Source organism: Mixophyes fleayi, chromosome 4, assembly GCF_038048845.1.
Source record: "Mixophyes fleayi isolate aMixFle1 chromosome 4, aMixFle1.hap1, whole genome shotgun sequence".
Classification (NCBI taxonomy): domain Eukaryota; kingdom Metazoa; phylum Chordata; class Amphibia; order Anura; family Limnodynastidae; genus Mixophyes; species Mixophyes fleayi.
Genome location: NC_134405.1, coordinates 21,511,072 through 21,583,160, shown reverse-complemented (window position 1 = coordinate 21,583,160; position 72,089 = coordinate 21,511,072). Strand labels below are relative to the sequence as shown.

The following is a 72,089-nucleotide window of genomic DNA, read 5'->3' as shown; positions in this document are numbered from 1 at the left end:
AATTCCCTGGCAACTAGTGACTGATTATTATTCAATATTTAGTGTTATTGTAATTAGAAATGATCAAACAAATTATACTGCAATTTGTGAATAGAGACCTGGATGGATTCAAGTATATGTCTATTAAACCTCAATCTCTGGGCTATATTGTATAACCAAGACATTGGTATGGACGATGGAACCTGAACATTAATTAAATACCACTGATGCACACACATGGAGTACTCAGCTGAAAAACTAGTTTTTTTTTCTGGTATTCTACAGTCCTAACCATGACAATCTCTAGTTTTTGTTATTAAAACTAAAATAAAAACAAAAACATCTCAACATCATTTAGAATCTTCTTACCTGAGGGTATCTGAAGACCCCCAAAATATTTGCCAAGATAATTGAGTTTGTAGAAATGGTAGATCCTATAACAGCACTGAAGGTTGGTTGTCCACGACACCTGTAGTTGGGGATGGCCGTGCTGGATTCAGTTAACAAATGAAAAGCTCCTTGTACTTCATAGTGAGGCACATTACATGTTTTATACACTTGTGACCCTAATGTAATGTTGCCGAGAACATTGGGATTCATGTTAATCTCTTTTACAGCAAACATTAGGGCTAGAACTTGTTGGTAGTCATCCAACTTGAATCTTCAGGGCAGAAATAAATACAAGACAGTGTAAGTTAAACAATTATTTCCACAGAACAAAGATATAAAACTGTTCAGAAATATGACATATCTATATTTATGATACGGTTGTCCAAGCAATTTTATGGTTTGTAACATTGGCAAACAAACAATATCATTATTTAATTGCTTTATATATCAGCTGTTTTAACCTAAACAAGAAATAAAAGTTGGTGTGAAACGTTTAAGAACCAAGTTAACAGGTCATATAATGATTAGAGATTTATTACTGAATCATCGTCATCCAAGTGTAGATGAGATAAGTGCGAATCAGACAGGACACATATGATTTCTGCAGTCAGCTGCAACTGACCACAAGGAAAGCTCACTTGTGTAGATGAGCCCTAAGAAGAGAGATTTCATGAAAGCTCTCAAGCCCCCACCTCACTTTACAAGCCCTGTTTTTCTTACCTCCCTTTAAAATGTGTAATTTAACCATATGCTTTATTAACGTGGCTCTTCCTCTTCACATTAATACAAGCTTTAGATCACCTATATAATCTTTCCAATGTCAACTTTCTTTCCTATATAAATTATTCACTAATCAACTGTATCTATGTAGTCACCTCATTATCTCACTAAACACCATCTTCTCTAAAATCCTGGCAAATTATCATCTGAAATCCAACAGTGTATTATTATTCTACTTTCTGTATAAATATAACAATGTGACGTCCTAGTAGCCCTTGGTATCCCTCTTACACATGCTCCCCTGGCCAGCTGATGATCTATCTGAGTTTTAATAATTGACATTTCATTCTGTTGGTAATGATAACATTGATGGGCCTCCAACCCTGCTACTTATATCCCATTTTGTCTCACTGAGGGCCTGATGTAGAGTTTGACACAATACCTGTCTTAAACACATACATACATTGCATCCAAAAAACAAACATATTATATGAAGCATGCTGAGTTGGACGTGTTGCAAAACGCAACCAGGTCTGGATCACTTGTATATAGACTTGGTACATTCCTGGAGAAGGCAGAAGCATATTTGTTTGGTTTGTAATTGGTGTTACAAGCCTACAAATAAGTCATAGAGACATAGCTTGACAGTATTATTATCAAATGCATTAGCATATTTGTACCCAGTATCTAAATTGTATACAACATAATACTTGTACACAGTGTTACTCAAGGGTCGAAGTGGAAATTAATGAGTGGTGGTATGAAAAATGTAATGGGAATGTAAGTCAATGTAATTTTATACACTCACGCTTCCACCACTGGTGTTACTCATAAAAGCGAAAGTCACATTTAGCATTTAAAATGCTATTAAATGCAAACATACACTTTCTTTTAAGGTCAAATGCGAATCTTTGTTCCTACAGTGGTTAGAATAGAAATAACATGGGAGTAATGTGAATAAACCACAGAGATTTCTCATAGTATGGCAGCGACAATAATGTTTTTGAAGTTAGTGGGAGGGGTAAAGACACACTCAGCCAATCATATGCGGCAGGTGATCATTGTCATTATCAGCTTATATCTTACACCTGGGGTAGTGCACCCACAACAAATACACATCCTGACTGGTATATATGCATTTGCATCTAAGTCTACATCTGTCACATTTCTATGATGTGAAATGAAAATGTGCGTAGGAATATCAGAGAATGTTTCAATGGTTTTAGACACATTGCTATAAATTAATTCCTAAATGTGGCCCACAGTGTTCCTACAGTACAGGCATTTTAGGAATTATACAACTTCAATTCATACTTACAGTGCACATTTAGTTCTGGGAGGTCTCTCTGTGAAGAAAATATTTTGGTAAACTTTATCCATAAAAATAGGTGTCAAAAATCCTATCATGATATCTCCAGGTTGTGTTAACCCCTCAAGAGCAGGGACATCCAGTTTGCATCTCTGATCCACAGAATAATTCAGTTGAAGGAGGATTAATATTGTCATGGTCCAAATTAATGGAGAGAAACTGACCATTTTAGACAAATTTAAAGATAATTACCTGAAGACAAGGATGACATGTCACTGTTACTATTTAACGTCAATACCATCAGCAAAATTAAGATCCATACACACAGTATAAGTAGTCATGTTTTATATAACATAAGCAATGGACCTGTAGTGATCTATCTTTTGTTTTGTTGTCTGCATTTATTTTGTCTACCTTGTATGTCTCTGGTTTTATGTAGTTCTAGTTTCCACACTATCCAGCATTGCGGAACACTATGGCACCTTACAAATCAATAACAATAGTAATAATAATACTAATAATAACAATAATAATAATAATAATAATAATAATAATAATAATCTATACACATCACTGTGACTACAACTCCGTCCTACACCCTCATCCATACACACATCACTGTCACTACACCTCTATAATACATCCTCATCCATACACACATCACTGTCACTACACCTCTATAATACATCCTCATCCATACACACATCACTGTCACTACACCTCTATAATACATCCTCATCTATACACACATCACTGTCACTACACCTCTATAATACATCCTCATCCATACACACATCACTGTCACTACACCTCTATAATACATCCTCATCCATACACACATCACTGTCACTACACCTCTATAATACATCCTCATCCATACACACATCACTGTCACTACACCTCTATAATACATCCTCATCCATACACACATCACTGTCACTACACCTCCATCATACACCCTCATCCATACACACATCACTGTCACTACACCTCTATAATACATCCTCATCCATACACACATCACTGTCACTACACCTCTATAATACATCCTCATCCATACTCACATCACTGTCACTACACCTCTATAATACATCCTCATCCATACACACATCACTGCCACTACACCTCTATAATACATCCTCATCCATACACACATCACTGTCACTACACCTCCATCATACACCCTCATCCATACACACATCACTGTCACTACACCTCCATCATACAGCCTGATCCATGCACACATCACTATCACTTTGCACCCATTATACAGCCTCATCCATGCACACCTCACTGTCACTACATCTCCCCTCCACTCTCTCAATCTGATGGAGTCCCTCAGGACCCTGCTCTTTGTCCTCTGCATTCTTACTGTATTCTCTTGGGGAACTAGTCCACTCATGGGACCTCCAGTACTACCTCAATGCTGAGAAAATCCAATTCTATTTCTCGCCCCCTGACCTCTACCCTTCTGTGATACCTTTTTTAACCAACTGTCTCTCTGCTATCTCCACATTTCATGGAGTGAATATGAGGCTATTTTTAGGAATAGAAAACATTTTCACTTTATAAATGTTTAGGTTATATGTGATGCATCTCTCCAGTTTAGATACCTTGTTGCTAAATGGCCAGAAACCATCCATGATTCTTTGCCTTTAGGCAATAAGGCAAGTGGCACAGATTAGACCAGAGGAAAGGAGAAGCCTATCATCTTTCCTCCTTCCAGAGACACCACCTCCCCTCAAATATTCTGACATATAATAACACCATAGCTTCCTCACTCTCCCAAGCCTGCATCCCTTATGTTACACTTGACTCCACCTTCTGCTTTATTCCTAACATCCAGTCTCTTTTCCAGTCCTGTCACCTCCACCTTTAAAATAATGTCAGAATACATGCTTCTCTTAACTAAGATGCTACCAAAATTTTATCCACTCTCCCATCATCTTTCTGCCATGACCTGTGTCGGCTGTGATGACTTCTGAGGCTCAGAGACCAGGAGAGACTTATATGATAAATAAAGCATGCTTTTAAAAAGAAACCTAGTATAAGAATAGGCAGCTCAAAGGATGAAGGTGCATGATGGAGGTAATGTGGCTGTTTATATAGATGAGGGTGTATGATGGGTAGTAGATTCAATAATGTCTGTATAAATAAGGATTTTTGATGGAGGTATATTCACAATGATTGATGTATGGATGAAGTTATATTATGGAGTTGTAGCAATAGTGATGTGTGTATGGATAAGAGTGAATGATGTAAGTGTAGTGACAGTTATATGAATATAGATGAGGATGATGGAAGTGGATGAGGATAAGGATGAGGATGTGGGCAGCACAGTGGCCTAGTGGTTAGCACTTCTGCCTCACAGCACTGGGGTCAAGAGTTTGATTCCCGACCATGGCCTTATCTGTGTGGAGTTTGTTTGTTCTCCCGGTGTTTGCGTGGGTTTCCTCCGGTTGCTCCAGTTTACTCCCACATTTCAAAAACATACTGGTAGGTTAATTGGCTGCTATCAAAATTGACCCTAGTCTCTCTGTGTGTGTGTATGTTATGGAATTTAGACTGTAAGCTCCAATGGGGCAGGGACTGATGTGAATGAGTTCTCTGTAGAGCGCTGTAGAATTATTTATATATAAATAACTGATGATGATGATGTAGTACAATAGAGATATAGTGACACTGATATGTGTGTAAATGATGATCTACGATGGGGGTGTAGTGTATGTGATGTGTGCATTGATTAGGATTTATGATGGAGCCTAGTGGCAATTATATGTGCATAGATCAGGTATCTGATGGAAGTGTAGTGACAGTGATGTGTGTATGGATGAGGATGCATTGTTGACATTTAATTACAGTGATGAGTATATGGATCATAGAGGTGTAGTGACAGTGATGTGTTTCTAAGTGGGAGTTTATAATGGAGGTGTAGTGACTGGGTTGTGTATATGGATAAGTGTGTATGATGGTGGTATACTGTAAGTGATGTGTGTACAAATGAGGGTTTATGATGAAGATGTAGGGATAGTGACATATGTACATGGGAGTGTGTATGATGGAGGTCTAGTGACAGTGATGTGTGTATAGATGGGGGTGCATGATTGAGATATAGTGTCTGCGATGTCTAGGGATAATTTTGTATGATGGAGGTGAACTGAAAGTGATGTGTGCATAAATGAGGCTGTATGGTGGATGCATATTGAAAGGTATTTGTATATAGATGAGTATACAATGGAGGCGTAGAATGAGGATGTATGATGGGGTTGTAGTGATAGTTTGTATTTATAGCTGAGGGTATATGATGGGAATCTAAATACAGTAAAGTATGGGTGGATGAATGAGGATATATGACGGAGGTGTAGTGATATTGATATGTGCAAGGATGAGGATATATAGGAGAATTGGCAGTGATGGGTATATGGATGAGGATGAAGGATATAAGTTTTGTGATAGTGTCCGAATGGAAACAAACCAAATCCAATTTAATGTTGTGGTGGATCGGTGTATGTTAACTTAAACGTACCTGCAAACATTGGCATAGTGTTTTTTTCCTAATTGTAAAATATATTTTAAAACTTACATTAACCGCTTTATTATACTGAATTGTAAATATTTGGGTGTTTTTTAAACACAGAACAACCTTATTTTATATTATTTTAAATGGAAGAAGCTGTGGAAGCTGTAAGTATTTTTGTTAATAATGTGTAATTTCAAAGAGAGACCCAAGAATCTACAATGAATCTTTCTCACATATAGCCGAAGCAATGTATCTGAAGGGCAACAAATGTCGTCCACTCTGAAACCAGCAATAGGTACAGCGTCGACAGCCAGGGAGCGTGTCTTCAGGCCACATGTTAGTCTTTTTGGGATGTCAGATGCTGAGGTGGTGCATCGCTATTAGCTCCCACCTCAAGTCATCACGTACACTATGTGCATTGTGCAGAGTGACCTAGAACCTCTGCGCAACATCCCTACAGCTATACCACCGCTGACCAAACACTTGGCAGTATTATACTTCTGTGTGTCTGGTTCATTTCAGACCACAGTGGGTGTTGTGGCAGGATTGTTCTAACCCACCTCTTGTCATGTGCTGAAGATGGTGCTGCATGTCTTGTCAATCATGCATCAGTTATCTATGTGCCATTCAACAAGGAGTCCCTTGTACCCATTAAGCCCATCCCTTCGAATGGAAATTAGGAAACGTTCAGACTATATGTGATTTACCTCTCTTGAATCAATGCCTCGTTGATAAAAGGCTGGGAAGCACCATTTGCTATTTTGCTTGCAGGCAATCAGACATATGGTGCAGATAAGTCCAAAGGCAAGTAGGTGCAAGGCCACATGGAGACGCGTGGCTATTAGGTACATTTTTCATCACATAATTTTTTATTGTTAGACCTTTGTTTTTTCTAACTAAATTTGTAGACATTGGACTATTAAAAGGTTAGTTTCAAGGCATATATGATTTTATTTAAGTACATTTTGTATTTACTTAAAATTGAATGATCACGTCAAATGTACAAAGACACAAGGAAGCTAATTTTTCCAAAACATTACATTTAGTGGTAAAAACAGGCAAGTTAATGACACACACAAACACAAGTGAAGCACACAAATAACTTTTTTACTTGCACAGTCACTTTCACCGTGTTCCAATATTCCTAGTGCTGCTGGACTGTAGATGCCTCCGAGTCACCCGATCAGGGGATGGAACAGGTATAGAGCTGCATGACTTTTAGTATCCTCAGGTGCCTCTTCTTCTTCGGCACCATCACAGGTGTCCTCGGCAGGGGGTACAGCTCACATAATGTAGAAAGAAAAAACAAACATTCCAATCATGTATGTTTTAGTCCATAGCATCCAACTTTTAACATCATATAAATAGATTTGTTTACTAGTAAACTTCATTACACACAATAACAATTTCACATGTGGGGACATTTTGTAAAAGCAGAAGCATCAAATGGGTGACAATATAATTATTTTTTTCGCCATTATGGCAACTTTACATATACATCCATGTAACTTAGTTATTCTCCAAGGGATCATCACAGAAAATACATAGTAAACATGACCACAGATCCAGATTATCCATAGGCTGACTAGGCTGTTGTCTAGGCTTTGGGGGCTGATGTTGTAAAATTGTCATTTATTGTTAAATTGTTATTAAAAGACAAGTGGAGATGATTTTTGAATAGTTAATGCATGTATTATGATAAGAAAATTACCTGGAGGGGATTGCTGTGTGGTTGGGGGAGGGCATTCACCAGTGTCTATTCATCCCAAACCCTCCACCAATTGTTCATTGATGCAGAGCAATCCTGTGCTTTTCAGACGGCTGAGGTCCAAGGACTCTATGGGACCACCATCTGCCACCCTGGAATGTCTCCAGAAGTCTCTCAGTTTATCCTTGAGCCTTGTTATCACGGATTAGTGCAGATTGATGAGGTTTCTCAGTGAAAGAGTTATTATCATGACATTGTCAGAAATCATTAGTGTTTAGGAGTAATAAGGTAAATGAGGGTAACAAAAGGAAATGCATGCATGTGTATTCAGATGTGAAGTAAAAGTAAGTACATATGTAGTTGAAAAAGTGCAATTGCTCCAAAATAACTTAGAAGAGAAAAAAAACAAAAGCAATTATGTGCAATTTCCATCATATAAGTGAATTGCTACCATCATCATCATCACCATTATTTATTTATACCATATGCACATAAGAGCGTATTTCTTACATCTGCTTGGATTTGCATGTGGGTATACGTATGCACAAGTTACATGTCCCTTTTAAGAGTGCATTTTGCCTTCAAATTGTGTCTAAATGTGAATCAGGCCCATTATGAACAAACACATATTTTATTAAAAAATATGTAGGCAGTAGGCTCTATATCCCTAAGAGCGACTCACCTCTTCAGTTCTGTAAAGAAACATGGAAGGAGCTGCTGTGGCTTGTCATGTGCAGCTTCTCCAATTCGTCTATCATGAATGGATTGTGTCCAGTTACTACTGCAGCCTTTAAATGGACAGTCTGACCTTCCACCTTAATCTGACAGTGTGTAGGGTGTGTTTGGACAAATGTGGCACACCAGTGCGGACGCCTACGCAGGTATATACAGTATGTAAACACGTGAGTATATAATGGAGGTTTATTGAAAGCTACTTGTGTATAGATAGAGTTTACAAGGTAGTTATAGTGATAGTGCTGTGAATATGGATGAGGACGTATGACAGATGTGTAGTGATAAAGATATATGTATGGATGAGGGTGTATTATAGAGGTGTAATGACAGTGATGTGTATGGATGAGGGTGTATGATGGAGGTGTAGTGACAGTGATGTGTTTGGATGACAATTTGTGATGTAGGATTTGTGACAGTGGTGTGTAAGTAGATGAGTGTGTGATGTCGGTTTTGTGACAGTGATGTGTATAGATGAGGGTGTATGATGGAGGTGTAGTGACAGTGATGTGTATAGATGAGGGTGTATGATGAAGGTGTAGTGACAGTGATGTGTATAGATGGGGGTGTATGATGGAGGTGTAGTGACAGCGATGTGTATAGATGGGGGTGTATGATGGAGGTGTAGTGACAGTGATGTGTATAGATGAGGGTGTGTGATGGAGGTGTAGTGACAGTGATGTGTATGTATGAGGGTGTATGATGGAGGTGTAGTGACAGTGATGTGTATAGATGAGGGTGTATGATGAAGGTGTAGTGACAGTGATGTGTATAGATGGGGGTGTATGATGGAGGTGTAGTGACAGTGATGTGTATAGATGAGGGTGGATGATGGAGGTGTAGTGACAGTGATGTGTATAGATGAGGGTGTATGATGGAGGTGTAGTGACAGTGATGTGTATAGATGAGGGTGGATGATGGAGGTGTAGTGACAGTGATGTGTATAGATGAAGGTGTATGATGGAGGTGTAGTGACAGTGATGTGCATAGATGAGGGTGGATGATGGAGGTGTAGTGACAGTGATGTGTATAGATGAAGGTGTATGATGGAGGTGTAGTGACAGTGATGTGTATAGATGAGGGTGTATGATGGAGGTGTAGTGACAGTGATGTGTATGTATGAGGGTGTATGATGGAGGTGTAGTGACAGTTATGTGCTTGGATGAAAATGTGTGATGTAGGGTTTGTGACAGTGATGTGTGTGTAGATTAGTGTGTACGATGGAGATGTAGTGACAGTGAACTTTTTTTTTATGCTTTATCCTTCCAATTTACCACACTGTGGAATATGGTGGTGCGCTATAAAATGAATGATAAAAATAATATTGAAGAGAGGAGACCATAAATTCTTTGAAATATTGCGCACTGATCATGCCAAGCTTCATGGATAACCTGTCTTCCAGGATTTTTTTATTTTTTTTTAATGAAAAAATCTCCCTTGTATTTCAAACTGTTATTTTCAAACTTGCCTAAATTAATTTCACTGAAAATAAGAAAAAGAGACTTTCAATATCAAGATGAACAAAGTAATTTTGCACAAACCTAGTTCCGTTGTAGCTACATTTCACTGAGATGTATTATTTTCATGACGCAATTTTCAAATTCAGATTTTGTTTCATCATTCTGAAAGACACCATTCCATACTGTGTTTTCAAATTCTCATTTCTTAGAATTAATTTTGCCATTTGCAAAACATGCAAAATTACACCTATGTGGGGATACCACCCTTTGCTGGGATGGCAGTTACCCTCTAGTATATTCAAAATAAGGCTTTACTACGACAGCACAACACCACAAGACGTTCAGAAGATACAGGATAAATGGTACCCTCCAGCAGCCTCTTGCAGTCAGGACTCCAAAGAAATAATCTCAGTCTCTTTCAGAGTCTTATCCTCCCGCAATATTACCACTACCATTTAGCTAGACAGTTACCATGTCGCCCAGGATGGGTTACTGGCTCACACAGACCATGTCCTGGTAGGGTTTCCTCCAGCAGCACTACAATGCCTGCCCAGAGTCCTTTGTGCTGATGTCTTGTACACCAGGATCCTGCAAGGTATTTTGCTCTCTCTATATTCTTGGCTGCATACACAGGGAGTAGGTTTAACTGTCTCGATCCTCCCCTTTCAGCAGGGGTCTATCAGTGGAAACTTTAACTGTTAGACATACTGTCTATGCTACCTTGATTATACAATGGAATGGCTTGACAGAATTAGCTGTTTGACTGCATACAATAAACAAAGAGTTACAATATTACATAAGGCAATGACACTTCATGCCTGCGTGAAAAAAATAAGATATTTGACACATTGTATCTGCAGCATTACACAATCTGAGGCTGTGATACATTATGATACATATTAATACATTCCCACTGCTTTTTTTACCAGTATATTACTGTGGAACCACATTGCATATCATCTGGAAGTTCTAACCTAATTATCTCTCAGATTACAGTTTGAACTAGCTAATTAACTTGGGATGTCAACTAGTTAACTCAGACATTGTTCTGATTAAAAACCAAATCTAAGCTGCACCTCATAACAATGGACATTTGAGACAAATGGTATTTACATTAGCTAACACAAGAAAAATGGCTTCTGCTATCCTGTTATTTTCACACTATATGGCAATATCCTTTATCTTTCTAATACATACAATATTGCAGTTAATAGAAGGGTTAAATGTACCTAGTAACATGAAATAATAATACACATAATACACCGATGCTCTGGTGTATATACTTAGACTTGGCCAAGGATTAAAAAGTACATTAAACTTTGAGTAATGGGTGAGGAATAAAAAGTCCTCAGTCTAGTAGCACCCCGTTTCGTCACAACTTTAAAATACGGAACAATGTAAATATTTTATTTTAGTTATAAAACTTTCACTCAACTTTTTTTGACAATATATCTCCATTCAATCTCTACTGTATAGTATTAGCCCCTGAAATAAATAGTTTTGATGGAACCCTCAATTCAATTTTAAAAAGAATGATGGCAAAAACTATAAATAATATAGCAATAAATCTATGCAAATAAAATATTTGAGACTACAAAGAAGAAGAAGAAAAAGGTTTGTAGCCTGTGTAAAACATTCTCTGTACAAGGGAAAAGAACAAGCCAGCAAGAATTATAACTGAGAAACTTTTCGTTTTTAAAGGTTTAATAAACATTTCGTTATCACAGCTCCCTTACAATTTGGGAAACTTCCCATTTGAAAAAGTGAAACTCTTATAACATAAACAGATGCACAAAACCAGGAATTTAAATGTGCTGAAGGAGAAACTGGGAAACAGCTATTGCACAGTACAGGAGAGTTCTCAGAGACAACAACAGAATGTGAGAATATTTATTTTAACTGTAAACAGTTATAAACAAGAAACAATGTAATTGTTTAATTAACTCAGTGAAATTATATTTTTAATAAACTTTTAAAATATGAAGTGAGATATAAACTTAACTACTTTGTATGGTTTTCTAAAAGAAAAACACCTGGAAGAAATAAAATAAATTAAGTATTATGTTATTATTAAGTATTGAACCAATGACTTGAGACAGTTGACTGAACAGCAAACTACAGTAATTTCTCACATTAAAAGACAGCTGGATCAGTGGAAATCATCTAGGTACTCTTCCATGGTTGCCTAGAGTCCCTAAGATAAACCACCCTACAATCGGGCCCACTCTGAAGGTGTGGAATAAACTTCGCACCTGGAGTAGTGTGGGGTCAGTCCCCTCCCCTTTGACCCCTATCATGTGCAATCCAGATTTTCCTCCTGGCTTGTCCAGAAGTGCATTTGAGAAGTGGTCTAGAGCTGGGATTGTCAGCCTCAGCCAGCTGGTGGTCAAAGGGAAATTCTGTTCTTTTCAGGAACTCCGTTCTACTTACTCGCTTCCCTCAAATGAGTACTGGAGATATTTACAGGTGATGCATTATGTTAAATCAGTGAGAGGCTGCAATTCCCTGGCTAGGGAACATACTCCCTTTGAGGCTCTGTGTCTATCTAAAAACACTCCCTCCCATACAATTTCAGGTATCTACAAAATCCTAATGAATGATATATTTCAAGCAGCTCCACCTTATACTGGTCCATGGGAGAGAGATTTAGCACCTTATATATCACAGACCTCATGGCCCAAGATCTATCAAAACACACACAGTTGCTCTGTGAGTGCCTCGGTCGTAGAAACCCATTATAAACTTCTGACAAGATGGTATAGATGCCCCTCCACACTACATAAATATCACCCTCAGATGTCCTCATTATGCTGGAGATGTAACGGAGCCTTTGGCTCTTTAGTGCATATATGGTGGGAATGTCCTCATTTTACTCCCTTTTGGGAAGAAGTTTTTAGGCTCTCTAAGACCATTGTTGGTCATGAGGTTCCGGTAGACCCGGGTTTTTGGCTTTTATCTCTCTCCAATATTCCCTCATCTAAATACAAGAAATCACTTTTACAACACTTAAACAACGCAGCCAGAGCAGTTATTCCAATGCATTGGCGATCTCGATCCCCCCCTTCACTCAAGGATTGGTTCACCAGAGTCGAATTTTATATGTCAATGGATGATATTATTCTTTCTGTAAAAGATAAATACTCAGACTTCACGGCAACCTGGTTTAGCTGGTTGGAGTTCAAGGAAACAGTAGAATTTAAGACCCTTCTTTGCTCCCCAACCTCGATCGATTGAGGGCTGCACATTCAAAAATATATCCTTTGAATTCTTATATAAGGTAACTTAAATTGGTTTATCCTCCACCTACTCAGGTATATGATTTGACAGTCTCCTCCATTCATCACGTGAACATTTGAAAATAGTATGAAGAGTTTCACATACTCCCCCCCCTCCTCCTACCCCTTCCTTCTTTCCCCTTGTTTTTTCCCCTATTCCTACCGTGTGTTAGCCCCCTTCTTTTTCTCTTGTTTTCCTGTGTCAAATTCTGTTCATTTGGATTCATTAGAAAAAAAAAAGAGAAAGAGGAAACAGTTGTTTGCTTGCTTTATTGTAATTGTCGACAGATAGACTTCTATCATATATACTTTGCATATTTCTCTCTGTTAACATATAATATTAATGTACTAAATGTAACAATATGCATATCTACCACGCTTCATTGATAATTTGCATTGTTGTACTTTCTCTTTCTAATAAATAAAGAATTTATAAAAAAAAGACAGCTGGAAACGTGTCTTACTTACAGTATATTGTAACATGGAGACATAAACCTCCCAGTGTAAGCCTTACATCTAACACCGGGGCAGATATGTGCACAGGTGAGCAATATTTTTGCAGCTCAGTTTGTGATGTTGCAAACCAAACATGTTATGTTAAAGGACAAGTAATGGTATATAGAGTAATTTCTTTGACATGTTTTTTTGTAGAGTTTCTTGTGCAACATTTCAGATAAAACAATGTTTAAAGAGTTTTGAAACTGGTTTTCATCCTAGCCTTCACATATTAATTCCCCACCCAAGAAACACTGATAGTTGCAGGGGAAGTGTTTTGAACATCTACAGATTTCAGTATGGATAAAAGTGTGTGATGGAAGTGTAGTGACAGTGATATTTCTATATGAAGTATATGATGGAGGTTTAGTGACAGTGTTGTCTGTGTGGATGAGTTGGATGATTGAAGTGGAGTGGTAGTAAATTTTATTGATGAGGTAGATGAGGGTATGTGAAAGAGATGTAGTGACAGTGATGTGTGTATAGATGAGGGTGTATGTTGGAGCTAAAGTGACTGTGATATTGGTATATATAAGTGTGTATGATGGGGGTGTAGTGACAGTGATGTGTGTATAGATGAGGGCTATGATAGACGTATAGTATGGGCAGCATGGTGGCGTAGTGGTTAGCACTTCTGCCTTACAGAACTGGGGTCATGAGTTCAATTCCCATCCATGGCCTTATCTGCGAGGAGTTTGTATGTTCTCCCCGTGTTTGCGTGGGTTTCCTCCGGGTGCTCCGGTTTCCTCCCACACTCCAAAAAACATACTTGTAAGTTAATTGGTTGTTAACAAATTGACCCTAGTCTCTCTGTCTCTGTCTGTGTGTGTGGGAATTTAGACTGTAAGCCCCAATGGGGCAGGGACTGATGTGAGTGAGTTCTCTGTACAGCACTGCAGAATTAGTGGCGCTATATAAATAAATGGTGATGATGATGATCATGATAGTGACAGGGATGTGTGTATATTTGAGGATGTGGGATGGAGATTTTGTAGAAGCAATGTCCCTAGTTGAGAGTGTATGTTGGAGCTAGTGTGACTGTGATATGGGTATATATGAGGCTATATGATGGAGGTGTAATGACAGTGATGTGTATAGATGAGGGTTTATAATGGAAATCTATTGACAGTGATGTACATCTTACCTACAGTGCAGAAGTCGACTCTGTGATTTACTTCTAATTATGTATCTGCTTTTATAGGGAAATTATTAATTACAGAATGGTTTTCATGTTAGAAAGGAAGGATACCCAATGGACTTTATCAAGATTGTATCAATTGTATCTATTTACAAATGGATAATTATACTCATAATTGTGCAGATGTGATTTCCCAGATGTATAGTTTGTGACATAAGGATTATATAGTAAAATTGCCCTGTAAGTCAGCACTGACAGAATTGCCATGCCATGGAATAGATTTCTTAGTGTCTGTACAATGATTAGGGGGAAAGAGATTATCTAATGTCAAGTTTTACTTTATCCGTAACAAAATGTCCATGTTGATGGTGTTCTGTCCTGCTTCTTTAACGCTGCTTAAATCACAAGATAGAAAGCTTGACATAATCAGATACGTTTGGATGAAGGCATTTAATTTAATTTAGAAGCATAGTGCACTCAACAAATCTATTCTTTTAAATGTAAAACAATACTAATATTTTGATGATTATAACAAGAGTTGTTTCATTACTACTGCACATCACATCCTCCCTATCATGTCAATTTTTTAATTGTGCAATTATAGAAGAGTCCATACAATACCCACAATTAGTGTATTGTTATTTATTTAACTTTTTCTTAATTGTAAGGCATCACAAAGGATCCGCAGCGCTGTACATAGAGCTTGGCGAAACAGTACAGGGTGACAATACATGGCATACAAAACATTTCATACAAGGTAGTACAAAACAAAGAGCAGAAAGCAAAGTGTAATAAATATAAAGAGCAATTTATAAAAACAAGTACCAATAAGCAGAGAGAAGTACATAGGGCAAAGAGGTAAAAGGGAATTCCAATGTACAGATATGAAGTGAAGGAGTGAGGTGGGGGTGTGAATAAAGGGATACGCCTGTGCCCTGTGCAGTGGTGGATCCAGGGGGGGGGGGGGGCGATCGGGGCTTGCTGCCGACAGCTGCACACTGTGCAGGTCCGTTCAGCAGTGACAGCATGCTGCCCGTCTGCTCTGATTGTGTTTTAAGCACAATCAGAGCAGCGAGGCAGCACACTGCCACTGCCGAGCGGACCTGCACATACTGTGCAGCCGCCGGCAGCCTTAGAAATCAGAAAGGGTGCGGGGCCTGAATCGCCCCCCCTAAAATCGCCCCGGGTAAAGCAATTGTCTAGATCCGCCCCTGGCCCTGTGCCCAATAGAGTGGGCAACACTAATAGGATCAGGGCAGAGATGGAGAAGAGGAGGCACTGGAGAAGCAAGATGAGAAAGATGAGAGCAGGGGTCAAGAAATGAAATGAAAAGAAGGGGTGGAGGGCTAAGGGCAAAAGAAAACAAGAGGAGGAGGAAACGAGGAAAGAGGGCCTTGCTTGAGGGAGCTTACAATCTAAAGGTGAAGGGGAGATTGACAGGAGACACAGAGTGGGAAGTGGGGGTAAGGGACAAGAACACTGAGGGGAGAGGAGCAGGAAGAAAGAAAGAGGGGCGATGAATATAAAGTTTAGTTAGAGTGAGAGAGAAGAAGAATGGAGAAGGGCAGGATTAGGCGGAGTATATACTGTACTGTACAGTATACTGGATATATACTCTTTGTGGTATACACATACATCCACATTGCACAGTAATTCGATATCTAGTAAACTGTATATAAAATAAGTGTAAAATATGAAATCATATTGTTTAAAGAATGCTGCTCATAATGTGTGTGTAAAACCAGTTTATAAGTGCAGTTTTTAAGTGCTATTCTCACACTGCGTTGGCGGATTATACCGCCTCCACAGGCTGTCCATACCTACTTCAGCAGTACACTGTCACTTGGTATTATGTGGTCCCCTGCCATTGACTAACCCAGTTTATTGATCACAATACACTTTATATATAGAAACCCACAATATACTTGATTTACAACAAACAATACTCTTATAAATGAAGAAAGTTATTCTTGAACAAACTTTATAGTAGACAAAAGACAATGGGGTAATTGAAAAAATATATATTAAATAAAAGTTAAAAAAAATAAAAATAAAAGAATACACTAAAGATATAAAATAAATAAAAATATTTTTTAAAAACACTATTATGTATAGAAAAATGACGTTTATAGAAATAACACAAATTTATATTAAAATAAAGAATAGACACAATGTTAATATTAATAACAATAATTGTAAAGGATTATTTTTTATAAAATAATACAATTAAAAATATATTAGGATATCTAGTACTATGTAATTCTAGTATTCTTTTCTTTTTAAAGAAAAAGTTTCAACACACATCCTGTTCCATATTTAATTCACCAATATATCTTGGGCAATTTGGGCCACATTTATGTGCCAAGTCAAACTGTTCAAGTAAGTAAGTGTACAGCTTGTTCTCTAATTTCTTTTTTTATATAATTTTTATACTATTTTTATATTGTTTGTAACATGGGCAAACCAATACATCATTAGCAGCAGATATTTATATAGCGCCACTAATTCTGCAGCGCTGTACAGAGAGCTCACTCACATCAGCCCCTGCTCCATTGGAGCTTACAGTCTAAATTCCCTAACGTACACACACACAGAGACATAGTCAATTTGATAGCAGCCAAATAACCTACTGTTATGTTTTTGGAGTGTAAGAGGAAACTGGAGGAAACCTGCGTAAACAAGTGGAGAACATACAAACTTCACACAGCTGAGGCCATGGTCAGAAATCAAACTCATGACCCCAGTACTGTGAGGCTGAAGTGCTAACCACTAAGCCACTGTGCTGAACTATACATATATTTTGTGCTTGTTCTTAAGCTTACTAATATGTGACCCAATTTTATATACTTCAGAAAACATATATATTTTAAAACTATTTGTGCATTTAAAACACTCTTTGGATTAATGACCTTCCTTATCTGTCTGGTGAAGCGTTCTAGGACATAATATTTTTTTTTTAAATTGAGGCCCTTTTAAACAATTCTCTTGGGAAGTAAATGAATCAAGCTGAGTGTTTCTGGTGGGTTTGAAAAGTGGAGATGTTCCCTATAGCAGCCAATCAGATTCTAGCTATCATTTTGTAGAATGTACTAAATAAATCATAATAACTAGAATCTGATTGGTTGCTATAGGGAACATATCCTTTTTTCAAAACTGCCGGAACCTCACAGCTTGATACAGTCACCCATTGATTTTACTGTAGGATTGGTTTGAGTAATGAGTGCGTTAATAAATATGTATTTTTATATTGTTAAATTGTGAGATGAAAAGAGGTCCTGTGTATTCTTTTTTTAGTGTTCTGTTTTTAGCCCATTACTTTAAAATAAAGACTTTCTATTCTACCGCCTTTATTACCTGCTTGAAGTATCCCCTGGGGGTAAATGTACGAAGTTCCGGGTTCTTCAACACCCGTGCGTTCGGCGTCTTCAGCACTTAAATTTAAAGCGGCTATCGCAGTGAAGTTGGAGCAGAAGAATAGGTATAGAGATAGTACGGAAGAGGGCCCTGCTCATAAGAGGCACAGAAGACAGTCAGTTAAGGGGATATAGCGTGGGAGGAGTGAGGAAAGGTGCCAGAAGGAGAGAGGAGATAAGAACGAGCGGAGGAGATCGAGAAAGGTGGGTGGCTGTTAGGCTTTTAATTAGACTAAAACATGCTATAACCAACAGTAAAAACAAGAGCAGGATGGAAAGAGTCAGAAGACTCAGCTAATCATCAGTTTCAGGAAAATTATATAAGAGTATCGTTGCCAATATTTTCTGTACATTTTACAAAAATGTATGTAAAATTGGCTTGCAGTAACATCAACATTTTTAAACCTTTATTTTGTAAATCTAGTTATATATATGTTTCTTTTAAGGGAAACCCATGGGGGATTTACCATTTTTTTCCATCCTTAATCTAAGTTTATTATATGTGTATGTAATTGTGAAACATATGGTAATGCCCCAGAAATATAAAATATTATATTCATGTGATAACAATAACATCTATTATTACTGAAAACAATTGCAGGATATTTGTGACAAACTGGACCTCTCTGTCCACTTTCAAATTAGCCAGAGTCAACTCAAAGTGCAACATTGATATTATACAACAAAAAAACTGTTGTCCTAACTTGAAATAGAAAATTATAAATAGATATTTTATTGCAGATGTTTTTAACTATTTTTTGTTGCTCTTAGACTGATCTCTATCTTTTCTCAACAGATTTTCCCTAGAGTTCATGTCAGGCCTGAACACTATGATAAAACATTTAGGAAGAAACATACAGATCACCAGAGCCCAACTGGATGCCAAAATGGCAAAGATTTCCATGGCCACAGTATATTTCCCCTGAGCACTGAGGGAGGCTGGGATAAAAGACACCCAGACACTGAGAAAGGCCAACATGCTGAAAGTAATAAACTGAGCCTCATTGAAACTGTCTGGAAGTCTACGAGCCAGGAAGGCAACAATGAAGCTAATGGTGGCCAGAAGAAACAGATAACCTAGCATGGTCCAAAAAGCAATTGGAGAGCCCTCATTACACTCAACAATGATGATTCCAGGCTTGGTTTGAATGTTAAATTGCTGGAAAGGAGGGGCAAGTGACAGCCACGTGAGACACAAAAAGAACTGTAAAAGAAAACAAATGAAAATGATCATGTAGGACACTTGGGGTGTGGTCCATCTCCTCAAACTGCTGCCTGGTCTTGAAGCCATAAAAGCAAATACAACCATGATAGTTTTTGCCAAAATGCAAGAGACACAAAGTGTAAAACTGAGGCCGAAAGCAGCTTGGCGCAGGAGACAATTCTCAGGTTGGGGATAACCAATGAAAACTAAAGAGCAGAGGAAACACAAAGACAGGGACACCAACAGAAGGCAACTTACAGAATAATTGTTAGCTTTAACTATAGGTGTATCCTTACAGTAGATAAAAATCATTAATATCAACACAGGAGTGGACGAGGACAGTATGCTTGAAGTTGCTAATACAGTTCCTAATGGATCTTCATAGTGCAGGTACTCTGTATTCTTCTGTAGACATTTGGTCTTCTGGAGATTTGGCCATTGATACCATGGACATTTCAGGCAATCAACAGAATCTGAGAGATAAAATTGCTAATGTTATATGTTGATTTATATATATTTTGTAAGTTAAGTAAGAAAATAGCATTAATACAGTAAATTACTGTGAATAGGGAAACTTCTATAACCAATTATGTAACAACTTTGCCCTGATCTACTCGTGCTTCAATCACTAAAAGTAGGACAAACAGATGTGGACAAAAGTTTTTATAGTGTTAATGTTCAATGTTTTCTTCTTAAGCATTGTTTTAACAATTTCTTCTTGGTTCTTCTCCAATATCCTTTCTTATGAAATGATATTGAATTATCACAGCAATGTCCCTCTTTGATGGCATTAACATACAACTTATGCCGTAACCCACTGATCTTCTTTCATATATATATTTCTCCTGTCTGTTCATTTAATTTCTTGAATTTAATCTGTAATCAACCCCATATCTAAACTGGTTTTTTTTTTGTTTTGTTTTTGAAAAAGTAAAAAAGACACATGAGAATATTATTATTTCAGATAACATTTCCAACAAAGGTGGTGAGAGACATTATGACTAACTGGGATAAAATGAAAATGGTGGGCAAGGAAAGTGGAGGTGACGGATAAGGTGATCAAGAGGTGGTAGGATAGGTGAGCATTGAAAGGTGAGTTGTGAGTGAGTGGTTGAAGAATTGTAGGTTGGAGGAGAGTCAGATGAGGCAGGGTAGGGAGATCCAAAGTTGGGGGACTGCAGAGGAAAATACTTGGAGGAGGTAATGAGTGGTGAATAGTGCCAGAGGCAGAGCGGAGAGGCCGGTGGGGATGTACTTCGAGACAAGGTTAGAGATATCTTGAGCAGAGGTGTTGTTGAGGGCTGTGTACATGAGTATAATGAGCATGAGCTGAATTCTGACTTGATAGTTAGCCAGTAAGAGGATATATGCATAGGAGCAATTTAAGAAGAGTAATTGGAGAAGAAGATTAGTCTAGGCAAAGAATTTTCGATGGATTGAAGGTGAGAAAGATGGGAGCCAGGAAGGCCAGTGATAATCAGGTTGCAGAGATCAAGGTGAGAAATGATGAAAAAATGGAGCAGGATTTTGATTGCTTTCTGAGAGAGGATGGGGCAGATTTTAGTGATGTTACAGAGAAGGAAGTGGTAGTAACTGGTGAGTGACTGGATATGAGGAGATAAGCTGAGGCCAGAGTCAAGGGTGACTCCAAGGCAGTGAGCTTAGGTTACAGGAGAGAGAGTTATGTTATCAACTTGAGGGAAATATTAGGAGGAAAGATGATGAGCTCAGATTTGGAGATGTTGAGTTTCAGGAAGTGTTCTGACATCCAGGTAGTGACAACAGAGAGACAGTTAGATACTTAGGATAAGAAGGAGGGAGAGTGGTCATGGGAGGAGAGATAGATTTGCATGCCACCAGCATAGAGTTGGTATTGGAGCCCAAATGATTAAATAAGTTCATCGAGAGAGGTGGTGTAGAGAGATTAGAGGGCTAAGGACTGAGTTTAGGAACATTCCAATAGAGAGAGGAATAGGGGGGTGGGATAGTCAAAAGCAGAGACACTAAAGGAGCTGCCAGAGAAGTAGGAAGAAAACCAGGAGAGAGCAGTTTTGTGAATACTTAGTGAGTGAAAGGTGTTGAGATGAGATTGATCAATGGTGTCGAAAGCAGCAGAGAGATTCTAAAGTATTGAATATTCCAGATTATTCTAGTCTTTATAATGCAGGGTTCACTACATGGCAGTGTTAACCCTTTCAATGTTTATTAGTTTATTAAGTACAGCATAAGATACCTCAAGCTTCAGAACAAGAAATTAACTTAGTCAAATGTATCTAGTTTCTCAGAATACATCAACAGGTCTATCACTTACCTGTCTGGTTAGATATTTCTCCTTGTAGACAGGGGACACATTCAAAACAACAAACAGGCTGTCCTCTTATAGCAGCCTTCCTGAACCCTGGGAGACAGCTTTCGCTGCAGAATGAGCGAGGGATCTGTTGATATGACACAATATTTAGATTATGTTTTGAAAAGAAACTTCACAAATTACTATATCTACTGAGTGTGACAAATTATTCCTCAGACCTACTATTAGTAAACTCTTCATAAGGCATAATGATTCTAATGCCAATATATATATATAAGAGAGACCTATAACTCTCACAATCTGGGCCAGGGACCATGCCAGCTGTCTGGCATACTTTTTGGACATGAAGTCAGTTAGGGTCTCATTGACGGAGCTATACTGAGGCACAAACTTGTAGTAGCAACTGGCCATTCACAGGAGGGGACTTATTTTTAATCGACTGGCCAAGGACATGACAGAATAACCTTGACTTTGGCCTGCTCTGTCAGAATATTGCTTCAATCCAAGGTATAGATTTGCTAGGGTGCCAGAGCACTTGGGCAACATGCCCAAGGTGGCTTTAAGAAGTGCAATAGCAATTTACAATGTTCTCTAGATAGCTCTGGGTGAACTCCTGGCATTATTCCAGGAGGTTATCTATGGTTTGGAAGGTAGCCGGGCCATTCTTCATTCTAAAGAGCATTTCAATGTACTCAAACAGCTCAAATGGGGTAATGAAGGTGGCCAAGTCATGTGCCTCACTGGTAAGAGGTATCTTCCAGTGTACCTTACTGTAATCTCAGATGGACACATAGTGGACCCCAAGTCTATTTAGTAACTGTAACTTTGCATGAGGTAAGCATTGTTCATGGTGTCGAAGTCAGTAAATTGGATAAAGTCATTTCAATTAAAGTCTAGCAAACTTGGTTGTCTTTGTCTGAAAAGATGCGTACGGTACGCTATGACGTACAAGGGCACGCTACGGCGTGAAAGGGCGTACGCATCCACTACACGTGGCAGCAACAGTAATTGGTCTTTTACCATACATTCGCACAAACACGCATACTTATAAAATAGTACACATTATTGGTAGTAGCAACACATAGTCTGTTATGTCGAAATATAGTAGTATTTATATGTTATATCAAAGCTACATGCATATTAGTGAAATACACAGAACGGGTTAAAGGAATAACATCATGAGTGGTATCATAATGAACCTTGTTACATATCCTATTGTTTGGTGCGCTCTGCGAGGGAATCGCAGAGTGCATGCGCAAGTTATGAATGATAGGGAATTATGAACTACTTAAGACTAAGGAATTCTGGCGGGAAGAGCAGAGCATACCCCCTGCAGAGATGACCCCCTCCTTTGGATTCCTTAGGATGAACCAGCCAATGATTGACAACCCCTTGGACATTCCTGAGACCCGGACCAATAGATGCAAGCCATACCATCTTCATTGTATTACTGTACTTGATTGTGTATATAAGCAGCAGCTTGTGATCCAGAGTGCAGACTTCTTGTCCCCAGACTTCAGGATTGAATGACTGCACTGGATCCAGAGCGCCTGCGATAAGTAACGGCTGTATTTACTATTACTTCGCTTGAGCATATTTTTTTCCACTTATTGCGAATAAATCTTTGTGCGTTGGAAACACAAATCGAGGTTCGACAATCGTTATTGGTTAGCGACAATACGCACATAACAATTGGGGGCTCGTGAGCTTTGGAGGTTTCGTTGCCGATGATACGCAAGACCAACGGATTTCGGTTCCTCAACAAAGGGTGGAGACGCGTCATAAACGGGTAAGAACGCATGGTGTTCAAAACCTGAATTTTACTCTGTGTTGTGAAACCGAATGTCCGTTTTGCATTATCTAGGGCACGCTAACTAGAACCTAGGGACAAAAGAGAAAACTGTTTCTTTTTTTTCTGTCATTGTGCGTTTTAACTGTATTGCATTGCTTAGCGTATGTGTACTTCCTGCTGTGCGTACGCGAACTTCCGGTAAACTTGCCACGTGGTTAAACAATCGTTTTGATAGTTATTATACATGCATAGTATAATTACTTGTGAAAGCCTCTGAGACATTATTACTATTGTTGGGAACTTTTGATTTTCTGCGCAGAAAAGGTGTATAGTGTGTGATGTTGTAACGTAGATACACTGTTTTATTGTTGAGGTGCTCAGTTGCTGTCTGACGAGGCGGATTGCCCAACTGAAGGACGGTATACAGGGCAGGTATACCGAATGCGAAAACGAAGTTTTCGCAAAAGCGCTACCAATAGATCGCAAGGTTTGCTAATAATTAGTATTGGTAGGCAGTGCGATCCGGTCGCACCGTTAGTGCGAATTGGTGAAGCAGCTAGGAGGAATTATACTGGAAAGGCAGGTTGATTGTATCGACTTTGTGCTCCCAGCGATAATAAACTCAGCAGATTTTGTGGTTTAGCCAGGGTATCGAGGAGCTGATAGCCCTTGGGGCCCACAGTGATATTTCTGTATTAGGGAAAAGCGAGTGAGCGCGGCTAAAGGAAATACGTTCACCGAGGATTATAGATCTCTAGCGGTGAGTATAGCAACAGAGTTGAAATTATTAGGTGGAAAGAACAGAGCATTGCGGTGTGTCTGTATTTCACATTTGGCCGGAAGGAACAGAGCATTGCGGTGTGTCTGTGTTCTGGGTAGAAGGTATATTGTTCAACATGGGTGCTAAGCATACGCTAGAGATGGTCAGTGTACTGCCTAAGGAAGGCCCTATTGGTTCAGCGAGGTTTCTCATGTATAAGAAGTATGGTGCATATGCAACTGTGTATTGTGACACGTGGGTCGGGATGACCAAAGCTTGTGATAGGCCTTTCCCAACAATAGGGAGTTTTAATGCAGAGGTACTGAATACTGTAAAAGATAAAATATGGTTGATCAAGTCAACGAAAAAGAGAAATAGACATAATGATTGTTTAAAATTGTGGCAAATGGAAGGTAACACGTGGCAGAGCAGCGAATGCAAACCGGAAATAGGCGTGGCGAAAAGCGCGCGCAAGGCGGATGTAACCATTGAGAAGCATGGCGAACTCAGCGCAAGCGCGCCCCCGCCACCTTATGTGGCGGGAGGGGTAAGTACAGCCGTTGTTAAAACTGAAAATAGAAAAATTACTAAATTGTACCCTGTTTTAAATCAATTTCAATCAAGTGTATCTGAAAACGAAGATGAACCCACTGTGATTTCGGCCATTGCCCATGCTGTTAATGTACTAGAGGCTCAGCGCAAGTATGAGAAAATGGCTGAGATAGGTGAGAGTAGCGTGATCACTAGGAGTGAAAGTGTTCTAAATCTAGGGCCTGTAAATCCTGTAGCGTCCCCTGAAGTTAGTGTACCAGAGGGTGTGTTCCCGGTCCGCACAATATCAGTTCCCAATGGGAAACCGGATAAGGATGGTGTAGTTCCTTTAAGAAATGTTACAATGCATTGTCCCTGGACTAGATCAGAATTACGTTCCATTATGACTGAATTCCCAGATCCTAGAAAAGAGTTAGCTAAATGTCAGAAATTTGTTAAAGACTTAGGGAATGCTCATGAACCAACCAGTAAGGATTGGCGGGTAGTGTTGAGGGCGTGTCTTCCTCCCAATACTAACATACAAAAATTTATTGGAGATTGTTTGTTGGAGGAAGATGACACCCTGACTGATGAGATTAACCAACGGAATATAGAACAAATTGTCAAACACTTAGCCATCTGTTTTCCAGTAGTAGTAAATTGGAGTAAGATTTTCACCATTAAACAAAAAGATAGTGAAACTGCCTCAGATTACTTTGCTAGAGCTATAACAGCGATTGCACGATTTACTGGGATATCCAACATAAGTGAGGACCCACATCCCAGAGAGGTAGCTGTAGGGGTACTGATGGATGGCCTTAGGGAAAATTTAAAGACGAGAGTACAAACCACATTACCTAATTGGAGAGGCGTCACGGTAGACTTCCTTAGGGAGTCTGCTGTGGAGCATGACAAGAACCTTTTTAGAAAAAGGGAAGAGAAAAGTGATAGGTTAATGACGGTAAGTATACAGGCTCTAGAAGGGGTGCATACACGACCACCAGCATACAACCCATATAACAGGAAACCTAAAGTGATCAGGTGTTTCAACTGTAACGAGGAAGGACATTACAGGAGAGATTGTAATAAAGAAAGACCCAATACACATAGGGGTGGGTCACATAGATATCCTCCAAGAAAGGATTCACATAGACTAGAAGACTCACATCTACCCGCACATATTACGGCAGCAAATGCTGCGCGGGAAATCAATAGTCAGCGCTAGGGGTCAGGTCATACCTGTAGTCTACAGCCAGTGAGGTTAACTGAGAGTCAGAGTGAAGAACCAACAATGATAGTTGACATAGCTGGCAGGAAACAAACTTTTCTTGTAGATACAGGGGCGGCCCGATCTGTGATAACCTCTCCTTTCAATCTACAGGTGACCAGCAAAACTATTCCAGCTATGGGGGTGACGGGAAAAGTGTTACATTATCCTCTAACTAAACCCGCCGAAGTTACTATCGGGCCTCTGCATACTAAGCATTCGTTTCTCTTGGCTGCAGCGGCTCCTACTAACTTGCTAGGGAGAGACTTGTTATGTAAAATGGGATGTGTCATATACTGTACTTCAGATGGTGTGTTCCTAGATATACCCGAGAGGGTTGCACAGGAGGTACAGGACATATTGGACACCCCTCCAAGGTTAATGTTACACTTTCCTGTTATAGAACAAAGTCCATCTCAAGTAAAGGGGATGTTGCTGGAAATACCAGGTTCCCTATGGACCAGAGATGGACAGGACACTGGACTGATGGCAAACGTAGCCCCTGTCATGGTCAATCTAAAAAGTGGTAGGATAGCTCCAAAAATCCCACAGTATCCATTAAAACCGGAGGTGGAACTAGGGGTATATCCTGTTATTGAGAGGCTGTTACAACAAGGGATTTTAATTCGTACAGCCAGTACAGCAAATAGTCCCATTTTCCCTGTGAAGAAGAGTGGGGGGAGGGGCTATAGATTAGTCCAGGACTTAAGGGGAATTAACAAAGTTGTTGAGAGCCAATTCCCCGTAGTGCCGAATCCAGCTGTCATCCTCATGCAGATTCCACCGTCTGCCAGTCATTTTACTGTCATTGATCTATGTTCTGCTTTCTTTTCAGTCCCTCTTCACCCTGACTGCCAATACCTTTTTGCATTCTCCTACAGGGGAGTGCAATACACATGGACCAGACTACCCCAGGGGTTCATTGACAGCCCCAGTATTTTCTCCCAAGCCTTACATGACTGTTTGCAATCCTTTCAACCCCACAATGGGTCTGTTCTAATTCAATATGTGGACGATTTGTTGTTGTGCTCTGATTCTTTTATGTCATGTTTACATGATACTAAATTGTTGTTGCTTCATCTTTCACAAACAGGGCACAAGGTGGCAAAGGATAAATTACAGCCATGTCAGACTAAGGTCAAATACTTAGGACACTGCCTCACTAAGGGGCTAAGACACCTGACAACCGACAGAATTGAGGCCATACAACACATGACCCTGCCGCAGAGCCAGAAGCAGATTCGTACTTTCTTGGGGATGTGTGGATACTGTAGGTCCTGGATCCCAGGTTTTTCTATTCTAGCATTACCATTGCAGGAGCTAGTCTCTTCCTCAAAACCAGAACGTGTCGTACACACAGAAGAGTCAGAGCAAGCGTTCTTTAATCTTAAAGATAGTCTGACAAGAGCACCTGCATTGGGAATACCTGATTATGAAAAGCCTTTTGAGCTATTTTGTACAGAAGCTGATGGCTGTGCAGCAGGTGTCCTCACACAGAAACATGGTGACGCTAGCAGACCGGTAGCATACTACAGTGAACAATTAGACAATGTGGCAAGGTCACTCCCAACATGTCTCAGAAGTGTAGCAGCAACGGCCCTTCTAGTAAGTAAGAGCGAGGATGTAGTATTAGGACATTATTCAACCATCTATACACCCCATGCTGTATCAGCTCTGTTAAATTCAGCCCAAACCAGACATGTTTCTTCAGCTAGATTCACAAAGTGGGAACTAGCCCTGATGGCACCCTCAAACATCACCATCAAACGATGTAGCACCCTAAATCCAGCTACATACCTTCCGTATGTGTCTCAAGAGACACAAAGGGTGGGAGGTGAGGAGACCCTGGTTGATGATGAGTTAGGCAAGAATACTGACACGCATGACTGTATGGAACACCTGAATCAGACCTTTACTGCAAGGCCCGACATACGTGACACCCCCTTAGAAAATGTAGATTTTACGTTTTATACAGACGGAAGTTGCCATAGACAGACAGAGACAGGAGAGCTATGTACGGGTTACGCTGTTGTAGACGATCAGGATGTGGTAGAAGCTGAACCCCTTGGTCCACCTCACTCAGCCCAGGTGGCGGAACTAGTAGCACTAAGGAGAGCGTGTGAATTGGCAGAGGGTAAATCAGCCAACATATATACTGACTCTAGGTACGCCTTCGGGGTAGTGCATGATTTTGGGGCCCTTTGGCGTCTTAGAAACTTTACGACAGCAGCAGGTACACCAGTGGCACACTCACAACACATAAAAGGACTTCTGACAGCGATACAGTTACCCAGAACAGTAGCCGTCATAAAGTGCAAAGCCCATACCTTTGAAGAAGACCCAGTGTCATTGGGCAACAACAGGGCAGACGAAGCTGCTAAATGGGCAGCAGGGCAACCTATGACTGTATCGACCGAGACTATGATGGTTTTTCAGACATTAGACGCGCAGAAATTAATTGAAATGCAAGATTTGTGTTCCCTGCAGGAGAAGGCGGTCTGGAAGGCGAAGGGATGTGGTCAAGAGTCCTCAGGACTCTGGAGGGATGGACAAGGTAAGCCTGTAGCTCCCCGAACATACTATCCAAGCCTGGCTGAAGCAGCACACGGCCTGACTCACCTGGGTAAAGAAGGTATGTGCAAACTGGTGAGAGCATACTGGTGTGCTCCCGGATTTTCCTCTCAAGCTGGTAAGAAAGCAATGTCATGTCTTACTTGTTTGAGGAAAAATGTTGGGAAAACTATTCCAACTGAGCCATCCCACATCCCTCCTACAGACGGACCTTTTTAGGTAATACAAATTGACTATATCCAACTACCACCGTGCAGGAATCTAAAGTATGTGTTAGTGTGTATTGATGTGTTTTCCGGTTGGGTAGAAGCATATCCGGCAGCCACTAATACTGCTGTGTTCACTGCAAAGAAAATTGTACAAGACTTTGTGTGTAGGTTCGGTATCCCTAGAATCATTGAAAGTGATAGGGGTACCCATTTTACTGGTGATGTCTTCCAAAATATGTGTAAACTCATGGGAATCAGTAGCAGACTTCACACCCCTTACCGACCACAAGCCAGTGGTAAGGTGGAGAGAGTAAACGGTACTATCAAGAACAAACTAGGTAAGATAATGGCTGAAACTGGGTTGGCATGGCCTGAGGCTTTGCCGTTGGTCCTCCACAGCATTCGAACCACTCCTAGACCTCCTCTTAATCTGTCCCCCTTTGAGATACTGTTCGGACGACAACCTCATTTGATCGTGAGTCCACAAGACGACTTAAAGTGTAATAATGAAGTGACTGTACAATATCTTATAAGAATGAGTAGACAGCTGAAACAACAACAACAAAAACTAAAAATGCTGTCACCTGGTATGCCAGAGACGAACTGTCATGATGTTGAACCTGGAGACTATGTTATGATCCGCAATTTCTTACGTTCAGGTTGTTTAACAGACCGTTGGGAAGGCCCGTACCAAGTGCTGCTGACCAGTACTACATCACTGAAGGTTGCAGAGAGAGACACTTGGGTCCATTCCACCCACTGCAGGAGAGTCCATAATCCGGAGAAAGTGCAAGACAAGACTCAGACCGACGACATAGAGCTGTCACTTGTGAGCCTGTTCCGGGAGACCTAAAGCCTGCAGTTGAGACACCTGAACCAGAGACGTTGCCTCAGAACTATCTTTCCAGCGATGGAGTGGCGGTTTTTGTTTTTCTTTTGTTCCAGGATTTTCCTTGTTTTTACTTTTTCTAGGACATTCTATTTTTGTGAAGGAGGATGGAGGACGGAGGAGAGTTCTGGGAGTGATACAGATGAAATAGAGGCCGAAGAAAAGTTAATAGGATATCCTGAGCAGCCCATTATCAAACTTGGTCCAGGGGTTATGAAAAGGTCTGCTAGCTCAGGAACTCGGAGGCAGTGTGAGGGGCTATTGTCTGATGAGTATTGTATCTGCAAGTTCTGCAACTCCCTAGTTGACGAGAGATGCATCCAACGATGCCAGTCCCCCAGTACTCTGAATATAGGCGGGCATCCTTTGGAGGATTATCACTCCCTGGTGGGTAAGGTGCTAAACCAAACTGAGTGTTGGGTGTGCTCTCACGTGCCTCAAGGGCAGCATAACATAGGACTAGTGCCATTCCCGCTAAACATATCCGAAGTACTCGAATTAAGGGGTGGGAGGCCCATAGAAGGGAGGTACAATAACACTAGGTCCCCTAGTCTGACGCTTCGACAATACTCCATAGGCAGATCGTTGCTGTGCCTAAACATATCTCATGCAAAGCGCCTGGAGAATTGGGAGGCTGACCTATCAGATCAGACAATGGCTCGCCACACTCATTTTAGAGAGAGACTCACAAGGTCACTACTAGGCAGGAATGCTGATGGAAGTCACAAGTTAGGGCGTATAACCAAACATAAGAAGGTATCTATTGGAAAAGTCTCTACAGATAAATGTGAAAATATCATTAATGCCGACACGTGTCTAGAGCAGATGGAGACACTAGGCATGGGTAGTTTTATCAAAACTCTGTGTGATATAATTCATGGGCATACTGTTCCTTATGTTCTCCCTGATGATGTGTATTTTGTTTGTGGGAGAAAAGCTTATTCCTGGGTGACTCCGAGTTCCAAGGGCTTGTGTTTCTTAGCTAAACTGGTTCCTGAAATCATGACTATTACTCATGAAGAAATGGTAGATATTCACAAGACTACATCACCACCATACATACACACACAGTATGAACACCGTGGCAAGAGAAATATGATTCCTGGTGAGGAACCCATAGCTACAAAATTGATTAGTGAAACTGCTGGTTTCCAAGTTATGGTTGCTCTAGATCTCACCAGGACTGCTCGGGGAACATTAAACTTTAAATATATCCAAGACCTAGCTAAATTAATAGATAATATCACCGAGATGTATGATGACACTTTCAGGTATACTGGAAGGGAGCTACAAGCGTACAAGAAGGAGTTGGTGCAACATAGACTGGTACTAAATTATCTCACCTCTATTACTGGTGGGTACTGTGTGACACTGGCCACCCAGTTCGGTGTCAAATGTTGCACGTACATTACTAATAATACGGAAGACCCTAAAGAGGTTATAGACCGGAAGATGGATGAAATTTTGCAGCTGAAATGGGAATTTCGAAAGAGCCATAATTCTTCGTTATATGAGGTTGGGGAAAAGGTGGCGGGTTGGTTCTCATGGTTGAACCCAGCAAAATGGTTCTCCGGTCTGGGGGAGTGGGTACAGGAAATGATTGCTAGTGTAGGTAAGCTCCTTCTCCTTATACTGGGTGTCATCTTAGCAATTGGTTTAGTTGTCAAATGTGTTCCTACTGTGTTGAAGTGTGGAAAACGGTCTCATGGGAGTAACACTGAGAAAGAGACTGAAAGGGTGGTACCAGATACCGAGATCATGGTCTGTGAAGAAGTATTGTATAATCCTGAACTTGAAACGGTGATTGGGTGATAGTTTATTACACTATCAAAGGGTGGAACTGTCGAAGTCAGTAAATTGGATAAAGTCATTTCAATTAAAGTCTAGCAAACTTGGTTGTCTTTGTCTGAAAAGATGCGTACGGTACGCTATGACGTACAAGGGCACGCTACGGCGTGAAAGGGCGTACGCATCCACTACACGTGGCAGCAACAGTAATTGGTCTTTTACCATACATTCGCACAAACACGCATACTTATAAAATAGTACACATTATTGGTAGTAGCAACACATAGTCTGTTATGTCGAAATATAGTAGTATTTATATGTTATATCAAAGCTACATGCATATTAGTGAAATACACAGAACGGGTTAAAGGAATAACATCATGAGTGGTATCATAATGAACCTTGTTACATATCCTATTGTTTGGTGCGCTCTGCGAGGGAATCGCAGAGTGCATGCGCAAGTTATGAATGATAGGGAATTATGAACTACTTAAGACTAAGGAATTCTGGCGGGAAGAGCAGAGCATACCCCCTGCAGAGATGACCCCCTCCTTTGGATTCCTTAGGATGAACCAGCCAATGATTGACAACCCCTTGGACATTCCTGAGACCCGGACCAATAGATGCAAGCCATACCATCTTCATTGTATTACTGTACTTGATTGTGTATATAAGCAGCAGCTTGTGATCCAGAGTGCAGACTTCTTGTCCCCAGACTTCAGGATTGAATGACTGCACTGGATCCAGAGCGCCTGCGATAAGTAACGGCTGTATTTACTATTACTTCGCTTGAGCATATTTTTTTCCACTTATTGCGAATAAATCTTTGTGCGTTGGAAACACAAATCGAGGTTCGACAATCGTTATTGGTTAGCGACAATACGCACATAACAATGGCCACCTCATTTAGTGAACAACAGTCCATGCAGGACCATGTGGTCCAATAATTTTTTGGCACCACCACTAGACTCGCTGCCCAATCTCAGGGTGAAGGCACAATTCTCACCATTTTTATTGTCAGACTGAGGCTATCTGGTGATTTTGACACTACCCTATCTGGAGGCGTGGAGTCTAACGTGTCTCTGGATTTCACCAGGGACCCCCACAAGGAGGTTTGGATTTATCTGCAAAAGTCGCGGTTCTCCAGGAGGGTAATCCGCGAAATAGGAAAAGATAATAGGATGGTCAGGAGTACCAAGGTCCAGTCATACGGTCAATGCAGTGCATAAGAAGGTTTCAAAAGAATAGTTAGGCAGGCAGAGGTCAAATACCAGACCAGAGATGAAGAGCCAAAGTGAGAATCCAAGAGGAGGGTTAGGAATAGCTGAGATCAGGACCAGGAATTCCGACCGAGGAGCAATGCAGCACATGAATGCCTGGAGCTAGGAGACTCAATACTCTGGCACCCTAATGGTGCAGGGTATTCTTTAAATAGAGTCAGGGGAATAACGAACGCTGGGAGGAGTGGCATCAGCTGCCGCCACTGGCTGTCAGACTAGCATCCCGTTGCTTGGTAACGGGATGCGCATGTACAGTAGGAGCCAATGGACAGCTGGACTTGACACGTCTGGTTAATAGGCAGCCAGATCCGAGTTCCTGCAGCGAAGGCGCCCGTCCCTGTATGGATGAGGGAGCACAGGTACGGCGACTGACATTGATCTTTTTGTTCACTTCCTTCTTCACCATGGAGGACTTCTGGGCACATCCATGGTTTGCAGATTGTGCCAAGCCTTCCTGCGTCAACATAGTAGACCACTACATGAGTTTGCAAAGGCTTGCTGGTAAATTGGGTATTTTTCTTAAATCATCTCCCAAACTCAATGCTTTGTACTTCAGTGAGTTGTGCCCCAATCTACACTGCTGCTACCACTATTTATTGCTTGGCATCAGCTAGTAGGCAGGTTAAGGAATGGGGTTTGGGACTTTCCATGGACAGGCATCAAACTGTCATTGCCCCAATGTCATATTCCAGATGTGTTTTGACCTGGTCGATATGGGGCTTCAGTGACGTGGTGCCTGCGCTCTCTAAGGCTATGGTATAATCAATATTGCTGTGTCTCTGGACCACAGTAAAGGGCTAGTCCAGGTAGTTGGTAACATATTCTTTCTAATAGGGACTAATACCTTCACTGTGTCCTATTGTTGACTCTTGCTCCATGTTCCACCTGTCATAGCTCTGCATCTGATAGCCCTGCACAAGCCACAGGCTGTCGCAAGTCAGCTCCATTAACTGATTCTTTATATACTCTGTGATGAGAACATCTGGTGCTCTAAAAATGTCCTCCTAGCTCTCCTTGTACCCTCTGGCCATTCAACAAATTGAGTGTAGTGAAATCAGAGGACTCCCTTGGCAGTTCCGTATAGGTGAATAGCAGCTGCTACAGGGACTTCTCCCAGTCCCTCTCCTATGAGTGGACATAGGCCCACAGCAATTACTTGAGTGTACAATATAAGCTTTCACAAACTCTCACTATTATGGACCCAGAGTATTTGCATTACCATTTCAGGGGGATAACTCAAAGACATTCCCTTGGCCAAAATCCACTTATATTTGGGACATGATTTTGGATAGGTGGAAGTAGGGTATTGGAGAGACTCCCCACTAAAGACCTTTTTTTAAATGACTTAGGTAATGAGCTAGCCAGTTACTTTTGCCAGAGTGGGTAACCATGCTTACAAATGGCTGGCAAAGTGCCTGGCTAGCTCTTTCCTTAAGTCCTTTTCCAGTGGGACTTCCCACTGAAGTGTATCATATTGTGTATTCTTATGTAGAACATGAGATAAAGCTTAGTTTTATCTACTATACATTTATGTCATGTAACTCAGCAAAATGCCTTCTTTTACAATACAATTTTTTTTTGAAAAAGCCTTTATATTAGTTCTTATAGTAGAATTGTTTATTTTAAAGCTTCATACATCCCACCTCTTTATCTCCCATAGCCCACAACAAGAGACTTGAGTTGATGTTGAAAAGTTGACCAGAAGATGCTGCAGTATCATAACTGCCGACCTTGACCTGTCCCATAGTCCCTTCTTGGGTCATCTGCCAGTTCACAATATCATAGACAGCTGGAATAGCTCCATGTTCATCAAAATAAATGTCAATTCCACTACTCAGTGTGACTTTCACATTCTTTATATAATGCAGTACCTGTAAATTAAATAATAAAATAGTTCAGTACGATAAATAGATCCCAAAGAATATAATCAGCTAATTTAGGTAAATAATAAATGATAAATAGTGCATGCTTTTATATTACTGTTTATTGAATGCTATCCTGATGCTTAGGTAATAAATTAGACACTGAAGTGTAACATCAGCTATTATCGATATCAAGAATGGTGTGGCATCTTGTTCGCTGACTTTGTAGACGTTGACGTGATATTACCTCTGTCCTGTTCGCTCTTCGATTGTTTTCTCTGTGATGGGCAAATTGCTGAAGAGTCATATTTACATGGCGATGGCGATCACGTTCGCATACTCTTTGGTCATCAGTCATAGTTTGTCGTCGGGATTTATCCCACTCCGCCCTTTGCTTTTTGCTGCTTCTTGCTGTGCAGTTATTCCCACAGCAGACATTTGCCTTTTAGGTGTCATCGCAGGTACACTTTGTTGCTTAAATTAATTAAAATCTTCCTATTTATTTAACAGTAAGTACAAATAAAATGAATGGATATAAAATGGAGTAAATTTTGAATATCAAAGGTCATTATAACCGGTAACTGACATACAAAGAAACTAAATAAACAAAAAAAATAAGGCAAAGAAATTTGGAAAATCTAGTCAGTAGGAATAGACAAGTACACAAAAGAGATTTAGAAACATTTACCAAATTTGTTTGTGTGTGTATTTATAAATGTGAGGAGCAGCGTTAGCTATATATATATATATATATATATATATATATATACACAAGTTAACCAGTGCATGATACTCATGCATTCTAGTCAAATCAAGCTACTTAAGGTGTTAAAAAGGTTCTTGTCATGCATTTGGGCCATAGCCCAGGCCTCAACCACCAACCACTCCCCACTGTCACCCACACTAAGAATTTAGTAGGTCAGTGTATAACTCCGCCCAGCAGGTGGCGCTGCAGCTTGGTTTTATTTTTTCCACACACAGACAGACTAACACACGCCACTAGACATTTATATTATATATATATATATATATATATATATATATATATATATATATATTACAATATTATAAGATATAAAATATGGCGCTCGTAGCAAATCACCAATAGTCCAGTACAAAGTCTAAGATCTTCTTCAAAATACACTTCCCACGTGCGGGTGGCTGCCAATCCTCCTGATACCAAGCGGTGTAGCATGGATAAAAACCTATAAAAAAGAGATGGAGGAGGAGGCGCACAATAGTGTAGTATATTGATGTAAAATGGGATCACACAGAAATTCACAATAGGACCACAGTACCAGTGAAGAACAATCCAGAAACCAGATACTTTAGTGCATCACCCTATTAAAATGATAAGGGTGTAAGCGTACCAGATGTACTTCAAATAGTCACAGTGAATGAACTTGCAGGACTTCCATGTGATACATACAAACACCCAGGACACACTTATGCAGATGTATGCGTACCAGAAATCAGAACTTTTCGGCTTGTCTATGCAGATATCTCACCACTGATCAAAAGCAGGTCACATGACTGGATACACAGCTACCAGCCTCAGGAAGTAGGACACACAAGGGACCATAGATGTAATATCAATAGTGCACTGCAAATATAAACATTTTTCATAGCACCGTCCAGGCTCGTACAACCAGTCTACCACGAATCCCCAACGCTACTGGCACCAAGATATCATAAATTGAATTCCAGGCCCGCATTGAGTCAGTTGCTCCTGGTAAAGATCACATCCGTGGGCTCCTTTCTTGTCTTTCAATGTCCGGATAACATCAAGAGACAGTGAATATATGTTCCGCTTGGATAAGACTTTTCAATCCTTCTGCCTTGGAATAAATCACTTAAATAGAGGTTCCAGTCTGCTACACAGGTCAGGATAAAATTATATTGGTCCACACATCACGTCACAAACACAGCACAGTTTTGTCAGGATAATACTAGGTGATCCGAGCTCTAGTTAGACACAGATCACTGGCCTACTTCCTGAGGCTGGTAGCTGTGTATCCAGTCATGCGACCTGCTTTGATCAGCGGTGAGATATCTGCATAGACAAGCTGAAAAGTTCGGATCTCTGGTACGCATACATCTGCATAAGTGTGTCCTGGGTGTTTGTATGTATCACATGGAAGTTCTGCAAGTTCAGTCACTGTGACTATTTGAAGTACATCTGGTACGCTTACACCCCTGTCATTTTAATAGGGTGATGCACTAAAGTATCTGGTTTCTGGTTTCTTCTTCACTGGTACTGTGGTCCTATTGTGGATTTCTGTGTGATCCCATTTTACATCAATATACTACACTATTGTGCGCCTCCTCCTCCATCTCTTTTATATATATATATATATATATATATATATATATATATATATATTGTGGCAAGAGCCTGCCACTGCTGAAGCACACGCAAACAACTTCTTTTTATGCAGCTTTATTGTCAGAATGGAAATATGTATTTGACACCATATGAATTTCACAGCAATTCTGGAGACCCTACACGCTAGCTAGACATAGACCAGCTCTCTAAGGACCAGCCAGGTTCCCCAGGTTTGGTCTCACTGAACAAATGATACAATCAAGCTTTTATACATGATACTCCTCCCCCAGCCTTAGCTTGATGGGCAGGTGACACACCCACCTTCCCTTTAAGATGAAACTCCCATCAATGGTTCTGTTTGCACTAACAGACACACCCTGTCTGTTTGCTGAGAGGAAGGAGTTTTCAAACCATGTGAGTTGACCAAACTTAAACTATTGTTTGTCAAACATAAGTCTTTACCTTGTTTATCATCAATCTAGGTGCATAACTGCACCAATGTTTTACTCTGCTTGTATGCTTTCTCTGCATCTTGTCAGATAAATGTCTCCCTCTGTTACAATACATATATATATATATATATATATATATATATATATAAAATCATATAGTCACATCAAATGCATTTCAGTACAGTTTACTGCCACCTAGTGTTTCAGCACACACATATGAAGGAGAGGGGCAATATTAGCCTTTTAAATATATACTCTGTATATAGATGTAAATAGAGTGATATTCCAGAGTTTAAACTGTTCCAAATTTGTATCCAAAGTGAGTTGCGAACCACTAGAGGTGAACAAAAGTGAGCACAGGCTGACTGATTACTGTCACATAGCCGGAACAAGCCTTATGTTACAACTTCAGAGTGGACCTGTGTGTCTCCGCACCTCCGCTGGGTGCCGGAGACGGACAGCCTCTGGCCGCAACTCACGTCCCGTTGCTAGGCACAACGCGATCACATGATCGTGGCGCTCACACATGCGCAATGTGCCCCTTCTGTTGCCTAGCAACAGATACGCTACCCGGCGATCAGCTGAGACTGATCGCAGGAAATCCTCTGGATAGGGCCTCCTGTCTGGCGCTATTTAAACCTCACACTGGCACCAATAGGGTGCCAGAGTATTAGTTCCAACCAGCTCCAACATTGCTATTTTTTGTTCCTGATTACTCTCCTGTATATTCACTCCGTGGCTAGTTTGACTTCTCTCCCGGATCACCCTTTTGTACTTTGCTTGCCGCTCTGGTATTGACCTAGGACTATTCCTGTTTACTCTTTGCCTTCTCTCTGTGATACTGTGCTTCTCTGATTTCGACTTGGCCTGTCTGACTACTCTCCATTCGCTGCTCTGGTAACTATCTGGGAGAACCGTGACCTGCACATCACACACAGCAAAGCCCAAACCCCCTTGCGGGGGTTCCTGGTGAACACCGGTGGTGCGTTAGACTCTGCGCCTCCCAGTTTAGTAGCGCCAATACCAGTCAGCGATATTCCTAGTGAAAGACGTGACACCGTGACAACAGGTGCAGTCACTGGAAGTGCAGTGGTGATGCGGAGGCATTGTCCTTGGGCATGAGCCGAGTCGGCAGTGGTGCCGACACCGAAGGGGAAGCCCTATAGAAAGGGAAGTGCTGACATTAGCAATGTGGTTTATGGAAAAGAGGGTCTCTGGTATTGCGATGATGTGCATGGGAAGAGCATCTCTGATGTAGAAGACAAGGTGCCAGAACCTCTCTGGTCCAGTCCACTGTGTGCATGCGTGTGTTAAGAGTTAGGAACGGTCCAACTTTGGAAGCACTGTACAGAGAATCACTGGGTATGTAACTGACACTGCTGTAACTGCTATTATTAAGATGGTGCTGGAGGTGTTGAAGTGCAGCGATACCTGCATCTGTGAAGATCTGAAGATCTGCATGGTAAGCGGTTTAAGCTTACCATGCAGAAGGGGAAAAGTATGAATAAAATTATTTGCTGTTTCATCTTGAGATGACCTGGCATCCAAGATTATTTAACTTTACACTTCACTACCCACAACATCTGTGTCCAGACTAAACCCAAGACAATGAGAACAGGTCACTGGAAGACCTTCCTAGCAGCTTGAGCTATGGAAGGCTCAAGCTAAAGAAACACTGCAAACTGCACAAGTTCAATAAGCAAAATTAAGACAGTGATTTTTTAGAGATGAGAGAATAAGAAAGAAGCAGAATGGAAAACGATAGACAGAAGATGATAAAGAGATATAGAGCAGAGATGACACAACAACAGAGGAAGAGTGGAAAAGTGAGTAAGGGAAAGTGAATAAAAAGTGGATAGCAGAGGTCAGTAATAAAAGTAAACATTATAGAGAGTATATAGGAAGGGGATGAGATTCATTAGAACAGTTGAGAAAATGGAATAAGCATTAAAGAACAGTCACAGATAGTCATAAGTGGTAGTAAAAAAAGAAGAGACAGCTTATACATGCGAGGTTAAGAGTTATTATTTAGAGTAAATTAATATAGTCAGTAACTGAACATTATTACTGCTTGCCAGTAAGTTAGTCATGAATCAGTCAGTCAAATAGTTAGTTTATCAGATAGCCAGGGAGCCTACAAGTCAGCTGTCAGTATGCCAAAGCAGACATTCAAACAGAGAAAACAAAGCAGCAGTAGATGAGAAATAAAAAAGGATAGCACCAGAGAAAAGAGTTTGGGGTGTTAAGATAGGAGCATAAACTAGTAATTGAAGTGTAATTTAATACAGAAAATAAGGAAGAATAAAGATCAGAAGAAATCAGTATCAATACAAACTGCTAGGACTATGGGGAAGATATCTGAAACAATGGTCTAGAGTACAGCCTAGAAACAATTAAAACCAGCCACCATTTTTGCACAAGTGCACCAGATAGAGGTACAGGACACTGTCCAACAAAGTTAATTAGATAATTCTAGATTTGTAGTACAAATAAGACACAAACCCATGTCGAATTCAGCAAATTGGATAAAGTCATTTCAATAAATATCTAGCAAACTTGATTGTCTTTGTCTGAAAATTATGCATAGAGCATGCTACGGCGTGGAGAAGCGTATCCAGCCGCAACACGTGGCAATAACAGGTTTTACACATTTACACGCATTCACACGAACATAAACACTTGTAATTAGTACACATTAATTGTAGTTGCAACGCATAGTTATTTATGTCGAAATGTAGCAACATTTACAGTTAATATTATAAGTTATATACATGTTAGTGAAATCAAAGGTTCAAGTTACAGGAAATATGGCATGTTTAGTATCATTTTAATCCCCTATTTATCCGCAGTTATCTTGTTCATTCGTCAAAGAGATCGCACATTGCATAGTCTAGTTAGCGATGATAGGGAATAAATGTTAAAAATGATACTATCTGTGTACTATAAATAGACTAGTTTAAACTAGATTCTTGGCAGGAAAATCGGTATGCATCCCCTGGAGAGCTGACCCCCACCTTTGGATATTTTCGTTTGAACTGGCCTATGACCTGCATTGCACTGGACCCTCCTGAAGCCTGGACCTATAGAAGCAAGCCCCATAATCTACATTGTTTTACTGTGTTCACTGACTGTATATAAGCAGGGGCTCTGGACCTAGTGGACAGTCTACTTCACCACAGCCTTCAGACCTGAATGACTGTACACTGGATCCATGGCGCCTGCGATAAGTAACGGCTGTACTTATTTTATTTTATTTTATTTGCTATTCTGCTACTTTTGGCTATTAAATCACATTGTGCTGTGGAACCACATTACGACAATCGACAATCGTTATTTGATAGCAACTAGACGTGCATAACACCCAAGACACTGAGAACCACAAAAAACACAGTTTTCACACCCAAGCTCCGGCTTGTTGAAACGTTTCTAAAAACGATGTCTAGAAACAAAAACGGCAATAGAGTGGGAAGCTAGAACGAAATCACTAAAGAACAGAGGACATAAAGGTTCATTACCAAAAACCTGACATATTTCAGAACTGATTAATAATTTGAAGCAAGTATGAATTTAAACCTTAAGATCTCTTCTGATATTAAAATGAAGTTGATCACTATAAGGATTTAGTATTTACACTTGTAGAGGATAAGCATGGTAGAATCCTAAAATTAATATGTTTAATATTGGTTATTATTTATTATTTTACATCAGTGGTATGAGGTTCAGTGCAACACAGGTAAGTATAATACCAAAGAGTCCTCCACCTAAAGATACATTTTAAGGTTTTGAGTTATTTGTTAACATAATATTGTACAGGATCACATCTATAATACTTTATACTCAGACATAACTTTACCTGCCAAGGCTTAAAATGTAAAATGTCTTTACAACTCATATAAGAAAATGATCCTTCTCTTGATTTGCAGTTTTTCAGGTCTTCCAAAGCTTTGGCAACAACATGTATTGCAGCATAAAAACCATGAGTATATTTTAAGCTGTTGGTGTAGAGGAAGCTGTTCTTGATGCTGTCTATACTTTCTGCTCCTGTGCACTCTGTCACTGTGGGATCCAAAGATCCAGTTATGTTATTCTGATACAGAAACTTACAATTGAAAAGTTTCTCCAAATATAAGTTCTCCCAGGACTCTTCCAAAGAAGGTTGGACCTTATTGATGTAGTCATTCAATCCTGGAATTACTCTATTGTTGATAAATAAACCAATTGACCCGGCTAAAATCTGAGAAAATCTTCCAGCTGAGAACAAATTAGACATTGACCAACCAGCATTGGAGACAAAAATCTTTCCTTTGATAGTCTGTTTCAACATCTCACTCATGATAGGAACCAAGTCAGCATCATTAGCAAAGATGACGACAACGTTTGCCAGTGATTCTTTAATGACCTTGACTATGTGGGGAGCGTTGCGGTCTGGTTTAGATAAACGAATATATTCAGTGAAGGCCACACATGCTCCAGCCTTTATTATCTCTTGCCTGATTGGCTGAATTCCCTGTAGGCCATAATCATTTTCTGCAGCCAACAGTCCAACCCAGGTCCAACCAAAGTGCAGAATAAGCTTAGCCAGTCCTATAGACTGTTCCTTATCACTGGGAACAGTCCTGACAAATGAGGGAAACATTATTCGATTACTTAGGAGAGAGATACTTGATGTTGCACTGATCTGGAAAAAGAAAGAAAATTGCACCTGTTAACAGTAACAGCATGATTTTGTGTTTTTCTTATCTAAAGATCTTCAGTTTGCTAAATCTGCAATTTGTGCCCACTTACATAGAATGTATTTATGAGTCTGATGAACCTGAGTGGACCCAAAGCATTAAATTCTCTGACAACTAGTGACAGGTTATTATTCAATATTTAGTATTATTGTAATTATGGATGATCCAACCACTTATGTTGCAATTTGTGAATAGAGACCTAGATAGATTCAAGAATGTGTCTATTACAAAATGATCTATGGGCTATATTGGGTAACCAAAATATTGTTATGGCTTATGGAAACTGGACATGAATTAAATGCATCTTGTGAACTCACATGGAGCACTCAGTTGAAAAAAAAATTCAAGACAAGGCATTGTACATATTCATTACCTTAAGGTATACTACTACTCTGAACATGATTAAAATCTTCTTACCTGAGGGTGTCTGAAGACCCCCAAAATGTTTGACAAGATAATTGAGTTTGTGGAAAAATAAGATCCTATAACGGCACTGATGGTTGGTTGTCCACGACACCTGTAGTTGGGGATGGCCATTCTAGATTCAGTTAACAAATGTAAAGCTCCTTGTAGTTCATAGTGAGGCACATTACATGTTTTATACACCTGTAACCCTAATGTAACATTGCCGAGAACATTGGGATTCATGTTAATCTCTTCTACAGCAAACTTCATGGCTAGAAGTTGTTGGTAGTAATCCAACTTGAATCTTGAGGATGGAAATAAATACAAGACAGTGTAAGTTAAAACAATTATTTTCACAGAACATAGTAACAAAATATCAAAGGACTACTCAAGTTGAAACAGAGTAAACACATTTAGAAAATCAGATGAAATAAGAACTGAGGGCTGAAATAAGCTTGAAGGAAATTTAAAAGCTGAGGCTGTATATTTAAAATGGATTTATTCTCTAGGGTTAATAGTAACTAAAGATTATGTTCGTCTTATGTCATAAGGGAAGATGGGAGAAGGTCTATAAGTTGATTGGGCATAGCGTAAAACAGTCTCTGGAATCTGGACATTGGTGGATAAAAATATCTGTGCATCCTCTGTCTTTTCCATAGTTGTGATTTTCACTGTAATCTATTTCCCCCTTTTTCCTCTGCTTACTGCTCTTATGCTCTTTTCATGTCTGCTTTGCCCATTTATTGCCTTTCTCTTTCCATTGATTTTATTCCTCTTCTATTCTCCCCCTCTCTTTTGTCTGTTTTTTCCTCCTTTCTCTGCAACCCCTACCGCCATGGACCGCCATCATTCCTCTCCCTAATCTTCCTTTCTCTGGTGCAGGTCTCGACCCTACCGCTCTCATGTCCCCCTCTCTCCCCCTGGGAGAGTCAGTAGCCAGGCTTCCTGCTCCACGACGCAGCCCATGGCGGAGGGTTCCTCAGCCATCCCAATCTCACGCCGTCAAACCGGAAGTGACAGACACAGTCACAACCCCGAGCGGAGTTAGGACTCAGGGTGCGTCGGACGGTCCCCAAAGAGCTGCAGGAGGTAGTAGGTCGGCAGAGGGCTGGCTCCTCCCTTTGCCTAGGGGGGTAGTGGTGCCTCCCTAGCGCGTTGATGAAGGGGTGGGGGTGGCTCCCTCCAAAGTGGTTAGGGGGGAACCTCAAGGGCCAGACATAGGCAGTTTTCCGAGGAGAGTAGTTGAACTCCTCAACAGCGGACCACCGCTACGTCCCAAGAGGGACATTTGTATGGTAGCCAGGGGATGTTCCCCAATGTTTAGAAGGGGGGAAGAGGGTATCAACATGAGTGGGGTGCCACATGACTCGCTGTCCCACATTTAGGAGGTGGTTTCTGGGGCAACCCCTCAGCGAAGGCACATATCAGCTAGTGGGTCTAGGGGCAGGAGGCACAGTACAACCAGTGTTATTAGGTCTCGATCCAGGAGCAGTTCTAAGTGTGGTGATAAGGCTGACAGGCAGCATGGTGAGCGGACTTCCAGGTCGATGCATGGTTCGCAGGTGGGGGACGTCATTCAAAGGAGGTCTGCATTACATGGTTCTTTGTCCCTTTTTTCTGGTAGTAACATATCTCTCCTAGCAGCTGTCGGTGCTTCCGCTGACGACCGGGTTGTTGGATCAGTGGTCTGTGGGGGCCATTTTCAAATGCTGTTGGGTGAGGAAAGTCAGCGAGGCAGTTCCAAGGCCAGTTCCATATTTAAAGGTGAGTATGAAATGTTTGATTTACCTGATGTACAACCTGTATGGTCTGACTCCCTTATTTCTAATGTAGAATCTGGCAGCTCTGGGGCTTCCCTAACAAGTAGCTTAAGAGTTTGCCCAAGCATTTTGTTACCCGTAAGGATGGGCGTGCACGGAGGCAGCTGGCTGAACAGTACAGAAGTTCCCTCTTCATGGTCAAGAAAATGGTACGCTGCGCTAGCATGGCTATAATTCAAGGGATCAGAGTTGTGGTCAGACACAGGATTTATAAAGGCAGGTACATAGATATGTTTGCTGTCACGGAAAAGGGAAAGAAGGCTGTGACTGAGGCACTCGCACGAGGTGGCAGCGGTGAGGCTACCTATAAGTCATATAAGAATTGGCTGTCGGGAGCGTACCTTTTCGCGGCTTGCTACTTGGAGACTCGTCCACAGGAGTGGATGGACATGCTGAAATATCTTCACATGATCCATGAAATGTACACGTCTTCCCTGCCTGGGGTTTAGATGGCTTATGATAAATTGCTTCGGGAAAAGTAAGATGGCCATGCGGGTCTTATGCTGGAATATAGAGGTGTGGAGACATGGCTAAAGGTGTCCCAGAACAATTGGGGAGAGCGTTTCACAGGAAGCAATGGGGCGCCGGCAGCTGGTGCGCGGCAGGATTAGAGCACCCTTTCAAAGACGGAGCCACTCCTATCCTTTTAACAAGTCCAATTGCTTATGCGGAGTGGTGTGTAGATTCTCTCATATCTGCCTGCGTTGCGGGGGCAACCAACCGACCAAGTCTTGTGATAGACCTGTCAGAGGGGGAGGAGCTGGTAACCCGGCCTCCACCAGTGCTGTTGAAAGCCACTGTCCCAATTAATGTGGTTGGTCTGTGCCGCTGGCCGCTATCCATTCAAAAGGGAAGCAGATTTTTGGAGGGATGGGTTCCTTCAATGGTTACCCATTGTTGGGTCTGTTAAGACAGCCATGGTAGAAAACCTGAAATCTGCCAGTTTATTCCCCGGAGTTTTGTTGGCCAAAGTGCGCATGGAGATTGCACTCGGTCGCATGAGCGGGCCTTTTCAGAGCCCCTTACCGGGACTTGGTTGTCTCCCTGGTAGTGGTAGTTCCCAAGAAGGCTGTGGGAAAGATCCGGCTGATTCAGCACCTTTCCTTCCTACAGACGACGTCTGTGTATGACGCTATCTCTGAGAATTTTTGCAGTGTTGTGTACCAGTCTTTTGAAAAGGCATTACATTTAGTTAGGAGTTTCGGGTCCGGGGCCCTTACAGCTAAGGTCAACATTGAGTTGGCTTTTTGTCTTCTCCCACTCCATCCAGACTCGTTTTCCTACATGGATTTCAGGCTGGGTGATGGATATTACGTGGACAAGTGGCTCCCCAGGTGATTCACTGTTTCCTGCGCGTTCTTTGAATGTTTTAGCACATTCCTGCATTGGTGCATCTGTACCGGCACCGGCCATTAGGCATTGCGCTTTACCTTGACGATTTTCTTGTGCGTGGCCAAAGCCAGGGCCCAAAATGCAAGGCGATTTTGTTCTCAGTGGTGACCCTATTCCATTCACTGAGTGTCTTGGTGTCGCACAATAAGGCGGACGGTCTTACTGCTTGGCTGTCATACCCAGGCATCGAGATTGATACTGTCTCGGGCCTCTTTTGGCTCCCGCTGGACAAGGTTAGGAAGCTGTGCGGGCTTATAGCTGAGGTGCTTGGGTCTGCAGAAGTGACACAGACCCAGTCCATGCTCAGGCTTTTCAATTTTGCTTACCGGGTGAAACGGATGGGGAGAGTGTTTTGTCAGAAGCTAGAAAGGGCGACAGCGGTACACAAGCGTCTTCACTGTCAAATTCTGCTTTCTGCCAAGATCCAAGTGGATTTGGTAGTTTGGGTTCTCTCCCTGCAAGAATTCAATGGGGTGCATTTGTGGCCTGCTCCCTCAGTGTCAAGTCGGGAGTTGAACCTCCTTACGGATGCAGCTGGGGGGGTTGGTTTTGGGGCTTACTTTGCCAGCAACTGCACCCTGGCCCAGCGAATAGGTGCAGTCTGGCTGGACTGTTAATTAGGTGCTCCTAGAAATCTTCCCGATAGTTGTTGCAATTGTGGGTGGCTTGGTTTGTTGGAAAATTAATAGTTTTTTGGTGTGACAACCTGGGAGTAGTTCAGGCCATTAACAGGCAGAGGGACACTTCCCCTCCGGTGATTACCTTGTTGCGCAGGTTGATTATGCGATGCTTGACTTATCACATCTGCTTTTGGGCACAGCATGTTCTCGGTGGCGAGAATGCGATGGTGGATGCATTGTCGCAGGGCCAATAGGATAGTTTTAGAATGTCAGCTCCTAGAGCCTCCCTAATGGGCTCGCCTTGTCCCACTTATGTCTGACAGATTGTCAAGCCAGCATAGAGGGCCTGGCTTAATCATCACTGACTCCTTCAACCCAAATGAAGTATTGTATGGCTTGGCAGGAGTGGTGCGCTTACTGGACCCATAGTTATGGCGCTATTGAAGTTGGGCATAAGTGCATGCTAGCATTTGTGTGGGTGGAGTTCAAGGCCAGTATGTCCAATGAGGCTATGGTGGAGTTCCTGGTGGGAATCTGTTTCTTCGCCAGGTTGCACGGTGAGGTGGATTGCAACAGAAGCTTTATGATATCCAGGGCTTTATGGGGTTCAGCGAGGGAGCGGCCAGTGCTGCAAAGTCAGGAGATCCAAGTCGGACCAGCTAGGAAAGGGGTTCTAGGTTACATTAGTGCCAAAGGAAGGCTTCGCTGTCTGACCTAATGTAATACTCCGTGAGTTTGCTTATCTGCGGCCGGGGTCGGTGGGTCCATGGCTGGTGCATGGTGATGGTTCCCTTCTCACCAGGTACCAGTTTTCGGTAGTGTATAAGCGCCCGTTGGACAAGCTAGGTTTGGATGTGTCCCAGTTCGGCACCTATTCCTTTAGAATTCTGGCCACCACTTCTACAGCGGTGGCTGGCTCTACCGAGCTGGCTATCCATGAGCTTGGTAGGTGGAAAACAAATGTGTATAGACGTTATGAGAAAACTTCTCTTATAACCTGAATCTTTTCTTCCCTGCTCTATATACTGCTGTGGTGGCACAGGGTTTCAGCTGCTTGTGGCATTTGGATACCGGGCGCAAAGGGATTTCTCCATTTTTTCCTCAAAAAATTGGGCCTGATTGGCACTTGGCACCACAAGGTTTTATGGTTTTACCTTTGCTTGTGTCTTCTGCTCACCCTTTGTTTCTCATTTCACATTGTGAGCTGTGCACTCTTAGTATGTGAAATGCTGTTTGAGGCTGAGGGTATGAGGCTCTCCACTTGTCTCTCTTGGTTTTCTTTTTCATTTTCCTTTAAGGTTCTCCACTCGGAGTTCTACTTTTTATATTTTGTTGGTGTGATATTGTCGTTACTTTGGTGCACTAACATTTTGTTTTTCTTTCCTGCCTTACAGAAAACCAGACCCCGCTGCGGATTTGGGTGCTGGGGCACTCGTATGTTCATTGGTCTGGTTTATATAGGATAACTGGGGATACTTCTGCTTTCTCGGGGTCGGTGGTAGTGGAGTGGATAGGTCATAGGGGTTTATGATGGCCCAGGTTTAGGGAGCTCCTGGGGTCTTGTGTAGCTAGACAGGGGGTTCCACATATCTTGGTGATTCATCTGGGGGGGAATGATTTGGGTCAATGTGAATAGGTGGACCTGATTTTACTGATTCAGGGCGATCTGGAGTGGGTTCAAGTCTCCTGGCCTTCCCTGTTTATATGCTAGTCTGATATAGTGCCGAGGAGGATTTGGCAATCCTTTCCCGATGAACTAGTGACTGGGACATTCTGGTTCTGCCTGGTGGATGTCGTACTAACTGCTCGTTTCCCAACCACCATATTTAAAAATAAACTATTTTAATTTTTGCCATACTCAAGTCTTGTGTCATTTATTTAAGGTATTAGTTAAATAAACGTAAGAAGGTAAGGGAAGACAGGATATCAGCCATTATGCCTTTTAAAGTCAGCAGCCAACTATCACTTGGGTGAAAATCTTGTGATCTTGGGGTCTTTTGTCATGATGGAATCCTGCATCTAACTTATAGAAAGACTTTGTGCTGAAAACTGCCTCTGGCCTTTAATGGCAACACTGCATCATCACTGGGTGTTTCCTTGGTAATGCCACTTATAGGCGGAGATGAAGAACAGAGTTTAATAGTGGGGTATGACACTACTCAGAAAGATGACATATCAATATTTATATTACTGCTGTAAAATAAGAAATTATATGTTTTGAAAAGTAACTAGCAACCTTAACAAACAACATTATTATTTAATCGCTTTATATATAAACGGTTTTAACCTAAAGAAGAAATCAAAGTTGCAGTGACACTTTTGAGGACCAAATTAACAGATCATATAATGATTACAGATTTATTACTGAATCATTCAAGCGTAGATGAGATATGTGCATATTGAACAGAACAAATATGATTTCTGAAGTCAGATGCAACTGATCACAGGGAAAACTCACTAGTGTAGTTAAGCCCTAGGAAGAGATATTTCATTACAACATGTCTTAGGACCCACCTCAATTTATAAGCCATGTTTTTCCCACTTTCCCTTTAAAAGGTGTCATTTAACCATATGCTTATTTAGAACTTTTTGGCTCTCCTTCTCCACATTAATAAAAACTTTAGATCATCTATGTAACCTCTCTTTGCAATGTCAACTCTCTTTCCTATGTAAATATTTGCTAATTACCACTGTATCTGTGTAATCACTGGAGATGAGTGGTTCACATTCGGATCAATACGACAGATCTGAAATTTGGGGTTCCGAGTGAAAAAGAGTCATGACTAAGTTTTGCGCACCAAATTCGGATCTCAAAATGAAGCAAAACGTAATTTCCAGAAAAATATTGATGCAAAATTCACAAGAGTTTTGAATCGATATCTTCTTTATATAGCCCTCGCTCAAAAACTATTTTAGAACAGACAGTGTATAGGGAAGATTGCTCTGCTCTGAAAATAGCTGTAACTATACTGGTGGTATTATCTGAAGCCCAATAGCCAAGTAGATATCCAAAGAGTAGTCAGACGTTTGCCGGGTTGGTACACAAGCGGGTAGTCAGACGTTTGCCGGGTCGGTACACAAGAGGGTAGTCAGACGTTTGCCGGGTCGATAGACTAGAGGGTAATCAGATGTTTGCCGGGTTGGTACACAAACAGGTAATTACAGATGCAAGGTAGAGTAGCAGGTAGCAGGAGCTGAGCAAGCAGAATACTCAAACACATCTCTGAACCAGGAAGTGCCATTTATAGGCCCAAACAGGAACCAGGATCCAAGATGGTTCCTCTTTGATGCCAAAGTGGCCCTCTTGGATAAGGGCAAATCTAAGGGCAAGTTTGCAATAACAGAGACCTCTAGTGGTCGGAGGTGCAAATGTCAAAAGTAATTTCTTACAATAGCATTCAGAGTAAAAGTGGGACATTGAAAAAAATAGAATAGTTGTGATTATCGTAATGCATTTCTCTATATATCAGTCAGCTAAAATAGTTTGCTGATCAATTGGTTTCAATTTCAGTCTGTCGGAGAGTTTAGACTTAGTAGTTGCTATTAATATAATAGTACTATATAGACTGAGTTAGATATTATTCTGAACTAAATAGTATAATTTGTGGAGAAAAACAGTGTGTTTTTGCTGTATGACTAGTAGCAGCAGATTCCAAAAAACATGCAGAATTATTTCTTTTAAAATGCTAAGTTTTTCTATTGAAAGTAATCTGTGGGCAGTGACATCTGGCTTAATTATGAAACAATTTGGTGATTGCATGTGAGTGTCAATGCAGGCGCACAACCCCCAAAAAACGCTATGTATTCTAATCTAATTTCCTATTTTTCACTACTTGTCAATTTTTTATATGCTCATTCAGTGACATCTATATTTATAAAAGGGTGTTTGCATGTCAGGATTATTTATGGGCATTTTCGGCATTCAGCAACCGCATGTAGAACATTGCAGAGGCTACAAAAAAGACTTCACCTGCCATGCATCCAACTGAAGCAAGACCATTAGATAAAATAAATAGCAAAAAACATTTAGCAAAATGATCAAGATATAAAAATGTTAAAACTCTATGCAAACACTAAATTTGGAACATTATACAACATGCAACATGGAGAGTGAAGAGACAGTAACAATCAGTTGTAATTAGATCAACAGAGGCATCAGTAGATATTTAGACAAGTAGATATCCAATTTTAAAGCGCTAAATAATTTGCTGCTGTTATATAAATAAATTATGAAGATAGATGAAAATGGGCTGCACCCACACCAAAAAGTTGAATGTCTAGTAATATGTACTTCTCGAAGGGCAGAGCATTCATCATTAGCCAAGGTTGGAGCATTCAAATACCTTGTCACTATATAAATAAATGTTGATAATGATAGACAAAGGTGGACTGCACCCCTGCTACAAAACTTCAAAGACTATGCACAAAATCCATTTTAAATGTTTTACTGTTTGGGTTTGCTATTAGTTGTTAGCTGATTCACATTGCACTCTCCACCACCATTTTTGTTTAAATGAAAACGGTGACCCTTTGACAAATTTACATTGGTGTCTGTGTGGTCATTTATTCAATTACAGTAACAGTAAGTCTGAACATGTGGAGGAGGTTTAGGTGCAATAAAAGAAAGATATAAACACTATGTAGTTTAATTATATTTTCAATTGAATTGGAGAAAGCAAATGTAACAATGGCAAAATTATAGAAATCCTTCATTAAGACAGCTTGCTGCAGACTTTGGCCAAAATTGGAACGGTTGTGAACGGATCATTAGAAAATAGACTGAAAAATACTGGAAATTAATGTTAATACTATAAATAGTAATACTGGTGCAAAAACAGCTCAAAATTACATTATTTTACATATATTCAAAATTTTACTTAAATCCAAATCCAAAACTAAAATCTTTCGCTATTTTTTGGCAAACCCCATAGCAAGTGCCGAAACATGAGTGCATTTTAGAACCAAAACCACATCCAAAACCAAGACACAAGGGTCAGCGCACATCGCTAGTAATCACCTCTTCATCTCATTAATCCCCATCTTCTCTAAAATCCTGGTAAATAATCATCTGAAATGCAAGAGTGTATTATTCTTCAACTTTCTGTGTAAATATAACAATGTGGCTTCTTATTAGCCCTTAGTATTCCCTCTTACTTATACTCCCTTGACCGATTGACTATCTATTTTAGCTGTAATTATTGACATTTCATTCTGTTGCTAATAATCACATTGAAGTCTTTGTTTACTAGTTCCATCCCATTCTCTCACTGAAGGCCTTATGTAGAGGTGGACACAATGGGCCTTAGTCATTAAGTAGAGCAAAGCAAAAAAATGGAGTAACTTTGCACCTGGGCAAAACCATGTTGCATTGGAGGGAGAGGTAATTTTAAAATGTGCGGACAAATTTATAGTTGGGGGTAGGGTATGTCCTAGATTGACTTTAAATTTCTGTGTAAAAGTAAAGCTATCAAGTATTTGTGTGTTACATGAAAAAACAGCCAGAATTTAACTTATGTGCAAAATAATAAACTAAGTTGCACCCCTTGTATTGTAACATTTACTCACTTTTTTGCCTTACTTTCCTTAATGACTCAGGCCCAATATCTGTCTTAAGCACAGACATAAATTGCATTAAAAAAAGACACATTCCCTGAAGTACGGTGGGTTGGAATCAGGGGCGGGCTGGCCCGGGTGGCAGGGGGGCATCGGTGGCCCGGGTGGCAGGGGGGGCATCGGTCCCATGGGCCGCTCAGTTGCAGCGCTGTTAGGGCCGCCGGTCGTTTGCAAAATCTATTGATTTTGACTGGCGGCCGCATCTCATTACACGGGATGCGCCCGCGTCAGCGCACAGGTAGCCGCATCGCATGTCATGTGATGCGGCCGCCTGTGAGCCCCCCGGGCTGATATATGCCAGCCCGCGCCTGGTTGGAATGCGCCGCAAGATGCATACTGGTCTGAATTGCTTCTATATACACTTGGTTCATGCCTGGAGTAGGCAGAAGCATATTTGTCTTGTTTACAACTGGTGTTACAAGCTTACAGACGAAGCATTGAGATATAGCTTGATATCATTATTATCAAATGCATTAGTATATTTGTACTCAGTAGGTAAATTTTACACAAAATAATGCACAATACTTAACAGAATAGTGTTACTCATCAAAGCAAAAATCACATTTAGCATTTAAAATACCATTAAATGCAAACACCCTCTTTCTTTTAACGTCAAATGTGAATCTTCTTTCCTACAGTGGTCAGACTGCAAAAAGCAAGGAAGCAATGCAAGTAAACCAGATAGAGGTCCTTTACTACGGCAGCCATAATAATGTTTTTGAAGTCAGTGAGAGGTTTAAAGACACACTCAGTCAAATAGCTTGTACCTTACAACTTCTTGACAGGTATATCTGCATATGCATCAATGGCTACATTGGTCACATTTATGTGATGTGAAGTGAAAATGTGGCTATGAATAGCAGAGAATGTTCCAATGGTTGAAAACATTGAGACATATTGCTATAAACTAATTCCTGTACACATCCAGTATAATCAATGAAGGAATGATACAACTTTAATCCATACTTACAGTGCACATTTGATTCTGGGTGGTCTCTCTGTAAAGAAAATATTTTGGTAAACTTTATCCATAAAAATAGGTTCCAGTATTCCTATCATGATATCTCCAGGCTGTGTTAACCCCTCAAGAGCAGGGAGATCCAGTCTACACCTCTGATCCGCAGAATAAATCAGTTGAAGATGGATAAATATTGTCATGGTCCAAATTATTGAAGAGAAACTGATCATTTTATACAAATTTGTTGATAATTACCTAAAAGCAAGGATGACATGTCACTTTTATTTTTAACACCAATATCATCAGCAAAATTAAGATCTATACATACAGTATAAGTAGTCATGTTTTATATATCATAAAAGCGATGGACCTGTAGTGACCTACCTTTTTTTTCATGTCTGCATTTATTTTGTGTACCTTGTTTATCTCTGTTTTTATGTACTTCTTGTTTTCCCCACTATATAACACAACGGAACGCTGTGGAACCTTACAATTCAATTAAAATAATAATGATAATATAAATCTATACATATCACTACACATGTGACTACACCTCTGCCTTACATCCTAATCCAGTGGATCCCTAACTTTTCCAGTTCAAGGCACCCTTATGGTCTCCATAATTTTTTCAAGGCACTCCTAAGCCAAAATAATTACCAGGTAGTCCCCCTCCTTGCTTACCACTTTCCCTGGCCGAGGCACCCCAAGGAGCCACTGCCCTAATCCATACACACATCACTGTCACTACATCTTCATCATATACCCTCATTTACAGATTTCACTGTCACTATAACACCGTTCCTCCACTGTCTCTACCTGTTGGAGTCCCTCAGGACCCTGATCTTTGTCCTCTGTATTCTCACTGCATTCCTCTTCTCTTGGGGAACTAGTCCACCAGCACTACCTCTACACTGACAACTTTCAATTCTACTTCTTGTCCCCTGGCCTCTCCCTTTCTGTATTATCTTTTGTAGCCAACTATATTGCTGCTTTTTCCACATCCCATTGAGTGGAAATAAGATTATTTTTAGGAATAGAAAGCATTTTCACTTGATAAATGTTCAGTCTATAGGTGATGTATCTCTCCAGTTTAGATGCCTTGTGTCTAAATGGCTGGGAGGCACCCAAGAGGTTTGGCTTCTGGCAATCATGCATGTGGCGCAGTTTTGCCAAAGGAAAGGAGAAGTCTATCATCTTCCATCCTTCAGAGTCACCACCTTGCCTCAAATATCCTCACATTCAGTAACACCATAGCTTCTTCAGCCTCACAAGCCTGCAAGATTTTTCGGCCTTCAAAGCAAATGGGATTTCATTTAACATTTCATGTAAGTGCCTTTTGGGCTTGCTTAAAATTGAATGCCCACGAAAAATGGACAAAGAAATAAGGAAACCATTTTTTCTCAAATAGTGTATTTAATGATAAAAGAAACCCCAAATAAATTAATAACACACACACAAACATAAGTGAAACACACACTATTCTCAGAGCTGCTGGACTGTAACTGCCTACAGGTCACCCAAGCAGGGGATGGAACTGGCACAGAAGCAAATGGTACAGCCTCTGGCTCTGCTTGCTCATGCTTCCCGGAAGCAGCCGATGTGGCAAGGGCAGCAGGTGCCACCGGGGCTAGTCTCACGCCACTCTGTTTATCTAAATAATTGATTATTGCATCTGTTAATCTTTCAAATGTAGCATGAATAAGTGTCAGTTTGTGGCATTTCATATCCATTTTGCTCCACATTGGTGCTGTTTACATCCATTTACTGGAATATTTTTTGAGAAACGGACAGATTTGCACTGTTGTAAGATACAGCTGCATGACTTTCAGTATCCTCGGGTGCCTCATGTTCTTCCTCATCAACACAGGTGTCCTCGGCAAGGGGTTCATATTCACACTTACTGGGATCCTCTGCATGTACAGCTCACATAATGGAAAAACAAGCAAACATTATATTCATATATGTTTTAGTCTACACCTTCAAAAGTTTGGGTTGGGTACGGTTTTTCGGTTCTGAAAAACCCGACACCCATTTTACCTACAAATAAAAACCGAAAGAGTTAAAAAGCGATGGCAATATTAATAGACTTACTTTTAAAGCGACTCTGAAGATCACCGATGAGGGAACATGCTGACCGTACCTGATTTTGACTGAAGAGCTGTCCGGCACTTCTGTTTCCTGTCATCGCGACTTCTATTCCTCTAAATTGAAAGCGGCAATGTTGGGTTAAGAGTTTAAACACTTAACCTATGGGAGCACCTTGTATCATTTATGGCAGGTCGCAAACATCAAAGCCTTTGAAAATATCTCTTTCAAGACAATGAAATCTAACGCGTGTCAGGGAGGCCTCAGACAGGCCGACTGCAGAGACAGGGTTATATGTTAATGACAAATTCAAGCTGAATAGGGTCACTGGAAAATATTGTATCATTTTCTCCATTATCATACTTACCTGAGGCATGTGTGGTATGCAGATAAAGGGGAACTTATGACCTGTTGGGGGAGGTAAAATCATGTTTGTAAGTCATACTGGTGAAAAGTTAGGACAGTGTAACAAAAACCTGACTTAAAGGTGTTTCTACAGTACAGTCACAAAACCCTAATTTGCATTCTCACATACCTGTTTGTTCTGACCTCACAGGAAGGGGGGCTGTGGGCCCTGCACCTTGGTTTTAAACCTGCACTGAGAATCTGATCAAGGAGTGTCCAATTTTTCCTGCTTTACCCAGCACCAGATACTTGATTATAAGTGAGTTATCAATTCTGTGTTTTACCCTTTTTATTTGATAAGAAACAATTGTATTATATTGTATGCCTTTTATGACCTTTTTTATCTTAAGCATTGTGGATGTATTTTCCATATTAAATTACACTTAATAAGTTCAAGTCTCTGTGTTCTTACAAATTTACGCTACAGTTTGGTCAAGACGCTACATAATTGAAATGAGGAGAACATTTGTGCTTTATGTTAACTCTGATTAAAGTAAAATTGTGCTAGATTAATTCTAGGGAGAAACGAAGGCTTCCTAAATAAGAGTGTCAGCTCTTCATAATAAAACCTTGGTGGTGGCATAGTTGGTACCACAAAGCTAGTGTGTGGCATAGATAGGGAAGGATTTAATCATTTTAGACAGACCAGGTGGTTGTTTTTTGATTAACCCTGTGTCACACACGCATGACCCAGGCTCAGGTGAGTGCTGTTCGTAACAGGGATAATTATAGAAAATACAAAGTAAACATGACAACAGGGCCAGATAATCCAATAGGCTGACTCAGCTGATGTCTAGGACAATAGGCTTTGGAGCGGTGTTGTTGAAAGATTGTCATGCATTCTGAACATAACATAATTGAAAAACATTTGCATTCACTTACCTCTATTGACCTCAGTGACAGATCTCCAAATAGGGGCCACAGCAATTTCCTGCTCAATGAAATCCTCCCAAATGCGATACTCTCCAGTGGCAGATAGCTGGCGATTAGTACGATGCAGCCTCTCCATCACAAGTTCCACCAGTACTTCCACCACTTCGCAAGCGGAGTTTGGCTGTTTATGCTTAGCGGACCCTTGGTTGTGGACAGCTGTCTCTTCCTCAGAATGGGACATTTTACTAAATCACTATATAAAGTATAATTTCAATATGAATCTTGAATTACAAAGTAGCAAAGAACAATCCTTGCCTCTCCAGCATTATGTAGTGTCTGCAGAGGTGTATTCTCCCGACATTTGTTGTGTGTGAATGCTCAGGTGTTGAGGCGCCCTAAATTGCTTTGGTAAGGTCCACTATTGTGAATGGTCAAGTGAAAGGAAAGTGTATCCTCCTTTTCATATGGTCTTGAAAGGAAACACATTTTATGTATCTAGACACACACAAGTCTTGTGAGTCAGTCAGTAAGTAGAATGTTGAAAAGCCTCATTCACTTGCAAATATGAGGTTGGCTAGTTTCTCCAGGATGTAGCTTAGGGCCCTGACCAAAGTGATGGACCACTTGCTAGGGTTGGCAGCAGGTGGTCACTTCCGCAAAATCAATGCCTGTCGAATAACCTACACAGGAGGTAACCGCAGCTCCTTACAGATATTAGGAGGGAACTTGCCAGGTATAAGCTAACAATTACAAGTAAATATATATGAGTTTAGTTTTATCTGGCCCATGTAGTTATATCTCAGTGGAGAAGAGAAAGTATTACAGATAGTAATGTGGCTTTTAATAACCTTCAGTGAACAAAGTACAAGACCTGCTCTGTGATTACATTCACTGTAGGATAATTCATTTTAATAAAATTCCAATTAGAGGTCTATATGCAATTTGTGTAGAGGTGTTTGCATTTGGGCAATGGTGGTATAATGCTCCTTGTGTGGTGCTTACTAATTAATATTGAAACCTAAAATGATATCTATGTATCTATCTATGTAGGAGAAATAAATAATATTTATTAAAATGCTACTCCCTGGCCACTGAAGAATAATGTAAGCATCTTGATTTAGTTATCTAGCAGTATATTTTATGGGGGGGGGGGGGGGTAAGATAAGTTTATATGTCAAAGGTGTGCTGTGTATAATGGAAGCACAGTGTCAGTGATGTGTGTATAGATGAGGGTGTATGATGGAGGTGTAATGACAGTGATTTGTATAGATGAGGGTGTATGATGGAGATATAATCACAGTGATGTGTATGGATGAGGGTGTATGATGGAGGTGTAGTGACAGTGATGTGTATAGATGAGGGTGTATGATGAAGGTGTAGTGACAGTGATGTGTATAGATGAGGGTGTATGATGGAGGTGTAGTGACAGTGATGTGTATAGATGAGGGTGTATGATGAAGGTGTAGTGACAGTGATGTGTATAGATGAGGGTGTATGATGGAGGTGTAGTGACAGTGATGTGTATAGATGAGGGTGTATGATGGAGGTGTAGTGACAGTGATGTATATAGATGATGGTGTATGATGAAGGTGTAGTGACAGTGATGTGTATAGATGAGGGTGTATGATGAAGGTGTAGTGACAGTGATGTGTATAGATGAGGGTGTATGATGGAGGTGTAGTGACAGTGATGTGTATAGATGAAGGTGTATGATGGAGGTGTAGTGACAGTGATGTGTATAGATGACGGTGTATGATGGAGGTGTAGTGACAGTGATGTGTATAGATGAGGGTGTATGATGGAGGTGTAGTGACAGTGATGTGTATAGATGAGGGTGTATGATGGAGATGTAGTGACAGTGATGTGTATAGATGAAGGTGTATGATGGAGGTGTAGTGACAGTGATGTGTATAGATGACGGTGTATGATGGAGGTGTAGTGACAGTGATGTGTATAGATGAGGGTGTATGATGGAGGTGTAGTGACAGTGATGTGTATAGATGAGGGTGTATGATGGAGGTGTAGTGACAGTGATGTGTATAGATGAGGGTGTATGATGGAGGTGTAGTGACAGTGATGTGTATAGATGAAGGTGTATGATGGAGGTGTAGTGACAGTGATGTGTGTATATATGAGGCTGTATGATGGAGGGGTAGTGACAGTGATGTGCATAGATGAGGGTGTATGATGGAGGTGTAGTGACAGTGATTTGTATAGATGAGGGTGTATGATGGAGGTGTAGTTACAGTGATGTGTATAGATGAGAGTGTATGATGGAGATATAATCACAGTGATTTGTATAGATGAGGGTGTATGATGGAGGTGTAGTAACAGTGATTTGTATAGATGAGGGTGTATGATGGAGATATAATCACAGTGATTTGTATGGATGAGGATAAATGATGGAGGTATAGTGACAGTGATGTGTATAGATGAGGGTGTATGATGAAGGTGTAGTGACAGTAATGTGTATAGTTGAGGGTGTATGATGGAGGTGTAGTGACAGTGATGTGTATAGATGAGGGTGTATGATTGAGGTGTAGTGACAGTGATGTGTGCATGGATCAGGGTGTATGATGGAGGTGTAGTGACAGTAATGTGTGTATGTATGTGTATATGTGTCAGAGTTGAAATGATATTGATATGTGAATAGGGATGGGTGTAGCATTAAGGTGTAGTGACTGATCTGTGTATATTTGAGGATGTATGTTTATTTTATAATTATTATTATTACTATTATTATTATGCAGCTCTGTTCAGAGAATATTTGGCATTCACATAATTTCCTTCCTTATTAGAGCTAGCACATACAGGCACTAGGGTTAATTTTGTCATCAGTCAGTTAACCTACCAGTATGTTTTTGGAGTGTGGGACTAAACTGGAGCACACAGAAGAAACCTACTCAAACATGGGAAAATATACAAATGCCACACATACGTATAAGGTCCTGGTCGCAATTGAACTCACAGCCCTTAAGATTTCAGGCAGTAATAGTCATCGTCATCTTAATTTATTTATAGGGCGCAATAGAATCTGCAGCACCACTTAATCAACAAAGCAAACAGAAAAAATACAGATAAGTAAGGGACAAGAGAAACAATAGAGTCAGTAAAACTCAATACAAAAGACTACAGAGAAAGTCACTGCATAAAAAGATACAACTGGAACAAAGGAAACATTACAAAGATGAGGAGGAGATAGGTAGTAGCGAGAGGGACAAACTTGTGAGAGTTAACATTAACAAGTTTAAGGTAGTAAATGGAGACGATAGAGGTGCAGTGAAGGGACAGGTTGTGTGTTTAATGATGAGGGTCTATGATTTAAGTGTAGTAATAGTTATATGTGCAAGATGAGTGTGAATGTTGGAGGTGTAGTGTCAGTAAAGTGTATGTATAGATGAAGGTGCATGATAGAGGTGTATTTACATTAATGTGCTTACATATGAGGGTATATGTTGGAGGTGTAGTGACAGAAATGATGAGTATGACCATGTAGTGACAGTGATGTGTGTATGTATAAGGAAGTATAATGGAGGTGTAGTGATAGTGATATGTGTGGGGAGGGTATAGTGATAGTTATGTGTGTATGTATGAGTGTATATGATGATGGTGTAGTGAAATTTAATAGTGTACAGATGAGGACATATCATGGAATTATAGTGACAGTGATGTGTGTATCATTATTTTTTTTTTTTAATATTGTCTTTTATTTAGAAGGCACCACACGAGGTCCACAGTGTTGTACATTAAGTATGCCTGGTTTCAGCTGTATCATTTGCACTAGCTACAGGGCAGGTGTAAATGCTGACTGACATGACTCAGGCTTTGTATTAAAAACTACACATACGCGTGCAACTAGCTAGCACAGAATATGTGTATGCAAGTAAGATTGCCTATATAAATGCATTGTGAACCAAAATGTATCTTGCATGAAAGTTGCGTCCGAACATGAATCAGGCCCGTTGAGTTTAAGAAAGATCTAGGACATCCAATAGGAGATGGCTGAGAGACAGCAGGAGACACAAGTCATAAAGGAAGGGGAGAGATCAGAGGAGGAATGATAGATTTGTCTATCGGAGCATTTTTGAAGATAGCCGATAAGTTTGGAGTGCCAAGATTGTGGCACGGACTGATAATGGCTGATAGCAATAGCTGGGCAACAGAGTCAAGGGCAGCTGTAAGGGTGTGATTCTAGAAGCAGATAGCCTGGTCGGTCTAAGAAAGGATGGTGATGGGGAGAGTATTGAGCCCAGGGAGGACAGAGAGAATGGTGAAGGTGAAGGTAGGTGGAGGGGGAAAGGAGTAGGTAGTTTGGACAAGGGTGAGCAGAATGGTTGTGGGTCTGTGACGTTTGGAGGCATCCATGTCAGTGTAAGATGAATACATGGATGTGATCCAGAGAGCATCCTGGGCAGTAAAGGAGAGTGTTGTTTGTTGTCCTCATATAGATTTAATTCCAGGTAGAATGCCCCTTACCTGCTTACCTCTTTTGTAAGTATTGCTTTGCAATATAAATCTACATACACACTTATAACAAATCCACACTTGCTGAACAACCTAGCACTGGCTAAACAGCCTAAGAAGGTTAGTTAGCCGAAGGGTAACAGAGTCATGTGATCAGTGTCTGGAGTTAAACCCCACTGAACTCGCACTACAAAGATATCAATAAATGTCTTAAGCAAACAGGTAGCATAGAAGAGTATACATACCATTATCTTAATCAAATACAACACATATAATCCCATTACAGATATGATGGTGGTAACACCATTATGCTTGATTCATCTTCAAACGCAAACTGAACGCCGCTTGATTATATAAAAACTGAAAGTAATTTGCTCACACATACTACCGCATTCAAGTACAAGCGAATCTCAAGATACATGTTTATTTGAATCTAGGTATAAGTTACTTGCCGTATGCAGACAGACAGAACACAGTGTAAGATACTCACATGAGTATGTGCAATATCAAGTCCCATTAGAACGTGTACAAAAAAAAAAAAGATGTCATAAACTTAATTTACAACTATTTATGCTATAATCAACCTCTACAGACTCAAGTGTATAACACTTTTTTATAGATTTGACATTTACATTTTTTATAGCACTTGACCAACAAACTCTTACGTACAATATATTGTATAGGAGCAATTATTTAAGATTGTGACATTAGTGTGTGCTTTCCAGAAATGAAGAACATGTTGTATTCAGGGACAGTCATGATTACAGATAATTGTGAACCTGTACAAAAAAAGTATCATCATATACATCTCATATTTTACCATGAAGTGAACACTAAAGATAATTTGGAAAATCCCTGGCTGCTTCTTTTGTGAATAACGGAGATACTTTTTTTTCATTTTCATTTTAAAGAAGATATAGTAGACATTTTGCTATGATTACAATTCACTTACATTTTGGGGCACTTGAATCATCATCAACATCATTAACATTTAATTATATAGCGCCTGCAGATTCCGTAGCGCTTTACAATTGAGAACAAACAGTAATAATACAATACTGGGTACTACAGACAGTAAGGTAAGAGGGCCCTGCTCGCAAGCTTACAATAAATGGACTTGAATAAGTCAAACTGTTCTAACATGGACAGATGCTCAAACCAGGAGTTTTAGTAGGAACTGAAAATTGCCAGTTAGAGGAAAAATTCATAAATGTACTAAAATGATGTGTACCTTGGATTACTTTGGAGTCTGGTAGTTCCACAAAACAGAGATAGTAGCAAATCCAGTAACTTAGTTAACCCGTAATAATCCTTATAAATGTAACTGGAACTATTAAGGAGACATAGGGGTATATTTACTAAACTGCGGGTTTGAAAAAGTGAAGATGATGCCTATAGCAACCAATCAGATTCTAGATGTCATTTATTTACTACATTCTTCAAAATGACTGCTAGAATCTGATTGGTTGCTATAGGTAACATCTCCACCTTTTCAAATCTGCAGTTTAGTAAATCTAGCCCATAATCTTCTCAGTTAATTATATATCGTGATAAGAACTGGACATTCATGTAAATTGTAATCAGGTAAAACAAGAAGCATTTTCATTATTTAACACAGGGGAATTAGATTTTTTATTTAACTTTAAAAAAGTGAAGTATGGTGCAAACTTACTTACTTTGTACGGTTTTCGCTAACAAAAAACACCTGGTAGCAGCGCCGGTGCTAGGGTTCACGGCGCCCTAGGCAAAATTTCGCCGCCCCCACCCCGCCGCGGACACACCAAAAAAAAAGTAGATTTTACTTACCTTTTCTCTAGCTGATCCGCGCCTTCTTCACACAGGAGGCGGAGTGATGCATTCTGGAAGGGGAGGGGGGTGCCGGGAAAGAACTTTATTCACACTGTCTGTCTGACAGACAGTGTGATACTTCACAGATGCGCCGCGGACACTGAAAAACAGCGGCGGGACCCCGCCGCCGCTGCAACCCTCTCCTGAGCCGCTGACTAGATTAGACAATCTAGTCAGCGGTGCCCTGCAGGTCCCGGCGCCCTAGGAAACTGCCTAAGGTTGCCTAATGGGAGCGCCGGGCCTGCCTGGAAGATGTAAAATAAATGTAAGTATTAATTATTAAACACAGGAATCAATCCTAAATAGCAAGCTACAATACTTTAACACATTAAACGGTGGCTGGAAAAGTGTATTACTAACAGTGCATTTGTAACAAAGAGGCATAAACTTTACAGCTTGAGTCTTATTCCTGATGCAGTGACGGGTGTGTGTACAAGTGAGGGCAACATCCGCCGTTCAGTTCAACTAAACCAAAAGTTTGATTTCAGACATGCTTGATTAATGTTGCAAAACATAACAGTTGCTTTAAAGAACATGTAATGGTATAAGAAGTAATTTGGGATATGTTCTTTTGCAGAATTAATTGTACAAAAAACATTTGTTAAAACAATTATTTTCTCCCAAAGTCTGAATCTCTTTTTTAGCCTTGACAAATTATTTTGAATATGGATGAAGGTGTTTGATAGCAGTGCAGTGACAGTGATATTAATATGAAAGAGGGGTTATCACTGAGGTTTAGTGACAGTGATATGTATAGAGGAGAATATATAACAGAGATTTAGTGACAGTGATATGTATAGAGGAGAATATATGACAGAGGTTTAGTGGTAGTGAGGTGTATAGAGGAGAATATATGACAGAGGTTTATTGGTAGTGATATGTATAGAGGAGAATATATGACAGAGGTTTAGTGTCAGTGAGGTGTATAAATGAGGGTGTATGATGGAGATGTATTGATAGTGCTGTGTATATAGATAAGGGTATATGATGGAGCTGCAGTGACAGAGATGTGTGTGAGGATTAGAGTGTATGATGGAAAAGATGTGTGTATAGATGAGGGTGTATGCTGGAGGTGTAGTGACAGTGATGTGTATAGATGAGGGTGTATGCTGGAGGTGTAGTGACAGTGATGTGTATAGATGAGGGTGTATGATGGAGGTGTAGTGACAGTGATGTGTGTATAGATGAGGGTGTATGATGGAGGTGTAGTGACAGTGATGTGTATAGATGAGGGTGTATGATGGAGGTGTAGTGACAGTGATGTGTATATGGATGAGGGTGTATGATGGAGGTGTAGTGACAGTGATGTGTATAGATGAGGGTGTATGATGGAGGTGTAGTGACAGTGATGTGTATAGATGAGGGTGTATGATGGAGGTGTAGTGACAGTGATGTATATAGATGAGGGTGTATGCTGGAGGTGTAGTGACAGTGATGTGCATAGATGACGGTGTATGATGGAGGTGTAGTGACAGTGATGTGTGTATGGATGACGGTGTATGATGGAGGTATAGTGACAGTGATGTGTATAGATGAGGGTGTATGATGGAGTTGTAGTGACAGTGATGTGTATAGATGTGGGTGTATGATGGAGGTGTAGTGACAGTGATGTGTATAGATGAGGGTGTATGATGGAGGTGTAGTGACAGTGATGTGTGTCTACTTACAATGCAGACGTCAGCTTTGTGATTTACATCCTGTTACTTGTCTGCTTTTATAAGGAATTGTACATATTTCTGTGACTCATAATTGTAGAAAGGAAGGATTCTCCATGGACTTTCTCCAGATTTATTTTTATCAAAGTTTATCTTTTTCTAGTGGATAATTATACTCATAATTGTGCAGATGTGATCTCCCAGATGTTTTTCGTTTGTGACATAAGCTTAGATAGTAAACAATTCCCTGTAAATTAGCACTGACTGTATTACCAGTGCCCGGAAAGTATTTCTTTATGTCTATACAATGTTTAAGAAGAATAAGATTATCTAATGTCATGTATTCTGCCATTTACTTCATCCAAACAGTCCATATTGATGGTGTACTGTCTTTTTCTTTACTCCTGATTAAATAAAAGCATGAAAAGCTAGAGATAATGATATCATAAGCTGAATGAAGGAATTTAGAAACACACAACAATTCTATTTTCATATGTAAAACAATAACGTTTCCATGATCATAGTCGGTGTTGTGTTATTTCTGCTGCACATCATGTCCTCCCTTACATATTATATAACCAACCAGTCCGGAATCAGGAAAGGGGGGGCACAGGGTCTTGTGCACCCTACTGTGCTTACCTCCCGGCGCACTGCTCCCTCCTATTCCGACATTGTCAGTTAGGAGCTACTGGCAGAAGAAAAGAAGATTTTTGGAATGTAAGCGGAGATCGCAATGAGGAATTGGAAAGTTTGGTGCACAGTGACTCTGGGCAGGCATTGTAGTGGCCTGGAGGAAACACTATCAGGACTGTGTCTGTGTGAGTCAGTAACCCAGGCTGGGCAACATTGTAACTGTCTAGCTAATCGGTAGTGGTAATATTGCGGGAGGATAAAACCCTGAAAGAGAGTGAGATTATTACTTTGGAGTGCTGACTGCAAGAGACTGCTGGAGGATACATGCTACCATTTACCCTGCATCTTGTGAACGCCTTGTGTTGAGCTGTCGTAATAAAGTCTTATTTTGGATATATTCTGGTCAACCTGAGTGAGTTGAATCCCACAGGGGGTAACTGCATCTCAGCTAAGGGTGGTGTCCTCACACAACCATATTTTTATTAATGATTATAAGGTTTAGAGCTGTTCATTTATTTTATAATATATATTTTTATGTTGTCTTTATATTGCACATATGCTTGTGCGCATATTGCACTCTTTCCTCACTGTTAACATATGGCAAATTTTGTGTAGGGGGAGTGTATTTACACCCAGATTCAAATCAAAATGCATCTTGAGATCCACTTACTTTTGAATGTGGTCAGAAATACGTTCAGGTTCTCTGCTCTTTTTTAAAGCACAACGTTCTGATTTGAATCGGACCCATTGTCTCTTAGTGATGTTGACTGAGGCCAGGGTACTTAATTTGGCCATCCATAGGTGTAAACTATGCTAATTACATGTTGCTTCAATCTGATAGGGATAAACAAATGAAGCCCCTGTGAATAAACAGCCAGCCTTATTGCTAAAACATGCAGATAGTCATCTTAGCTATCCTGCTGCCAATAGTGGGTGAGAAGCTTACAAGTTATGTCAGAAGATGGAAACTATCCAGAGTCCATTGTAAAGGGCAAATGTTCCTTTTGTGACTATCGGGCACCAGTGATTCTATTTCTCCTGTATGTACACAGGTTTAATCTCCTCAGTCACCAGAGCAGAGCAGGGGCCTTGGGAGGGTGTCCCATCATTCCCAGGCCCCCCTCACCTCTGGGTACCTATCACCCGTACTCCCTGTGATTCACTTCTAACCACGTATCACTTCAATAGTGTTTCTAGTTCTTGGAGCCTTAAAAGGACCCCTCAAACTGCATTGGAGGCAGGGATTAGGGGCCTGATTCATTAAGGATCTTAACTTAAGAAACTTCTTATTTCAGTCTCCTGAACAAAACCATGTTACAATGCAAGGGGTGCAAATTAGTATTCTGTTTTGCACATAAGTTAAATACTGACTGTTTTTTCATGCAGCACACAAATATCAACTTTAAATTTCAGTGTACAAATAAGCTATCAAGTATTTGTGTGCTACATGAAGAAGCAGTCAGTATTTAACTTATGTGCAAAACAGAATACTCATTTGCACCCCTTGCATTGTAACATGGTTTTGTCCAGGAGACTGAAATAAGAAATTTCTTAAGTTAAGATCCTTGATGAATTAGGCCCTAGATGCCTATTGGAGCCTTCCCTGGTGCCTTGGGGGTGTTGGCATAATGAAACTGCCACCATCCAAGCGCTATGATATCTACCCTGGCACCACTGATGTAGTACAATAAATGTACATACATTTTTACATCACCCAAACCAAATGCAGACAAACTTCCGTTTAGAAATTTCACAAAAACTCATTAAATAAAGAATAAAGAGAATTTCAGCACTGTTAGTAACCCAATATGTGAAGAAAATAGAAAATAAATTCAAATAATTGAATTATTTACTGTTGTCATGGGGTACTTCTTTTGTTTTATTCAAATTGATATGGGAATGAAACACATAAATAACAAAAGGTGATTCCATTAAAACATAAAATTGTTTCCTCCCTGAGATCCCAAGATATCTACTTTGACAGTGTCCCCTTTGACTCCAGTCTTGCCTTCAACCCTCACTTAGCTCCACCATTGAGATATCTATAAATATATATATGTATGTGTGTGTGTGTAAACAAAAATAATCTAGTGCATTACCACTCACACACACACTCACAAAATATGATGTAAAAACAAGTAAATATCCAACATGTATATGTAAGTCTTTCTACCAGGTAAGGAATCTCAATACCGCAGTGTTCAAAAATATGATCCCCCATGGTGGACTGGACATTAAGTTCCAAAGATGTTGCAATATGTGTAGAAGATTGTCACAACACTTCCCCCACTTTAACCAACGCATTTCGACTGCAAATATCAGTCTTTTACAGGCGGATATGGTGGAGTCACTTTAGGTCCCTTTTATTCTCTCAATAAATACAATGATAATCAGCAATAATTTATAAAATAATAAATTATTAATGTAAATATACAATTCCACAATAGAAGCCCCAGACAGAGTCCTTTATGATAATCAAATCCTAACTTCCCCAATGATTTATCGTCCATTCGTAGCGATCTGTTACTATAATATCCAGTTCTCATACTTCTCATAATGTTGTTTGCTTCTGGACCTCTCATCCATACCTCTCACAAGTGGTTACCATAGTAACCTGGATGCCTCCGGAATAATGATGTCGGTAGTTTGTATACATTTGTGTTGTTACAGAACACAATACTTACATGGAATATTTACCTCTCATTACTATCACAAGAGTTTGTTAGTGTTACTAAGACACTTTGGATATAATAATTCTCATTGTTGTTTATATTCTGCTCCTAGGTAACAAAAACAACTGTATGATGAATGAAGATGTTCCATTACAAATCGACACCTTATATTTCTTGATAACCCAAGATATTTCCAACCAAGATTTGAAATTCAGAGGAAATATTATAACATATTCAATTACAAATGTTTAGTATAATAAACTGTTTTTTTTTCTTTTATTAAATTTACATCTTTGCACATAGGTGAATTTTTTTTTAATAAGACTCAAAAATACTCAATTACCAACATGTATGAAAACATTAATAAACAATTTCCACTGAGCCTTCCACTGGATGGAGTTGGAAAAAAACTTCACAGACTGGTAACATTGGATCCCAGATGACATACCAGGGGGTTGAGGTCCCAGTCAGACCTCCCGCTGGTGTACGCTAGCCAGAACTTTGACCTAGGAAGCTTGTTCTGTGCCTTCCACTGAATGGATTTGGTTTGTTTATCCGTCCGGTTATGCATATGGACACTCCTACACCGATTGAGATGAAACCAATGTGAGATGGTCCAGTTAGATCTTGGCCAGGTGTTAATGATTAAACACAAAAGAATAGATTATCTTAGAGGATATCCACAAGTTAAGGTTGGTTAGACGAACACTCATGTGCCAATGAAAATGTACTTGTTATTTATTTTTTATGATTTTTTTAATTATTTAAAAGAACATATTTATTATAAACATTTACAAACCTATGAGTATTAGGTAATTGATCATACTGGTTGTTAGGCGAAATATTAAAATAAAACAGATGTGAAAAAGTACTACTTCTTTATTTTCCACTATATGGATTTGGAAGATAACTTCACAAACTGGTAACATTTGATCCCAGAAGACATACTAAGCGGTTGAGGTCCAGGTCACACCCCCTGTTGGTGAAGCCTGGCCAGAACTTTGACCAGGGAGCCTGTTCTTCGCCTTCCACTGAATGGATTTGGAAAACACCTACATATACAAAAGAAGAAGTTTGTTTGTTTGTTGGTGAATATCTTCGACACCCCTGCACCAATTGGGATGAAACCAACGCGAGATTGTCAAGTTGAATCATAGCCAGGTTTTTGGAGGTGTCAGGGTCCCGGTCGGACCTTCCATTTTGTACTCTGTCCAGAACTTTGACCTAGGTAGCCTATTCTGAGCCTTCCACTGGATAGATTTGTACGAAAACTTCACAGGCTGGTAGCTTTCATTACTTCTTTTCATTGCTTTTTACAGGACTTTTCTCGAGCTGCACCCATTCTGTGGAATTCCCTCCCTTCCACAATAAGAGTTTCCTCTGGTCTGCAAACTTTTAACTGTTCTCTGAAAAACCACCTCTTCTGTAAGCTTTTAATATTCCTCAACGACCCTCTTAACCTTACTATGTTACCCTATTACTACCCTAAAATTGCTGTGTGCCTGGATCACATAGCATATGAATCACTTTTTACCTTTGCAATATGGCTGGATCAATATGCATTATGTAGATTTAACCTCATATATCCGACTCCCATTTTCATATAGATTGTAAGCTTGCAAGCAGGGCTCTCTTAATTCATTTCCAATATAATGTATGTATTTAGACAGTATAGCATATCTGAAAAAGTATTGCTATATATGTTGTCATCAAAAGATAAATACTTTATTAGAATTATTTGAAATATATATATATATATATATATATATATATATTTGTTTTTATTTTGTCATCCTAATAGAAAAAAGCCAGCAAAATATTAAAACCAGAAAAACAAAGTGAATAATGGTTATTTAAAAATTGCAGATCAACTGCAATAAACGCTGTGGTCAAAATTGTATATCAATATTATTGCAATTCTTATAATAGAGCTTTTATTAAACCATATTGCATATGTAGGTATTGTTATGTGCGTATTGTCGCTAACCAATAACGATTGTCGAACCTCGACTTGTGTTTCCAACGCACAAAGATTTATCTGCAAATAGTAGAATAATAAGTTCAAGCGAAGTGATAATAAATACAGCCGTTACTTATCGCAGGCGCTCTGGATCCAGTGCAGTCATTCAATCCTGAAGTCTGGGGACAAAATGTCTGAACACTGGATGAGAAGCTGCTGCTTATATACACACAGAAATACAGTAATACAATGAAGGTGGTATAGCTTGCTTATATTGGTCCAGGTTTCAGGAAGGTCCAAGGAGTTGTCATCATTGGCTAGTTCATACTAAAGAATCCAAAGGAGGGGGTCATCTCTGCAGGGGGTATGCTCTGCTCTTCCCGCCAAGATTCCTTAGTCTTAAGTAGTTCATAATTCCCTATCATTCATAACTTGTGCATGCACTCTGCGATTCCTTCGCAGAGTGAACCAAACAGTAGGATATGTAGCGAGGTTCATTATGATACCACTCATGATGTGATTCCTTCAACCTGTTCCGTGTATTTCACTAATATGCATGTAACTCTGATATAACATATAAATACTACTATATTTTGACATAACTGACTATGTGTTGCAACTACCATTAATGTGTACTATTTTATTAGTATGCGTGTTTGTGCGAATGTATGGTAAAAGACCAATAATTGTTGCTGCCACGTGTAGTGGATGCGTACGCCCTTTCACGCCGTAGCGTGCCCATGTACGTCATAGCGTATCGTACGTATCTTTTCAGACAAAGACAACCAAGTTTGCTCGACTTTAATTGAAATTACTTTATCCAATTTGCTGACTTCGACAGTATATAGTATCATATGAATAACATCATATAATAAAAAATCATGTATATCAACATCCAATAGATGGACTGATATAAACACCTAGGGCTAGATTTACTAAACTGCAGGTTTTAAAAAGTGGAGATGTTGCCTATAGCAACCAGTCAGATTCTAGTTATCATTTATTTAGTGTATTCTACAAAATGGCAGCTAGAATGTGATTGTTTGCTATAGGCAGCATCTCTACTTTTTCAAACCCGCAGTTTAGTAAATATACCCCCCAAGACTGGTGTTTGTGTGTTAAAGAAATTAAACTTTTTAATATCCAATCAGCACAGAATTGTAGTATAGCGATAAATGCCTCAATTAACTCCGATCATATAGCCAATAGGCATATCTTAATTGGTGATAATTTATTTGATGACAATCCTATAACACCCAATGCCTTAAAAACTAGTCAATGCTGATATACAGCTATAAAATAATACCCTGTCATAAGCCCATATAATAAAGTGTATATATTCAGAGTTATATTGAATTAGAGTGGTCTGTTGTATTGACAAAGTGAATCAGTAACAAATATAAGGCTGTGCTAGTACAGCTTTGTTTAGCGAAACGCGTGATGGCTTTCGCTCTGTGTGTCAAATTAACACAAACATTATGTAGGGATTTTTGTGCTTCCATTCATTTGGGTATATTATGTCTGAGGAATTCATCTTGTAGACAATACTAATTCCTCCTCCAATCAGAGATGTTAGGGATTTAGTATAGTAGCGCATAGGTGATAATAACAGCTGATACTGATTCAAGTTTCATTAATCTACCACTATATATAAATAAGACTGGATAATTATATAGCCGTATATTTATTACTGATTCAGTTTGACAATACTTATAGAGAATCACTATTCAACAGACGACTAGAATTCAATATAACCCTGAATATATATAACCTATACAGCTGAAAAATTTGCTTAATTTGCAGGTGGTCAGGGGCAGATGTAGGTAACGGATGATGATGAACACCCAAACTAGCAAACTGCCTTTAAGTACAAGTTTGCAAATGACTCACAGCTTATTGAGACTTTACTAGTTGCTCAGCTTTAGATTAAGATTTGCCGAGCATGTTATAGCAAAGATAAAAAAAAATAAATTGAACGCATGTCAGGATGTTGTTCCTGCTGTATTAGCTTAGTTATTCAAGTTTAAATGATGCTTCAAAGTAATTGCGTTCATAAAATAAAAGTTTCAGTGTCTCAGGGGTGTAACTGTTGTCAAACAGATGCATCTGCTACTCAGTCAGACCTGAATGCAATTCTTTCTTTTAAGAGTGTTTATATCAATTTCCCTACTACCGATGTAGGGCTCACTGGTCTGTAGTCGCTCGCCTCTTCCTTGCTTCCACTTTTGTGCAGTGGGACTACATTCAATCTTTTCCAGTCCTCTAGAATTACACCTGTAGCTAGTGATTGTTTGAATAATTCTGTTACTGGTGTTACCATCTACCTCATTTTTATGAGTATACTTGCAATGTAACTGTATTCCCTTCCCTGCTCTTTCTGTAGTGAACACTGAGCAAAAATTATTATTAAGTTGATCTGCTAATACCTTGTCTCCCCCAACAAGACTCTCACTCTCTGTCTTTAGCATTATTATTCCTCCTTTTGTTTTTCTCCTTTCACTTATATACCTAAAAAGGTTTTGACCCCTTTACCTACTGACTGGGCCATTTTCTCTACAGCTTGTGCCTTTATACA

General features: G+C 40.1%; 2 protein-coding genes across 2 annotated transcripts in view; both read right to left on the bottom strand.

Annotated features, from left to right (window-relative positions):
• LOC142150533 (extracellular calcium-sensing receptor-like) overlaps positions 1–2,595 on the bottom strand; it is a 16,661-nt gene extending 14,066 nt beyond the window's left edge. Inside the window, exons 1-2 of the mRNA XM_075205729.1 lie at positions 2,408–2,595; positions 349–640 (exon numbers count right to left, since the gene is read on the bottom strand). Coding sequence (XP_075061830.1) covers positions 349–640; positions 2,408–2,595 — 480 coding nt within the window. The remainder of the gene's footprint in view (positions 1–348; positions 641–2,407) is intronic.
• Positions 2,596–18,890: 16,295 nt separating this feature from the next.
• LOC142150532 (extracellular calcium-sensing receptor-like) lies at positions 18,891–56,523 on the bottom strand. Its single transcript, XM_075205728.1, has 7 exons — positions 56,292–56,523; positions 54,685–54,829; positions 42,529–42,820; positions 41,232–42,056; positions 34,382–34,609; positions 21,655–21,778; positions 18,891–19,816 (listed from the first exon to the last, which is right to left on the bottom strand). Exons 1-7 carry the CDS (start codon positions 56,521–56,523, stop codon positions 18,891–18,893), a joined length of 2,772 nt encoding a protein of 923 aa, XP_075061829.1.
• Between the last annotated feature and the right edge of the window lie 15,566 nt (positions 56,524–72,089).

Excerpts from the sequence above, each read along its gene's own strand:
- LOC142150532 (XM_075205728.1), bottom strand. The coding sequence starts at position 56,523 with ATGTCCCATTCTGAGGAAGAGACAGCTGTCCACAACCAAGGGTCCGCT. Across the intron at positions 42,057-42,528 it reads GGGTCTTCAGACACCCTCAG|ATCAGTGCAACATCAAGTAT; the intron begins GTAAGAAGATTT and ends TTCTTTTTCCAG. Across the intron at positions 34,610-41,231 it reads TACATTTTAAGCCTTGGCAG|GTACTGCATTATATAAAGAA; the intron begins GTAAAGTTATGT and ends TTTAATTTACAG.